We start from the raw sequence: 72,089 nt of genomic DNA on the forward strand, positions 1-72,089 counted from the left end.
GATCAAGACTAGAAGCCAAGGCTCTGGCTTGAAGAACATTAGGGGAAAGCAAAGCCAAATACAAATGGGAAACTGGACACAAAACAAGGTTGTGCTGGGTGTCATCACTGAAGAAATGACAGTGAAAAGAGAATAGAATTAATTAAGGAAACAAGTGACTCACTGATGCTAGTTTATATTGAATCCATGTGACTACTCGTGGGGGTTCCTGTATGGCAAAGGTAACTAGCTGGAAGAAGCAATATTTAATAACTTTCAGATTCCATTTCACATATTAGACTTAAGAATAAAAATTTTTAAACTGATGCATTTTCAGAAACTGTAATCCATCTTATTAAAATGTATCTCCTTCCCATTTTCCTGCTTCCATATAGCCATATTTGCCTGCTCCTCTCTGATCTGTAGTTAAATTCTGCAAATATCACCATTACAGGATGTCCTTCTAGAATGGGTCCAGCAGCTGGTGCATAACTCGGTATGTTCATCATCATAGAGAAAGATCACTGACACTGATATTTATATAAATCTATCAAAGATAGATGAAGCTTTATTTTTCTTCCACATTGCTGTATTTTCCTGAAGCAACATGAAACACTAAAGCCTGTCTGTAAGTTCAACTAAAGTGGTATCCAATAGAGTACTGTCCTATCTACCATGCTACTCTACCAGGAACCGTAGCAAGATACGATTCCGGGCTAATGATCTTACTCAGTAGGTTCATATACTTGTAGGTTAATTATTTCCACTGCTGTTTTGTCCAGGAGCTGAGTTTTCTCTTCAGACAGCTCCCTCATAAAGATCTGAATCTGAAATGCTGGACCTTGAGGAGGTTCTGGAAACTGGAATGAGCTACCAGTCTTGTTTGAATTCCCCTAACTGTAGAGGATAAATTAAAAAAAAAATTGTAATAGACTACCCACAGATGAAACTTGGAATGCAAGACAAGTACTTAATTCAACTGAACTGTACAATGTTGTAGCTGGAAAGAGATGAAGAGTTCCAGAAAACAATTAGGTTTAGAATGTAGGTGTGATGGCTATTTGGGAGTGTCAACTTGAATGGATTGACAGATGACTGGAGAACATTACTTCTGATGTGTCTGTGAGAGTGTTTTTAGAAAAGATTGGTATGTGGGCCAGCAAACTCCTGCCAGCAGGGATCTCCTGCCCTGAATGTGGGTGGGTATCATCCAATTAGATAGGGGTTCAAATGGAACAGGAAACTAAAAGGGGTAAAAACCCTCTTCCTGGCTCTTCTTTCTGGGTGAGTATGTTTCTGGTTGCCACTACCTTTGGACATCACACTTAGGTCATTTAGCTTTTGGACTCTGGGATTTAGGCCTTCACAATAGAATTGGAGGCTGCCCCAACTTGCTCATTCTGGGATTTCTGACTTCCTGGATTTAGCCACATTCTCTTCATTGAAACTATGTGGAACTTTGCAGCTCCATGATCATATAAGCCAATATAACAAATATATATATATATATATATATATATATATATATATATATATATATATATATATCTGTGTGTGTGTGTAGAGAGAGAGAGAGTGAAGTTAGGTAGATAAATGATAGATAGATAGATAGATAGATAGAAAAATAGATTCTATTGGTTTTGTTTCCCTGGTGAACTATGGTTAACATAGTTTATTTGGAACCTAGAAGCCTAAATCATATTTTGAAAGGTTACTATGAAAGTCATCAAGGAAATTTGAGATATGCCTAATATGATGATTTGGGCATCTAGATAACTAAGATCACCAAAAGATGAACTTCTCTAATTTTCCAGCTTGGCAAAAGCCAACCTTATCTTCTTCCCTAGGAATAAACCTCCAACCAACTTTTTGTACATGCTCTTTTATGTCCTTTTCAGTATCTACAGCACCAATAAATAAAATATAACAATTAAAAGGTCTATTTTCTATGATGCTTCTTGGTGAAATCATCACATATCCCCATACCAATTTATGAAACTGGCAAGATGGAGAAAATGTTCCTGTCATGATCCACTAGAAGCTATGCTCTGGCCAAGATTCTGTCATTCAATACCTCTCTCCAGATGTAGTTGAGGTACACATTTAACAGATGATTTCTAAGTTTCTTACATATCCTATGAGGAAAATAACAAACAGTGCTCATATTTTTACATGAGGTTTTGAGTTACTCAAAGCAATAAAGACAGTAAAAGAGAAGTGATGATTTAGAATTCTTTTAAAAACAGTCTTTCCCCATCACTGCATTTATTATTCTATATATTAAAAAACAACATGAATAAATCAGCTCATTTACAACACATACATTTGTATGCAAATTAATATCCACAAATACACACACATTTTTTGAGAAAGTTTTGGGATACCTTAAAGATAGCTCTTTCTTTATGTAGTTGAAAAGATCAAATGAATAACAAATTCATTTATGGAGATGAATTTCAAAATGAAGCAAATATCATATCCCTAGAGGATGCTATGGTTTTGTTATAGATTGGGAACTTCTCCCTGGGTGCATGTCCTAGAACCATGGTCCCTAGTGTATTCTTGTTGAGGTGGTGACAACTTTCAGAGATGGAGCCTAGTGGACGATGATGAGGTCTGGCAACTTCATCCTCACGAATGAATCAGCGCTGATCTTATGGAGTGAGTTGCTTTTTACAAGACTGAGTTTACTTCCATGAAAATAGGTTGTTACAGACAGTGAGACAGGACTTTGTCTGGTCTGTAGCTTCCTGTATCACTGTGCGATCTTTCTCTTTTGCATGCACTGCCACCATGAAGCTCTCCAGCCTGTTGTGATAGAATCAGAAAGCCTTCAACAAAAGTGGAACAGGTGGGGCTGCTTGATCTTGGATTCTCAGCCTCCATGACTTTGAGTTACATAAGTCTTTTTTTTTCCTATAAAACACAGAGTTCCAAATATTTTCTGACAGCAACAGAAAATGAGCTTAGATAGAGAACTAATACCTAACATTGAAAAAGTTTCAGGTGTGTGATTGAAAAAATTCCCCTATTGCTTAACTACCTTTTAGAACTTTCTACTTGACCTATGGAATCTGTATTTAAGCACAGTGACAAAGATCTGATTCCCTAATGGATGCAACCATTGTCATCTTTGTTTTAATCCTTTTAAACATAACTCTGAAGAATAAAGCCTTCTGTTTTTTTAAGAAACTACAATTCTACCCATGATTTAAACTTCAACAATTGATACTACTGTGACTTTGCCATCTGTAGAATGCAAGAAAAATTCTACTTTCTCTTTATTCATTGTAGTCAATATCATTACAAAGTATAGAAGAAAACTTCATTAACTCGGATACATTTCACCTACTCATAAAAAAACAAGTCTTTTTAAAATCCAACTCTGTCTTAAAAATCCAGATCAAATTGTCTTCAAATTTGAAGAGATCATAGCTAACAATTTGCATATAAACAGTTTCTTTTAAAAATAGGTCAGACACTACTGTGAGCACCAATGTATGAAGAAGGCTGTCCAGATTAATATTCTTGGAGCAATTAAAGAATTTTACCTGCAATAATAACTCTTGCATGTAGTTATCAGCCTTATGAAAGTATTGTTATTTATTAACAATAAACAAAAAATACACATTACAAGTATGGAAATTATATGGATATTCAAAATTCTTAGTCATGAAATCTAACTGAAATGGTCCTTTGCTATTTGTCAAGAGGTACTGAAATAGTTATTGATAAAGTAGAGAAGGTCCTTGCAGATCTGTGTTTTGTCTTTGCTGTAAACACCACAAAATATGAAACCTGCATTTTTTGGTTTTAGACTTTTTGACAATAAATGCTGATATTAACTTGCCTACATTTAAGCACACATTCAAGACAATTCCTGCCCTAATAAATGCTGTTCATCTTGTCTGGACATCCTAGAAACCAACATCTTATCAGCAATTTTTATTTGGGATCTACTAGATCAGATACTCATTTTTAGGACTCCTTTATGATATGTACTACTCCTTGTTTCTATCATTTTTAAAGCAGTACTTTTTACTACCATATCATTTGCTCATTTGAAATGTGTGTGTCATTCAATCATTTGTAGTAAATTTACAGAGTGATGCCAACCTTCACCACCATCTAATTGTAGAAGATTTCCGTTTCTCCAAAAAGGAAATTTGTGCCATTTCCAATCACTCCCTATTCCCACCCTCAGCACCAGACAACCACTAATCTGCTTCTGTCTCTAGGAATCTGCTTTTTCCTGCACAATTCATATAAAAGTAATCATGCAATATGTGACATCTTGCATTTGGCTCTTGTTGAGTTCTTTAACCGGCGACTTTAAAATGACAGTAAAAGTATTAATTGAGAATGACTCACCACGTCCTCCCAGCTCTGAGTTCCACCCATTTGATTAATATACAAAAAGAGCCAAATGAAGATAAAAAGCACATTAGTAGCCAAAGGATTTTGGTTCGAGTTCCAGAATAGAATCTGTGCTCTCTTTTGTCAATGTTGCAATGTGTGCTTTCTCCCCATCTCCACCCCCAGAAATGGGTGTAGATCCTTTAGAGCTTTGAAGTTGAACTAATAGAACCTTGACTCTTTCACACATTCCACTTTCCCTAAACACTCCAAAGTTTCAAAGAACTTGATCATATCAGCATCACTTACTTGAAATTTTAGAATGCTCAAACAATAGTCTAGATGATGGGGAAAGTCCATAGTAAAGTCATGTTTCCATAATCTAATCTATATAGTCCAGTGGGGACACATTTTTTAATGCAGAACAAAACCAGGATGTAGGCATAGAAAGAAAGCATTCAAGGAAAAAAAAAGAAGAAAAGAAAAAAACCTTTATTTTAGCCACATGCTTATAAAACATGATTAACTACATTTGGAAACATTTTTGTGACACTCACCCTCCTATATTCAAGGAGGAAAGCTTTTCTGTACCTCAGACAATGTTTCAGACAGTACCACTAAAGACATTTATAGTGGTGATACCTCCAATATCCAGGATATACATGAGGCTCATTCCTTGCCTTCTATCTCCTTACACATGCAGAACATTAATAGTTTCATATTCACCTTTAGGTATTGCATTCACTGTACTCCATGATTTCTCCATAATTGTGACAAGCAATTAAAAAATAAACAAAAAGCAGAATGATTTTTAACTTATATGGTTACTGTATTTTATACTTCAATCCTCATTAAGATCACAAGTTATTTTTAGATTTTTCATACCATAAACGTGGTTTTACCATTGAACTTTCCTTATCAGGACACTGAGGAGTCATTGCCTAAGCACGTATTCTCACCTAGAGAATTTCTTAGTTGTAAGAGCAGAGCCTACATGTATGGTAGTCGGTATCCGTCATATAGAAAACTGGATCCTAGTTTTATGTTGGCATTCATCTTAGGCTGATTTTATTGTTATAACAGAATGCCAGAGATTATGAAATTTATACACACAAAAAAAAGTTTGATTTGGCTCAAAATTCAGGAGGATGGGAAGTGCAAGGGAATGGTGCTGCATTTGCCATGGGCCTGCCCGATGCTTCACAGAATTGCAGAGGGCAGGAGAACAGGGATGAGAGAAAGCATGAGAGGGCTGGTTCATTGATCTAATCCCCCACGTATCCCCCAACCAACCCACTCCCATGAGAGATACCTACTGTAATCCAGTCATGAGAATGCCATTCTCAGACTCTGTTCTCAGGCCCCACTTCACAACACTCTTCCATTAGGGATTAAGTTTTCACCACCTGAATTTGTGATTTCATGTTTAAACCATTAGCACTCATTGAACCTGGACCTCACAGACCCATGACACATTTGCAACATGTTTTCTTCTCAAAATTTTTTTCTTTATCAACAGTTATTTCTTTTAATCTTGAATAATCTTCACCATGCAATTGTCATCATAAATACTAATCTCTGCATTACACTACTTAGCTTCATCCTGGCTTATCAATGAGTAGATTCAGGAAGAATAACAGAAAAACACACTAGAAAACTGAATATCAAATTTGCCCATTATTTCTCCCTAGTTTTAATAGGAAGGACTATTCTATATCCAACTCCCAAGAGAGACTCCAATTCTAAGAAAGAAATCCCTATTTCTCTTGTCTTCAGACCAGATCTCTTCTAATTTAAGGTCCTGCACAAAATTTTCTTAACGTTCTTACTAACCTTCACTTGTGTCAAGGTCGTGCTAAGAGCTGTACCCTTTCAGTCCAGTCATCCAATTTTGAAAACCAACACATACCTGTTAAGCTCAGTATTGCTCTGCAGCACCCACCTCTATAGCTAAACAAAGTCTATCCATCTTCCATTGAGATACTGTGTTCCTTATTCTAAAAGGTTCCCACCATGTTAACCATATATTGTAATACAAGGCAATAATCATTACTGTATCATCCCCCACAAATTCTAGTCAATTGAAAAATCAAAGAAGTGTTCCAATGTGTTAACTTTATATTATCAGGTTCAGTGTTGGAAACATTGAGTTAAGAATATTGTGAGTTGAGGACAACCTTTGATTTCCTTAGATACCTATTTGCATGTGCACACAAGCAGGCATGCATGTTTATACACACACACGTTATGTTCATCCATCTAGGCCCAGGTAAAAAGCATGGAAGGAAGAGAACTGAAATCTGCTTGCCACTGCTAGCTGGAAGTCTGGTTTTCTCAGTTATTTCATGGACAGTGGAGACAACATACACCTTCCACTTAGTCTGGAAGAGGTAAAGAGTATCAAGAAATCAAAAAGAAATAGCTTTAGCAGTATGTTACACAGAAGCCATCATCTTTACCACAAGAAAATAATCTGGAGAAGCTATGCTACTTCTAGGGCTAGAAGTAGATATGAAGACTGAGAAATAGATTCACATGGACTCCCCAAAATTTTCTCAAATTGCCTGAAAAGATTGGTGAAACTTTTCTTCTTTAAAAGCAAAATAAAAAAAGAGAGAAGAAAAATTGGATATTCCCAAGCCAAACCCACTCTATGCAATGGTAACATCATGTCATTCATTTTGCTTCAAGAATAATGAACTCTGAGGTTCAGGAAGGGGAGGCAGAGTTTATTTGAATAAGCTCTTGAGCTATATTGTTTAAAATCTTCCTCTTCCAACTGCCATCTGTGAAACCTCAATTAACCCCTTTAAACCTCAATCTTTCTCTAGAAAAAGGTAATGATAGAGTTTGTCTAATCCTGCCTTTTCCCCCCTCCCTACCTCACTATGAATCAGCCTTCTTACATCAGAGAGAACATTCAGCATTTGGTTTTTTGGGGATTGGCAAACTTCACTTAGTATTATCTTCTCCAACTTTATCCATTTACCTGCAAAGGGGGCATGGGGTTAGAAATGATGGTGGAACGAGATGGACATTATCCAAAAGTACATGTATGAAGACACTAATTGCTATATGAATATACTTTGTATAAAACCAGAGATATGAACAATTGTGCTTTATATGTGTAATATGAATTACAATGCATTCTGTTGTCATATGTAGATTAAAAAAAGAAAAAAAAAGAAATTCTCTGCTTTATGGGAACAAAAAGAAAAAGGGAATGATAGTGGCTACTCTGTAGGTACTGAGCCAATTTATATAAGGTACTTAACAATATGCTTAAAATGCTACCATTACTATTTTCATTACTGTATGTGACATCTATTGGCATAATAATATAAATAAATATTTATTTGTTATAAGAATTGACAGGGTTTGTGACTGTACTTCTCAATAAGGATAAATATGCCCCTCTTATTGTCTTCTATTGCTGATGAGACCTTATAATTAATAATTCTCAGTCTCTGCATCTCCACTTGGCCCATACCATTACAGAGAATACTAGATTCTTCCAAATGCTTTGCAAAATATCTCTTTTGAAGTTTTCTAGAAATAGTTTTGCAGTTCTTTCCATTTCTTGGAAATTTTCTATATTTTTACCATGTTATGATGCCAAGAGGAGTTTTTATAGCATGACCCTTTTGTCAGGAAAAATAACTTCCAGATTAGCACCCTTGAGGAAAGGATTCCCAGTTGGGTAAGTCATGGTTTCCATGATTCTTTCTGCATGCTACTATCAAAAATATCTTCTCTAGTAACACAGTTTTTTTGTATTTAACTCTTTCATGCATGCTGCAAAAGGCAATAATTTTCAAACTCTATGCATGGACCAGCTCTATAATAATCACCTAAATAAGTGTTTCAAAATTTTAGAATCCCAGTTGCTATTTCTGAAGATTCAATACAACAACATTGTAGGAAAGAGGGGAGGTTCCTGTGTTCTGTATGTTTAAAATATTTTTCAAAGTTGCTAATGGGAGACAATATTTGCAAAGCATGTAAAGGGGTTAATTTTCTTATTATACTTAAACTGTTAGAAGTACAGAAAACACTAACAATGTCAAAGAAAAATCGAAAAAGAATATGAGCAGATGGCACACACATGTTTGCAAACACAAATGGCCAATAAATGTATGAAGAGATGCCTAGACTTACTTGTAATTAAAGAAACTCAAGTAGAACAGGAATGAGATGCCAACCTTCACAATTAGGATGGATCAAGATTAAAGTTGAACATTACTTCTTTGGGCAAATATGTGTTGAATCAGTAACTCTCAGTTCCTCTTGGTGAGAGCTCATACTGATATAAAATTTTGGAATCCAATACCCATATCTATTAAATTTTAAATACATATGTTGTCTTTGGGATCAGCAATCTACCTATGGTAACATTACCTCTAAATATCTCAGAAGTACACAATATATGTATAAGTGTATATAAACATGTGTATAAAGATATGCATCTGTCTCTCTTTATATCTATATAAAGATATATACCAGAATCACCATTACAGCTTTCTTTGAAAGATCAAAATAAGCAAACACTGGAACACACACCTTTAGAAAACAAATCCAAATATTGACCTAATTATATAAATTATTTACCCATATGCTGGGTATGTATGCATAACAGCCCCTGCTAAGAATAGGTAGATCTATGATAAAAGAAAGCTATCTGCAAACTATTATTAGATGGAAAGAAGGAAATTACAAAATAAGATATATAACCTGATCTTATTTGTAGTGGTGTATATCCAAGATACGTCTCTGTAAATCTTGTATTTTTTTTTTTACCATGGAGATATTTAATTTAGTTAATTTAGCTTTCAATTTGTAAGAAATATCTCCTGGTGAGCTTGATAAGTTGCCAGGTTTGGAAATTACTATTAAGTTGTCCAACTTGATTAAATACTGCATTGTTCTAGTTAATAACATATCTGGTTAACACACAGCTATCTCATTGGATTGTCTAAAAGATTAAGTGAGATAATACCCAGAAAATACTTTAAGGAATTCTAAACACTGTGTAAACTATTGATCTTTTATTCAAGAATCACTAAATATTTTGATCACTACTATAAAAACAAAATCATAAAAACACAAGATATAAAGGTAAATAAGGCAAAATACATGAATATAAGATGTTTACACTCTAATAAGAAAGATAAATGTTAATAAACAGATAGATCACTGAGGACTTTTAGGGCAGTGAAGTCACACTTTATGATATTATAATAATGGACACAAGTTATTATAAATTTTTCCTGACATCTAGAATGTAGAACACAAAGAGTAATTTCTTTTCTTTCTTTTTTTTTTTTTTTTTTTTTTTTGGTACTGGGGATTAAACTCAGGACCATTCAATCACTGAGTCATGTCCCCAGGCCTATTTTGCATTTTATTTAGAGACAGGGTCTCACTGAGTTGCTTAGTGCCTCACCATTGCTGAGGCTGACTTTGGACCCTCAATCCTCCTGTCTCAACCTCCCAAACTGCTGGGATTATAGGCGAAGAGTGAATCTTAATTTGAACTGTAAAATTAGTGATAATGGTGTGCTAATGTAAGCTTAGTAATTTTAATAAATGCATCACTCTAGTATAAGATATTGATAATCTATGCATATGTAGGAACAGAGGAATACACGAGAAAGCTGTACCTTCTACTCAATTTGTGAATATAAACTATTCTAAGCATAAGATATATTTCAAAAGAAACAAAACAAAAACAAAAGAATGTGATTTTGCTGCAAACTTAAAACTAAAGCTGCTCTAAAGTATTTCAAAATGCATTTTAAAAAACTGAGAACAAATAAGAAATTCTAAATAATGATATATAGGCTTAAGCAATTAGTAAATTGTGATATCCACAATTGACTCTGAACTATACCAAAACATACGTTGCATTGGTGGTAGATACAAGAAAATGTGCTGTACAATTGTTTCAAGTTTGATATATGCTTGAAAATAGTAAAAGAGAAAAACTAAAAAGTTAAGTAAATAAGAATGTTGATTAGAGGATAACTGGCATCACAAGAGACCTAATAATAGTTCTATGCAAATATGGTTTATTGCAAATAGGGAATATTTGAAAATATAAAGGGAAAGGTAAGACGTATGATAAAGGAAAGCTCCTGTTCAGTGAATATAGGATGCATTAAAGAACATGGTTTGCTCAGAAAATGTCCATAGTTCTATATAATTGACACAAAGAATTATTGTTAAGTATTATGATTTTTCTTGAATACATTTAACACTACTTGCCATATTCTAATTTTTTTGATAATGCTGGAAATACTTTTATCTCTAATGCTATCACCTGATTCATGTTGATATAATGGTATCAAAGAAGCAGAAAGAGCTGATGCTCTTAGGATGGTAGACAAATCAACACCTCATGAAATCTTTGAAATATCACTGCTCAAAGACATTTTATATGATTTTTATACAAATCTATTAGGTGAAATCCATAACTGTATCTGTTACATGCTGATGCTTACATTATGCATGTATTCATCTGGATACAATGAGCACTAGAAAACAGAAATAAACAGAGACAGCATTGTGAGGAAAGACAATGCTAATAGGGGAAACATTTGTGAGTACAATTATGTTTTTAAGAAAAAAATATTTTCCATCTTTTTCAGCTCATTAGAAAACATTTTGACATTGAAAAAATAGTTTCAAATGAAACTCTTTTTGCTTGGAACATTTTGTATTTCCAATTCACATAAATCATTATTTCCTCCCTCTTCCTGTTCCCTTCCCCATTTTATGTTGGCATTATTAAGATAGCTTCTAAATGTTTGTTCATGAATATGTGCTTTGTGGTTGAAGTCAACTGAGGGACTATGGTTTTTTTGTTATTAACACTGTTATGTATTTTCCATACAGATTCACTAGAGGATTTTTAGTTTCATATTACTTTGTCAAACCACTTACAATTTGGGTGACTCCCAGGTCTGTACTTCAATGCATAGGATCCAAGTCTACAGGTTGAACTTTATAACTAGTCCCTGTTCTTCTTTTTCCTCCCCCTTACTCCTCCTCCTCCACAACCTGCTCCTCTTCTTCCTCCTCCTCCTCTTCTTTGTCTTCTTCTTCTTTTTGTAGAAGAGTCCTTAGATGGTAATTGGTCTCATCAAAATACATTTTCAAATTGACATTACAAAAAATGTTTAAAAATGTATTATCCTACTACTATTTCCCAATATTGCTTGTCTTTCTATATGAAAAGATATAAGGTGTATAGACTCCTTATATAATAGCAATAGTAATCACAATTTTACAATCATGTTAACTTACACTTACCCATCAGCCGATATCGCATTGAAAATGAGGCTGTTGCCAAAAGCACTAAAGCTCTTTGCTTGACTTTTAACATATACATGAAAATATTCTAAAAGTGTTTTTCAATATGCATTTGATTCGATTCCTATTTCAGAAATCAAATATTTGTATTACATCAAAAGATATAATTGGCAGTTGTTTCATGATTTTTCTGGTTTTTTAGTAATGCCATCATTTCTTTTGAATTAGACAAATCTGCACTGGTAAAATGGGACATGTGTCTGTCTTATGTTCGTCAGCTTTTCATTTTTGTGACCAGAATACCTGACGAGAACAACTTAGAGGAGGGAAAGTTTATTTTTCTCATGGTTTCAGACAGACCATGGTTGTCTGATTCCATTGCTCTGAGCCTGAGGTGAGGCAGAAAGACTATCATGGCTGAAGCGGGTGGTAAAGGAAATCCACTCTCTTCATTGCAGCTGAGAAAGAGAGGTGGAGAAGGAGAGAGGAAGAATTCAGGGACAGATTATAATCCCCAGCCACTTCCTACAACCACTCCTCACTTACCACCCAGTTAGCCCATTCAAATTATTAATGCATCAGATGGATTTATCCATCAATTAGTTTACAACTCTCATAATCTAATCATTTCATCTCTGAATTTTTATGCATTAACACATGAAATTTTGGGTGGACACTTCATATACAAATCATTACATGTCTTATTTTAAAATATCAACTAGAAGGGTTAGAAGAGAGGATGTAGAACAATAGAACTAATATGAAGATCTGACTAAGCATATATTCTTTTATAATATAAAAGTCATGTGCTTTCTAGATTGGAGCTAAATTCTGCTTCTCCACCAACACACAAGTCCTGCACTCACCTTAAACCTGATTCTATGCATAATACATAGAAGGAGGTCTCCAACTCATCTTTTATTGTGAAATAATTAGGAATCAGCACAATGAGAAAAGGAGTCTTTGGTTCCTTTGAGTATATCTTAGAACAGAAATACAGAAAAGCAATGGCTCAGAACAGATGTCAAGCAGTGGTTTATATAAACAGCCCTGAATAATTTACTTGTACTGTGAGAAAACTTATGGAGACTTAAGAAAACTTGAGAGAAAAAAAGATGAGTCCTAAAAATGTACTCAATTCTGAATTTACCTAAGTAGAGATTAAAAGTAAATGTATAACCTTGTTTAAAGATTGATGAGAACAGTAAGCATTTAATTAACACAGGTATTAGGGCAGTATAGATGGGACAACGAATTAGTTTGATTGTTGGTTAGAATGATGCATTCATGAAGATTTGGTCTAGACTCGTATATTAAGATAGTCAACAATATACTTGAGTGAATCACTGGGAGTGATTTATTTATTGTTTCCCAAACAGTCCAGATAGGTAGTCTGTTGCTAGTGTGACAAATTGATGATATCAATGATGCAAATTCCTTTCCATTTTTGTTTCTCTGACACCCTATGGGACTTGCTCTAAATTAACTGTATAATTATCTAAATTGTATTTCAGCTATGAGAGGGAGAGAGAGGAGAAGGAGACAAAGCTCCCATTTAGAATTTGCAAAAATAAATTCTGCTTATATTGAATTTTCTAGAATCTACTCCTAAGACTACATTTGACTGAGGGAAGTTGGTAAATGTATTATTTAGCTGAGTAGCCAGATAACCAGCTAAAACTTCAATTACTGTGGAAGAAGACAGGAAGACTCATTCCATATCTCCAAATATTATCTTCATTACCTATCAAATGCCAGTGTGCCAGATGCTTAGAAAATCTAATTTGATTTTCACAATAACTTTGCAAAGCATACCTTTAGTAGATAAGGTATCTGATACTCAGAGGAATTAAATGGCTTTCCCAAGTTCCCATAGAAGGTATATGACCAGTGATCAAATGATATTCTTTCTAAATCTAAATAAAGCCTGCTGTTTTCCCAGATTGATGCTATCAAATAAATGTGGAAATGATAATCTGCTTGGTAAATATCATTTTGCATTAACCACTTCTAAACTTTTTTAATATTTAGAGATTTATTACACTGGGGAAAAAACACAAGTCTTCAAATTTTTATACAATTTTAAACCCCTTTGATAAGATGCTAAAGATGCAAGAACAATTTATTTATCTCTTTTTTTTTTTACTCTTAAGAAACTAGCACTATGCTAAACGTTAATCAGGAAATGAATATACACTCTTCACAGACCAAACACCTATGATGATGGTAATTTTTCACTGCTAATGATGCAACCCTGGAAGGAGGCATGAACTTGACTGTCAGCTCTTTGAGGATGAGAAGTTTTTTTAATTATCCCTGCAACTCAAATGACTAAGACACCTGGTCTTACTAAGAACTTAATATTCTCTTTTTTTGAATTGGATTATTGGAGATTTAAGACAGCAGGGAAAGGATGTGTTTGCTTATCCAAATTATTGAGAAAGTAGTAACCTTTAATTGGTATTTTTATATCAGCCATACAGAAACATATTACATTTTTTTAAAAAAAATAAACAGTGCTTTTAATTTTAAAGTTTGCTGAAACTTCAGTAGAGTTCATTTTGATTTATTCAATATGTATTTTACAACAGGCTTTAATTTTCAGCATCCCAAGTGTTTTGTTTGATTGCTTCTTATTTTGAATCAAAATTAATTTTGTGTTTAATATGCATTTTGATTATAGAAAGATATCCTTTCATTATTCCTTGACAACTATATAGTGAGGATACATACTTTTCTGACTCTTCATTTTGCTGTTGATTTTTCAAAATTGTAACATCTTCTTACCAAATAGTGAAAAGCTTGAAAATTAATCTAAGCTTGAGACAATCTTTATTTTATTTTTATAACACATCTAAACCAAAGTGAAAACATCTACAGAAGACATAATTTATGGTGGAAATCTACAATGCTTTTCTCTATTGTCATTCATTATTTATTATAAGTAAAGCAGTATCCACTTGTTCACAGGGGGTATATCCAAAAGTTCCAGAGGAGATCTGGAGTCTCAGATAGTACTATAAAATCCTTTATATATTGTGATTTTCCCCATGTATACAGGATAAATTTTATAATATTTATGATAAATTTTAACTTGTAAAATAGGAACAGTAAGATATTAACAATAATAAAATTGAACAAATAATATATTGTAAGAAAAGCTAGACAATAATGCTTTCCCTTTCATTCTCTCAAAATATCTTATTGTACTTTCATCTTTTCACCTAAAGAAAATGATTTATGACTCCTCCTTGGCACATCTAAATTACTAGCAAAAATAATCATGTGCTTCAGGACCATTATTAAGAAAATAAGAATTGCTTGCTCACAAGTACTATGATATAGTGACAGTGGATCTGAAAATGGAGATGGCTACTAAGCAAATAACAGGTGGGCAATATGTACAATGTGGATACATTGATAAGGGACAATTCATGTTACAGGCAGGACAAAGCTGACTGTGCAAGATTTCATCACACTGTGCAAAACAGCACACAATTTAAAGCTTATGAATTGTTTATTTCTGAAATTTTCCTTTTAATGTTTTCTGGCCATGTTTGACCATGAGTAATTGAAACCATGGAAAGCAAAACCATGGATAAAGGGGATAACTGCATTTTATTTGGATTCTATTTAACTGTTTTCCACATTTAGAATATATTTATGAATCATTGTACTAAAAAGAAAACCAATTCAGTCAGGCAGTTCTTGAGTTCTATATTCAGTTCTGCTGATAATTTATAGGGTATTATTCAGGAGTGATATGAATATTGTATCAGTTTCTATTAATGTCTAAACATGACTACATACAATACACACTTCCAATCTCATAATTTTAGTAAGTGATACACATTGTCACTGATTAGCTGGGTTCTCTATTCAGGATGTTACTAGGTTACAATAATGTAAGAGCTGGACGACATTCTGATCTGCAAACTTGACTACAGAAGAATCTGCTTACCAGTTCATTCTGATTGTTCACAGGGGGTATATCCAAAAGTGCCTGTGTGCCTGAGGAACATAGCTTCTTCCTGGCTGTTGACTGGTCTCAGAGGCGGCACACAGTTCCTTCCCACACTCATCTCTCCACAGGCAGTTTACAGTATGGCTATTGACTTCCTGAAGAAAGGCAGGACCATTTTCTGGTCTACAGTTGAGTCTTATATAACTAAATGTAATAATGGGCATGACAGCTCATCACATTTTCAATAAGGTGTTGGCTGAGACCGAGTCACAGTTTGAATGGACTACTTTCATGGGAAGGGAACTAACTATACAGGGTGTTTCTTGCTGGAGATCACCTGTGGGTGTCTCTGACATAAGACTATTGAACACATAACCTTTTCATTGTCTCCCATTGTATCATTTTATGATTATTGAGGAGATAATGAGAATCATCTAATTATTCTTTTTAAGTTTCAACCTCTGAACTTTCGAGATTCAGAAAGGTCTCTGACCTTACAGATTTCAAACTGGTGAAGCCACAGTACTTAGCGTCTTCCATGGAGTCAAAATATAAGCAAGGAATTCCTTACTCTAGAGCTAGGGACCCTCAGTGGAAATAAGCAAGTCAAGCCGACTATCCTGAAAAATGCCCAGATTTGGCTGCAAGTGAAGAAAATAGGGAACTATGGGGAAAATGAAGACAAACATCACAAAGACTTGGGTGAAGGTGAAGAAATTGAGCCAAATCAAAATAAATGATGGCTGTGAGAGTAACAGAGGTGTTTTGAGGTAAGCTCCATAAAATCAATTAAATTTTATAATTAGCCTGAATAAAGCAGATGAAGCAGAAATTGTATTGGCTTAAAGCAGTGAATCTCAATTTTGGCTGAAGATTACAATTGCCAGAGGAATTCGGACCTAGTGAACACCCAGGTCATATCTCAGTCCTGTGAAGCTAGAATTTCTGAGAGAGAACCCTAACCTCGATATTTTTAATGCTCCTCAGGTAATTTCACTGTGTAGCTGAGACTGAGAACGCATCTTCTACTCTAACCAAATTGTACTCTGAGGATTAACCATCAAGACTGATATCACTTTGTTAGAAATTCAGATGCTTAGTCCCTTCTCTAGGCCTAAATATGAAGCTATACTATAATAGGATTCCATGTGATTGACCTAATTAAGAACCTAGTGCAAGGACAACAGTAACAAGTGTGACACTCCTCACACAATTGTTTCTCCATGAGCATAAACTCTAGTAGAACTTCCCAGTCTTTCATCGGACAATTGGAGTAAATAAATGAGTAGTTCAAAATGTGAAACACAAAAGAGGGAGAAAGGGGAGGTTTTGTTTATTCACTTACTCATTTTGCTGATAGAATTAGGGTTATACAAATTTGTTTGGCCCTTGAGAGACAAACATTTGGCTTTCTCATGCCATCTGATTGATTGATTGATCATGGTTCCTGGAAAACTGTGTTGAAAAACTCTATTTTAAGATTGCTTTGGCTAGGAGACTACCCAGATAGACTTACCATATCTCAGGGAAATGATAGTTGTGCTGCTTATTTGCTGAATCTGCTCTGGATTTTCTTATCCAACGGGAGCTCTCATGACAGTGTACCCATTCTGAAGACAGCTGACTGTGATTAAGGATGCCTCCCTACAATACATCCATCTTATTAACTCATTCATTCTTTCATAGATTCATTCATTTATTGTTTCAATAAAAGTTATTACATACCAGTTTTATGTTCCAGACACTCACTGTGCTGGGTGTCAGGTTCCTATAGAATTAGAGGGGCCTTACCTTTCAACATAAACATGCCCCAGCTCTCTGGGACTCCAAGAACAAAGCAGAGTTACATCACCATCAATCATGCTCAAGGCTTCCCAGGGAACTGGTTTCACCAAAAGGTTCTGATTACTCTGCATGTCAGAGAGATACTTAGCAGGAGCCCAAGATATGATATTTCAATTCAAACAACTTCTTTCTGAATTTTACAGAACCATGGAGTTAGAAGAGTTTTATTGTGACCTTCAGAAAAACTTGTCCATGAAAATTCAGTGTAAGCACAGGTTAGAAATAGTTAACCCATGGGGCTGGGGATGTGGCTCAAGCGGTAGCGCGCTCGCCTAGCATGCGTGCAGCACCACATACAAACAAAGATGTTGTGTCCGCCAAAAACTAAAAAATAAATATTAAAAAAATTCTCTCTCTCTCTAAAAAAAATAGTTAATCCATAAAGAAAATATCACAAACCTTATAGTAAAAAAAAAAAAAAAAACTTAAAGGACTATGATTTCATCTTTTTTAACACTAAGAAAATAAAATGGCTGTAGGTGGCTGTCTTTGAAGCCCCAAGTGAGGGAGATTTTCCACTTATATTCCTTTCAGAAATAAAGAGCTGCTGGAAGCACTATAGAAATGTTGTTTTTTAGTCACTTTGCCAATATACCTGGGCTTTCTTTCAAGCTGTGAGTGATTCCTTTGAATTATGTTTTCAGCCAAAAATAGTGTTACTCATAAATTGCATGAATACTTTCCAATTCATAATTGCCAGGTTCCGGTCTTGCGTTTTAGTCATCAAGCCTAAACTCCTTTTTATTTTCTTTAAATCTTAAATTGATATAACCTTCTTTTTTCTTTTTCTACATCTTCAGCACCAACCAAACCCTGTTTCCTTTATCCCTAATGGAAACACACACACACACAGTGCAAGGAATTTGCCTTCCATCACAGTGAGTTACACATAAAGATTGTCTCACAATGATAAGCCATGGCTGAATACAAGGCCTCAATTTGAATGAATGCTTTCTCACCATATTAAAAAAAATATCTACTAACAGTTGCTGCTAAGTTCAGGACTATTTCTGTAGAAAAATATACTTAGGTTCATGGTAGATACATAGAAACTGACAAGGAATTAAGCAGTTTAAAAATTTCTCTCTTTTTTTGGTACTTCTTGTCAGATATCTGTGAAATGTATTTTGGAAAAACTAATTTGGTAAACAGAAAAAAATATACTAGCATTTCCTTCTGTCTTTCCATTTCTTAGCTCTTGTAACTTTTCTGAAACAGAGAAAACGCAGTCATTAAGTAACGGAAATTTTTTTAAAAATAAGAGATTACATATAGTCAGTGAATAATTTGTACAAAATAAGTCAGAATAGATGAACAAAATAACATTAATTTATAAAAATAAGAAATTAAACTTTCGTGGAATGGTAAAATTCCATCATTTCTAGCTATTTTCCACAGGGGGAAAAATATTCTTTTCAAGCAAAATAAAGAACTCCGACCACAATACATCTCTCTTTTCATAAACAGAATTAATGATATTCATACATGAAGAAAATGGGCACTTGCCATTTTTTATTTATGTAATGTACAGTTTTCACCATCAAAGATGTATGTGTGTTTCAGTTTTAAAATTCCATAGGAATTATCAATTTGGAAGAACCTTCATGGGAGATGTTGGACCACACACAATACTATGAGGATTCCAGTCCACAAGTGGAGGAGAAAATTAGTATAAATGTCATCATTCTTGCACTTTTTTCCAAAGCTGATTCTGGTTTTCAAATAACATTTGTTGTATATAGAATAAGAAAGAAAATAAACTTAGGGAAAAATTAGTAAAATTCAGATTAAATTGACAGTTCTTTTGTCAGTCTATAAGCAATGTATTACTTCCTTTGAAAACTCTAGTGTTTCAAACGAATTGAAATTGCAAGCACCAAGATATATGTTCTCTACACATTTGATCTTCTATACATTCAGCTGTGTTTAAATGCCAAGATGTTTGTAATGTTTATAATATTTAGGATAAAAATTTTATTTTCCCCTTTCTTAGTTATTACAAGAAGATAGAATGTCTTCAACTGCATTCTACTGCTCAAAGTATAGGAAATATTTAATATGACATGGGTGCTATTTCTTATTGTAATATGAAACCTCTAGTTGCAGGGAATAAAGTACTTTTTGTGTCCTGCCTTAAAATCCTAGATTAATGGAATTCCCTTTAATCTGCCCTTTATCTTGTCTCTCTAGATCTTCACAGATGTTAAAATAAGCATGTTAAAATAAGAAACAAAAAGAAACAATCCCAGTTGGGAGGTAAAGAAAAAGGGAAAGGTATTTCCTAAAACCCAAATTATTCACATTTGGGATTTTCCAGGAAAGGGAAAAATAAAACAGTAAACTATCTCTTATATTTAGCCATAGAGTATTAAAATGGGGGTATGAGGTTCTCTCTCTCTCTCTCTCTTTCTCTCTCTCTCTCTCTCTCTCTCAGTAAATTTAAAAGAGGAATGTATAAAGAGAATAATGCAAAAGCAATAGGTTCTGTTGCTGGATCTTGATCCTCACTGAAGCTTTTTTTCCCAAGAGACATGATTTCCTAAAGACACTAACATCTCCAAACTATGGTGCACCTATTCCACAGACAAATAATCAGGACATGTATTTTAAGAAGGATACATTTTTAAAAAACAAACTGAAGCTATGCTAGATGAGTTAGCACATGTGGTCACCATATCTAATAATGAAATGACTAATTTGGAACCACCAAATTACATGACTTATCTTCTTTTTATTTCTGCTTGGTACACTGGAAAGTCTTATTTACCCCCATTGGATGGATGGATGGATGGATGGGTGGATGGATGGATGGATGGATGGGTGGATGGATAGAGGGGAGAAGGGAAGGGAGGAAGGCAAATGATATGGATTAGAATGCATCCATCTACACAAACTTGTAATTGGGCTGAACTCAATTGGCCTGATTCCATTCTTGGATAACTTATAAAGCTAAGCCAGATAACTTAGAGTCCCGAAGATCCTGGAAAATTCAGAATTCAGAAAGACTGAAGCCTATAAGGCTAATAAGCCTATAAGGATTAGATTTGATCCAAATAGCTAGGCTACCCCCAACTTGTATCAAATAATTCCCCAAAGGACTTTTTCAAAGTAATTTGGCAGAAATTCTGATTAAGTCAAACTTTTAATAGCATTCCGGAACAATTATTTCAAATGAGGGTTTTATTGAACATTAGAAAAGACAGAATAATTTTTATCATAATACAATGTTTGATTCCAATTCTTTTCAGTGACTTTGATTTGATTTCATCTGGCTCTGGTATATTGAAATAGCCAAACACTAATTTAAGCAACATCATTTTATTCTCATGATATAAAATGGTAGAGTACAAAGTATGTGCCAAAACAATTACCACACTAATCAGGCTTTTAAATTCTTGCTTGGAAATAATGAATTTGGCATGTTCTACTTATTATTGCAGGTAACCATAGCTTCAAAACTCTCCACTTAATAATCTTGACAGATTTTTAAAAATCTTTTCCTTCATAGCTACTCAGCAAAAATGAGTAAGCACAAAAATGTTGAATAAAGAACTAGAACCCATAACACATCATTTATGCTTCTAACATTTAAGAAAAAGGAATGTGTCTCAAAAATGACAGCTAATATAGAAAAATAGATGTCAGATTGTGGAACAGCAGAATTTTGGAGGTATTTCATTGGTTGCAAGACCTGACAAGACAAAATTTAAAAGATGTGAAGTTTACAAATTTCAAATGCTTTGCTGACATGGCCAAATTACTTTCATTCAACAGAACACATGAAAGATACAGTGTATGATTGGTGCTCTAAGGAAAGAAATAATAAACAAATATTATGAGAGGTACTATGTAACTTCATTACAAGTATTCCTTTCATGAACGTTCATTAAACTCCTATTACATACTGTTTTAGATGAAATAAAGCAAAACACACCCCAAAATTTTATTGTGATAAAACTTTTACTTAAAAAATTTAATTTTATATATAAATCACAAATTATATTCTAATGCTCTCAGTATTTAAGTTGTGCTATTTTCTGCTGCTGTGTAACAAATTACCACGAATTTTAGTGACTTGAAACTGTACAAATTTGTTATCCTGTGGCTCTGTAGGTCAGAAATCCAACACAGGCCTTGCTGAACTAAATAAAGCTGTGTCTGAAGGACTGCCTTTCTCTTTAGAGAGAAAAGTCTATTACCCTAATGTTACAGGACTGAGGATCTTGTCTTCTTCTTAGCTATCAGCTGAGAGCAGTTTCCTGCTTCTGGAGACCACCCACATTTTTTGTCTTATGGCCACCTTCCTTCATCTTCATAGCCACCCACCAAGGCTGAGTCAAGGCTTCATTTTACATCTCTCTGGTCAAGTCTTCTACCTTTCTCTCCTCTTTGAAGGACTTTTTGATTAGAATTGATTACCTGGAAGATTATAGGATAATCTCTGAATTCCAGGTTCTTTAATATAATTAAGTCCTTTTATCCCATGTAAGAAAATATGCTCACAGGTTCCAATGATTAAGTGCTAAATTCTTTTTAACATGAATACACCCAAACAATGCAGTCTTCCCAAATATCCAGAAGTGTTTTTTACTGGAGAACATGCATTGATACCCAAATATATTTTATTACAGACAAAACTTAAATCAATTAAGATTTTGTTTTTTGTATTTTTAAAATGTGTTGAGTTTCTGATAAAAAAAGAGATTTTTTTTTTTTACAAATTTAAAGCACTATTATTTATTCTAGCCATGATCATTGGGCAATCACTAATCATTATTGATCCTAACTATCATTCAATGCTAAGCAGAAATAGAGTTTTTACATAAAGTTTTCTTTGATAGTCTCAGTCAGAAGTGAACCTTTGCTACTCTGAATGTCTATAACTTGTCAAACATTTCATCCATTCAAACATGCATGCATATTTAGTCATTTATTTCACAATTACTATCTCAACATATTTCAGGCCTTGTAAGTCTCAAAGACTAGAAATGTGGCTCTGTGATAGAGCGCTTGTTTAGCACAGAATATGCAAGGTCCTGGGTTTGATCCTCAGAATGGAAAAAAAATGTTATGGTCTCAAGCAGTTAATAATTCTTATAGAATTTTTATGTAAATTTTATGAATTTTTGTAAAGGAACTAATAATTTTATTAGCTTTTTATTAGCTATTTTTATTTTGTAGTGCTTGGGAAAACCCAGGGCTTTTCACAAGCTCAGCAAGCAGAAACTCTGCCACTGATCTGTACCCCAAATACCTGTCTACTTCCTTCCTAGCCTTAATAACCTTGGATACAGAGATCTTTAACTTACATGTTTTTTAATACTCCAATGGTAATTCAGCAAATTTTTGTTGGAAATGAAATGGGCATATCCAAACATAGACTCTGATATAGAACTCTTGGAAATATTCACATACTTGATTTTGGTTGAATTAAACTAAATATTAATTGGTGTATGTATTCTTACTAAAAGACTATCATCTATAATTTAATTTCTTAAAATAGAATCTCCAAAGAGTAACTCTAGATATTTAACATTACAGAAAATAAATCCCTTGCTCCCTCTGCAACCTCATGAATGTTTCAATCACCTTAGATTTGACAGTTTTGATTTATATTTTTTTCTTCTTTCAAATAATTATATAGGTGGGTCACAATTAACAGAACAGAAAAGTATGGGATTAAAAAAATAATAAACCATGTATGTACTGAATTGACCAACTGCATGCCTATATAGAAAGTGAGAAAAAATGCTAATTTCCACAAATTTTTAACATATGTAAGTAAAATAAAAATTTTATAAGAAAATACATTTTATCTTTTAATTCTAAAATAGTTTAAAGGGGAGAGGGGATTTTTGTTGTTTTGTTTTGCTTTTACTTCTCTAAAGTTTATTTTAGAAGTCTATATTGTAAATATTGGAGGAGAAATAATGCATGTGCAAGTTATCATTGTATGTCTTGGAGAACTGTTTACTGATATTGATTGGCAGAGAAAGCTTTAGATGTTTCCTTTATTGTATCAAGCAGTAACACACTAAATACATGATTGAAAATACGTAATAGGAAAATCCCTATGTATCTAAGAAAACACTAGATAGAGAATATAATATACAAGAATAAGAGTTTTTATATGGTAATTATTTATTCAGCGATCCAGTGAAAAATATTTTGCATGCTTGGCATCTTCCACTGAAAATGGTAAAGAGTAATTTTCTCAAAAATATCATAAACTACATTTTAATTAAACCTTATATAGATTATAAAATAGTAATTCATTAGAATTGTATCTACTACTACTGAAAAACTAATTTCTCCAGTTTTAATGCAATTCATAGCATGATTCAGAAATTGTTCACAATGAGTAAACACGTGTACTGTAAGACTTGAGACACTTGAGATTTTGAAATATTCTGCTTAATTATCCTTAGTGTACTTTCATATTATATTATAGGCCCTAATTTGGGGCTTGCAAAAATAGGTTTTCCACCTAGTAAGAAATGACTTAAGTTCTACTGTCTTACAGCTGCCCAATATGGATTATGTAACATTTGTGACTAGAACATATAGACAAAGGAGAAATCATCCTGATGATTAACATACTGATGATTTCAGCTGTTAACACTAAAAATATTAAAAGTAATTATTTCCTCAAAGCAACAGCTCATGTACAAACATGAGAGAGAGAATTTTTTTATATTTGACTAAAGATGTATACCACTATCATTATTTAGTGTAGACTATATAGACTATATAAAGTAAAGACTACATAAAGGCAACTTTGTATAAGTAAAGAAACAAAATAAAATACATATAAATTCAAGTGAGATCAAGATTAATGACAATAATTATATATTTCAGATGTATTCTTAGATATGAGTTTTTAAAGTTAAACAAACATTAACCATATCAATTATTTTTAAAAGATTTCTGAAGCAATATAATTATGAATATGGAAAATTTGAACTGGGAAAAATATTATATAAACCTTTATTTTTTTAAAACTGACTACAATAGACAGTTTTTCCAGAAAAAAAGTAATAAACCCAAATATAAAAAAAAAAAAACAGGTGTTGAGGATCTACATGATTTTGAAACTGGTCTTTCAATACTGAAAATTGAAAAAAGTGGAACACTACTCAATTGATCTGATGATATCCATATATGCATAAATTTAAAATATGACAAGAACAGCTCATAAATGACTACACATGATAAAATATTGGCAAATATTTTATCAAATCTAAATCACAAGAATCACAAAACTATTATATTGAGTAAAATGTACAAATAAAAATGAAAAGATATTTTAGTATTAGAATAATTTATTAGTTGATTCATCTAAAAGGAAAAGTATGTGATTTTTTTCAACATATTATTTAAATATTGATAATTAAATGTACTATCCATCTTTTAATTAACTAGTACATCTTTCTCAAGCCTACCAGTTTTATGCTTAATGTTGTAATGAAAAAGCATAATGACTAAATACATCTCACTCATGGTCCCATGCACATGCCACATGAATTCAACATGCTTTCTATATATTAAGGCATTTCCACAAATGCAAGAAGCAAGATAAAGATGTATACCACTACCATTATTATTCAACATTGCTCTAGCTGTTCTAGTCAAAATAACAAAAGAGAAATATAGAGAATTTCTCAACTGTTTCATACATTCAGAGTGTACAGTGTCTGTATTCATCATAATATTTTTCCATTATGTTGTTTTTTCTGCTATTAAAATTGCTCATATTTTTCTTGTGTAATATTTTTCCACAAATTTATATTCAATACATTGAAGTACTTTTGTATTAAATGTGTTTTTTTAAAAGATATTGCTTAAAAATATTTTAGTTCAATATATTTTTTCATGTATTTGATGATTCTAATTCATTTATATTTATTGTAATTATGGTTATAACAGAGTAGGAAAGCATTTTTGCCAGGCTTTACTTCAAATACACATATATTTAACTTGCCATGTTTCATTTCATTTATCTTTGCTTATATCCACTATACCCATCAATTTCCTTTGATGGTTATATAATTACAGATTTTATATGTATTCATTCATTTTTCAACAAATGTCAACCAAGCACTTAACCACAGCTAATCACTGTTCTAGGCACCAGAGATAACTTAGTAAATCCACTGAAAAATCCTACTGAATGAGAAGACAGACATCAATCAACTTTGAAGATTATAGTATGTTACAATTAACAACTGCTATAGGGTGAAAGAAAACTAGTGAAGGGTTTTATTGCATGTTGAAGGGGGAGATACTGTTTTATAATATATGTTGATAGAGCTCTCTAAAAGTATGATAAACATGATATCTGAGCAGAGATACTAAGAAAGAAGGGGAGGGACGTATTCTGACATTGGGGCAAAAATAAGTATGAGACAACAAAGAGTGCAGGTGATTGGAGTGATGTGCAAAAAGGAATGGAACAAAAAAATTGGAAGAGGGTGTAAAAGGCTACATCATGAATCCTCCTGGAATTAATCCCTCATATTGCTGGAGTATAACCTCCGAGTTCTAACACTAACCACATTGGTAAATTTTAGAATTAAATACAGCACATCCTCTTGGTCTGTCTCCTATCTCAGTCATTGCAGAAGAAGAATCAAGTTATTTTCAGATAAACTAAAAAATTGTCCACCTCAGCTGCACAGTGTATCTTTCACTTTCCACCTTAGAGTCTCTTTGATATGACAGTGTATGGTACATTCAAATACCAACCTGGCACTCCTCCATGTGCAGTCTTGGTTATGAAGGTGTTGGGACTTTACAGGCAATTAGAAGTTCTGTTTGAGTAAAGGAGGTTGTTCAGTATTCAAAAATTCTTCTCATGCAGTCCTTTGGTGAGCAATTACAAAAATGCATTCTACACTACTTTTCTGAGGGTGCCGTGAGATCCAGCCCAGTACTCCAGAATTGATTGACTCCAGAATACACCTTTGAATTGGCTTGTTGATATCCTCATTTTTCTCTCTGCCATCTCTTCTTCTTTTCCCTGGGTCACTTCTCTGCTTTATTACCTGTATATAAGCTCTATTTCTCTGGAGAGCACAGAGTGAGAGATAGCTGGACACTCCATATGCCCAACAATATCTTAATTTTCCTTCACATTTACATAATTGTTCACTTTGTATAAAATTTTATTTTTTCTTTAAATTCTTGAAGAATATTTTTCATTGATTTCTTATATTGGATGTTACTAGTGAGAAGGGTTATGTCAAACTGATTCTTGATTCATCTATAGGTCATCTTTTTATCCCTGGATATTTAAAATTTTTTTCCTTGCCTTTGATGTTCTTAAATTTAACATTAACATGCCTAGAAGTGAGGATTTTTTTAATGATCCTATCTGACACTTTGATCTCTTTTGGTCTAAACTTTCACATCTCTTTGTACTTCTGGGAAATACTTGGCAACTACTCATTTAAATTTTTTAACACCCATTTTTTTCTTCTCTTTACTTCAGGCTCCTCCTCAATAAATTGAAAACTAATATTCTGAAAATTAGTATTCTTTTTGAATTTATATGCTTGCAAGCTGTTCTTTAACTTAAGTGCTGGTTCGTGCTTCATGCTTCCATCTATTTACATTCTGTTTATTAGATTTGCTTTAGTGTCTGTTAAGCCAATTAATTTTGCTTCCCTCGATTAGGTTTTTAAGTTTATCCTCTTAGCTGTAATTCTTTAATGTAACCAATAATTTATAATATTCTCTTGTGAGCACATTTCAATTTCCTTTATATTATTTGTACAAACAATATCTGTAATTCCCACAGTGTAAAGGTGAGAAGAACATTCATTGTTGGTACTTCAAAGTGTACAATATCTATTCATGCAGATTGTGTGTGAGAACTTGGGTGTGTGTATAAGGCAGACAGCTATCTTGTAAATTTTCAAGAGCCCAAGCTGGTTCAGATTAAAACTCTGGGCTTGACTTGCTTAGGACAACATGGGAGCAAAATAAGTTCAATAGAATCCTCAACCCTAGATCTGATACCCCATTCATCCCCCTGATTAGTCCACCTTTCCTCCCCATATCATGCCTGTCAAAATTTTCTCACATTTTGTTTTGAGTACAGAGTTCCACCAATCCCCATTTCTTTACTCCAGAATCTTTAAGATCGGGTGAGAGATATATAGCATTACATACATATAGCATTACATAATGACTATAACTAATAACAAGGTTATTAATATCAGTCTCAGCCCGAATAGACAGAGTCATCCAGGAATTAATGAGCAAAAAAACTAAGAACTAAATTACTTGAGTAGCAAGGAGACCCTAGAGCAAGAGCTCAATGTTCTAATAAACTGGGACATATGAGCAAAAAGAGGATGCATGCAAAAGAGTTTTCACATTGTATTGGCTCCAGGGTAGAATCTTGAGTTTATTAGGGAGCTAAGCCTAGAAAATCAACAAATCCTTTTTTCACTCAATAAAGCCCAGTGTTCACAAGCTCTTTAGGTTTAATTTATAGGCACATATCTAGAAAGAGGATGACAAACAAAGAACTATGTTCAAGAAGTCTCTAATGCCTACAGTAGGCAAACTCATGTGAACAATATCTTTTAACAAGCTGGGCCTGTGTTGATTGCATTCTTGGCAGAAAGCTTTTTTTGGTTACAAGAAACTGGGGATCTTCCAAAGTGCCTGAAGAATAGGATAAATTTTGTCTGTTTTCCCATGGTCCTATTTACATAGCATCTCTGCCTTTCCTCACCAAATCCTTACTGAATCCCCACTCACTGTGTGCCAGGGCACTCTTCACATCACCAGGTTGGTGTGATGCATGACACAGCATTCTTGACTCTTCCTTCTGCCTGTTTATGGAATCTGGTCCCTCATAATTTACCTTGTGTTTAACTGATTAGCCACTGACTCTAAATTTTTATTTCAAATTTTCATTGGGAAATACAATCCACGGGTTCACTCAGGGTCACAGTATGTAAATCAATGATTCTAGGATCAAGTGCAATGCCATATCAAGTAAGTTATTGACAGGAACATGTCAGCATGGCTGTTTTTCCCACAGTAAATGTTAAAGGTGAAACAGGTCCTCATTCGAGGGATTAAATGTGAAGAGGTAGAATAAACAGAAACAGTACATCCCCACATTAAAATTTATTCTACTTTTTTCAAAGCACCAAAAAAAAAAAAAAAAGAACATGACACAAATACACTATTTCCTCTAACAATTGACTGGGGATTCACAATCCATAAATTCATTAACATTGTTGAATTCACACAGTTTACTTTAACTTACAGGAAATAGCATCACACAATACAAATGTGTTATTTTGATTGTTCAGGATAGAATGATCTGGACTGAGGAACAAAGAAAGCTGGAATAGTGTGCTCAGATATGTTTCTCCAAATTATAGCTTTAGAGTACTACATTAAAGAAAGATAATTAGAAGCAGCTTATGCTTTGGATTTTGATCCACAGAGATACGGAGAATCAGTATATCAAGAACATTTTATGTCTATTTGATCAGCCCAGCCAAAAAGACCAAAGAATATTAAATGAATTTCAAAAGAAAAAGTTTTATATAAAAAGAAGTGACTCCCTTTCCTAACTTTACATCATAAGATCCCCCCAGCCATTCCTCCACACCACTTTACTTAGCATATGAAATCCATCACTAGTTTCAAAATCCATGTCACAAGGGACATCATGATTAAAAATGCAGCTAAATTAGCACTTTATTTGAATGTGTTGCTTGATTTGTTACATGCTTTTACTAGATCTCATTAAAATATTTTATTCTGGATTGGTCTTCATCATTGCCTCTTTTTTTTTTTTTTGTTATATCAAGAGAAAAAGAAGAAACAGTCAAAAGCCAGAAAAACTGACATCAATTCAATTCAATAATAAACTTTGTGTGTTTTAGAACTCAAAATTTAGGGTATAAAAGCACAACTTAAAAAAATATTTATTTAGTTGTAGATGAACCTACAGTATCTTCATTTATTTTTATGTGATGCTGAAGATTGAACCCAGTGCCTCACATATGGGAGGCAAGCACTTTACCACTGAGCTACAGCCTCAGCTCTTTAAAGCACAAATGAAGTTATATTTTTTTTTCCTCAGGTTTTTCCCTGAATTTCTTCATTTGTCAACTTAGGTAATGAGTTCCCTATCAAAATATCTAACCAATTTACTTTTCTTAAGCAAATATTAAGTTAATTTCTTAAGGAACTAGAACTAGTCAGTTTTAGGAATTTTCTTTACCAATTGTTACAGTTTCTCACAGCAGAGGCCAATGAGGGAAACTTAGACCATTCCATTCTCTTGAGAATGACTTAAAGGGAATGTACTCTGCATTTAGGATACAAAAGAGCCTTGAGATATTTGCAGTTTGCTCTGGCTCTTTCAAGACAGGAAAACACCGACATCTACACCCACAAATAAAGCATTTCCACTGTAATTTTTATAAACATTCCTATAATGCCAACATTGCAACTCTAGCAATCAGGTGCAAGTATTCCCCTCAGAGGCAAGAGAGATAGAAAAGAAGAAAGCAAAGAAAACAGAAGAGGAAGAATAATGAAGAGCCCAGCTAGGGGATAGTTGAATAGAGCATCTAAATTTAAGCAAAATGACCAAGGGAAAAAAGACGTAATCAAGACCAGTACCCAACAGGCCTGGGACAAGGCAGTCCCTAGTAATTAGAATTGGACCACTGCCACAGAATTACAAGAGCAGCATATGTGATTCTGTGCTGAGCCCAATGATGTTGATGTAAAAAATGTGTATGCACCATTTGCTTGAGGCTGGCATTGTTTTTTAAAAACCTACGAACAAATTTAAATAGGCCACGCTGTGAGGATTAGAGGCCCAGAACCTAGGAAATTAGTAAAGTCAACCTCTCTATCCATGGATTCAACCAACCTCCAATCAAATATATTCAGAAAAACATTCACATCTGTAGTAAACATGTACTCGTTTCCTTCTTGCCGTTATTCCCTAAGCAATACAGTGTAACAATTACTTACATAGCATTTAAATCGCATTAAGTGTCATAAGTAATTGCAGATGATTTAAAGAATACAGGAGGATGTGCGTAGGTTCTATGGAAACACCACACTGTTTATATGAGGAACTTGAGCCTGCATGGATATTGGTATCCGAGGGGCATGGTCTGGGGAGCAGCCACTAGAAGATGCTGAGGGATGAATCTGTGCCTGAATGTTTGTAAAGTTAAAGGTACATATCCTCAGGCCAGTGTTTATGGCTACAAATGAGAATACTTGTTTTATTTTTTACATCAAGAGACTTAAATTCTTGTAAGAAAATCAAAAGGAGACAGAAGCAATGTGCAGAGGCAAAGTGGCAGAATAGCAGGATGGCAGAATGGCAGAGAGGCAGAAAAGCCCCTTGTCCACTCTGCCAGCTTTATTTATATCAATAGGTTACATTAGGTCACTGGCATCAGTAGTGCATTATTGTTCATTGTGTCATTAGGCAGGTTACAGAGTTAACAACATTATGCAGCTTATTTCTCACTTACACACTATAGTTGCAATGTGGAATGTTTAGAGATTTGTGTAGCTCTCAAAAAAAGTCCATTGTTTAAAGTTACTGTTATGTGGACAGTTTCAGGCTCAGCTGAGCTTGGTGAAACATTGTGGTTGTCTAATAAGAGAGTTCCTCTATTATCAGGAGCTAAGTGCCTGAGATCAAGGCCAAGGCTCATAAGACTCTAGCACAGAGCCTCCTCATGCAGGGCATTGCCACAACAGCTAGGCATTGCACATGTATTAGTTTCCTACTAGTTCCTGGGGGAAACCGCAGAATATTCCAAGTGTGAAAAACAGAGAGCCTGTTACCCCCTGGGAGTTTGTTTACTGAGAATGCTGTCTTGTACATTTCCACAACCAGAATTCTTACAAATTCTTTTAAAGGAAGGTTTACAAGGCAAACAAGCATCCCAGGGAATTAGATAGTTCTTTCAAAGTAATTCACCCACTCAGAAGTTTCAAATCCAACAAAACATGTTTGTAGTATACATTCTTCATGTGGGTAATATGCTCCTCTAGGGGCAAAAACTTGGTTCTTTGGGAGTGGAAAATAATCTTATTCTTTTTATGTAAAAAATACAGATATGCATACAGTACATAAAAAGCAAATTAAGAGATAATAAATTATTTAAAATACATCTCAATTAATTTATAGATTAGAACTATAATTAGCTAACAAAACCACTGCTACTTATGAAGACTGATTTGTATTTTTATGCCAGAACAGTACCTTAAATAAGCATTATTGTCTTCATTCAGAAACAAAGTGTTACTATATTAATATGCTCCTCAAAATAACTTACTATTTACTCCCTTAAGAAGATAAATGCCCTATGATATATTAATAATGACTCCTATTCAAGGGTCATATAAAGCTAGCAGTCTCTATTGGGATAAGAGCAATGTCTGTGTTTGAATTAAGGCAGCTTGATTGTACTTGAGAGTCCTTCATGCCCAGCCATCATTTTATATCCCTTTTATTAACTCCTTAGGTATAACTCCTAACCTATGCCTGTTTTTTATTTTTCCTTGAAGTTACCCTGACTTCAGCTTCCAAAGGGAAAAATATCCTTTTAAAAACGCATACTAAGGGTTGGGGCGGTAGCTCAGTGGTAGAACACTTGCCTAGCATGCATGAGGCATTGGGTTTGATCCTCAGCACCACATAAAGTAAATAAATAAAAAATAAAGGTATTCTGTCCATCTACAAGTAAAAACAAAACACACACACACACACACACACAACATACTAGACCAAGGGAGAGAAACCCCAGTGGTCTTCCTCTTGTCATGCTGCCTCTGCAGGCTGGTCATTCTACAAAGAATCAGTAAGGGAAGAAAATTTCTGGCTTGCATGCTGATGGCAGCTTCCCAAAAAAGATTAAAGATCAATTGTCTTTCTAATTAAAAGAGTAAGAAAATCAATAAAATGATGACATTTAAATTATCCTTATTTATTAGCAGTCTCCACTCCAAATGAAACCACTGCCTTGCGGAATAAAATCAGTGGTTTTGATAAATTGCCTGTTCCTTTCTCCTATATGGAAGGTGAAATGGAAGGCAAGAAAGGGAGGGAGAGAGATGAAAGAAGACAGTATGTTTTCTGAAAGATGGTTATAATTTCAGATTGAGAATAGCTGAAAACTGTTCATTGAGTTCCTTAAATTAATTAAAGACCACTTAATTAATTCCATATTTGGAAACCAAATTTGACTCAAACCACCAAGTTAAAGAAAGAACATCCAGCCATTTCCCATTTAAAATGTATTCCCAACTTGCAAATTTTGGCCCCCATTATTACAAAATTATTTGATGAACATGGAGAAACATAAGAAGAATATAGTTAAAAGCGGGCTTCAATTGATTAAAAGCATTGCATTATTATTAACTGTGTTGCTTTAGTGTAGAAAAGTGTAGAATTAGTATGAAGAAATTTTTTTACTCCTGTTTTTCTCCTAACTGCATAAAATGGGCTTCCTTAAATAATAGTTCCCTAGGAGTCATCACCACAGATGAGTTTGTTGTTTTTAAACAAGGAGAAAATAACCAATCAGGGGACTTAAGGGAAGGAGTTGTTTTGACACAAGTCTGAGATCTATTGAGGTTCTCTTTTCCAATTCATTAAGCTTGTTCACCACAAAATAACACAGTAGCCACTTCAAAATTACCTAACCAAGAATTCTAGGTCAAAACTAGCTATTTTACAGTTTGCTTTTCTATGAAACTTATTTTATTTTATTTTATTTTAATTTTTTTATTGTTGGTTGTTCAAAACATTACATAGTTCTTGATATATCATATTTCACACTTTGATTCAAGTGGGTTATGAACTCCCATTTTTACCCCATATACAGATTGCAGAATCACATCAGTTACACATCCATTGATTTACATATTGCCATACTAGTGTCTGTTGTATTCTGCTGCCTTTCCTATCCTCTACTATCCCCCCTCCCCTCCCCTCCCCTCCCCTCTTCTCTCTCTACCCCCTCTACTGTCATTCATTTCTCCCCCTTGTATTATTTTTCCCTTTCCCCTCACTTCCTCTTGTATGTACTTTTGTATAACCCTGAGGGTCTCCTTCCATTTCCATGCAATTTCCCTTCTCTCTCCCTTTCCCTCCCACCTCTCATCCCTGTTTAATGTTAATCTTCTTCTCCTGCTCTTCGTCCCTACTCTGTTCTTGGTTACTCTCCTTATATCAAAGAAGACATTTGGCATTTGTTTTTTAGGGATTGGCTAGCTTCACTTAGCATAATCTGCTCTAATGCCATCCATTTCCCTGTAAATTCTATGATTTTGTCATTTTTTAATGCAGAGTAATACTCCATTGTGTATAAATGCCACATTTTTTTATCCATTCGTCTATTGAAGGGCATCTAGGTTGGTTCCACCGTCTTGCTATTGTGAATTGTGCTGCTATGAACATCGATGTAGCAGTGTCCCTGTAGCATGCTCTTTTTAGGTCTTTAGGGAATAGACCGAGAAGGGGAATAGCTGGGTCAAATGGTGGTTCCATTCCCAGCATTCCAAGAAATCTCCATACTGCTTTCCAAATTGGCTGCACCAATTTGCAGTCCCACCAGCAATGTACAAGTGTACCCTTTTCCCCACATCCTCACCAGCACTTGTTGTTGTTTGACTTCATAATGGCTGCCAATCTTACTGGAGTGAGATGGTATCTTAGGGTGGTTTTGATTTGCATTTCTCTGACTGCTAGAGATGGTGAGCATTTTTACATGTACTTGTTGATTGATTGTATGTCCTCCTCTGAGAAGTGTCTGTTCAGGTCCTTGGCCCATTTGTTGATTGGGTTGTTTGTTATCTTATTGTCTAATTTTTGAGTTCTTTGTATACTCTGGATATTAGGGCTCTATCTGAAGTGTGAGGAGTAAAGATTTTTTCCCAGGATGTAGGCTCCCTATTTACCTCTCTTATTGTTTCTTTTACTGTGAAAAAACTTTTTAGTTTGAGTAAGTCCCATTTGTTGATTCTAGTTATTAACTTTTGTGCTATGGGTGTCCTATTGAGGAATTTGGAGCCCGACCCCACAGTATGTAGATCGTAGCCAACTTTTTCTTCTATCAGACGGCGTGTCTCTGATTTGATGTCAAGCTCCTTGATCCATTTTGAGTTAACTTTAGTGCATGGCGAGAAAAAGGGATTCAGTTTCATTTTGTTGCATATGGATTTCCAGTTTTCCCAGCACCATTTGTTGAAGATGCTATCCTTCCTCCATTGCATGCTTTTAGCCCCTTTATCAAATATAAGATAGTTGTAGTTTTGTGGATTGGTTTCTGTGTCCTCTATTCTGTACCATTGGTCCACCCGCCTGTTTTGGTACCAGTACCATGCTGTTTTTGTTACTATTGCTCTGTAGTATAGTTTGAAGTCTGGTATCGCTATACTGCCTGATTCACACTTCCTGCTTAGCATTGTTTTTGCTATTCTGGGTCTTTTATTTTTCCATATGAATTTCATGATTGCTTTCTCTATTTCTACAAGAAATGCTGTTGGGATTTTGATTGGCATTGCATTAAACCTATAGAGAACTTTTGGTAATATCGCCATTTTGATGATGTTAGTTCTGCCTATCCATGAATAGGGTATATTTTTCCATCTTCTAAGATCTTCTTCTATTTCTCTCTTTAGGGTTCTGTAGTTTTCATTGTATGTCTTTCACCTCTTTTGTTAGGTTGATTCCCAAGTATTTTATTTTTTTTGAGGATATTGTGAATGGAGTGGTTGTCCTCATTTCCATTTCAGAGGATTTGTCGCTGATATACAGGAATGCCTTTGATTTATGTGTGTTGATTTTATATCCTGCCACTTTGCTGAATTCATTTATTAGCTCTAATAGTTTCTTTGTAGACCCTTTTGGGTCTTATGAAACTTATTTTAGAAATGTGTTTTGCAAAGTACTCTGACATCCCTATGTTCGTATGCATAGCATTGATGCTTAATGAGTTTGGAAGCAAAAGCCAATCTAAATTTCACTTTATTTGCAAGATTTCTGTCATTTGTTAGGGATGGGGAAAGGTATGGAAAAGAAACCAAGAGAAAGAAAGAAAGAATTTACCCATGATTTTTTCCCAGAAAGTTCTGTGGATTGCAGGGAAGATCAGACCAATTTGAGTCACGAGAGGAAAATAGATTACTGTTTTATAGACTATGGATACAACTTACTGGATGCATGTATTTATTAAAGCTCTGTCTTCCACCTCACCTAATAATCACTCACACTGTGACTATCTTCAAACATTCCTCCTACACTTGTCAGTCCTATAGTTGTGTTCACTTTTATTCTCACTTCTACCTTTATTCACTTGCCCCATTATTAGAATATGGAATATCTACTTAAGCATCCTTGTAAAAAATCTTACTTTTGCTAATATCCTTGAAGCTAAATTAGGGTCACAGTGGACCAAAGATTCTCTCTGTCTTGTAAAACCCAGGTTTGTCTTAGAATGAGCAGTAGACCCAAGCTTCAGGAATAGTAAACAAAATGGAGCCATTAACATAAATGACCAATAAGCATGTATAAAATACCTTTATCTTAAGACACATTGACAATATTCCATTTAATAATAAGAATAAAATAGATAAAATGAGATTACAAAATCTCTATCATGGAAGTTTACTTCTTTTACTAATTTTCTAATTTTCTAAGATGACTTAAGGTATAATGTAATAACCATGAAGTACAAACTTTATTAAATAAATATAATAAACATCTACTGTACAAAATAAGAATAAATAAAATAAAATACCCAACAGTTCCAATTACCATTCAAAGACACCCACAGATTAATGTTTGTAAATTCTCACAATGATTTTTTTATTCATAGTCATAATTTTAAAAACACTTTAGGTTCACACTATAGGTTCAATACTCTATCTTTTTCCTCATTTAATATTAATATCTTACTGATACACTTTTTCCCTAGAGGAAGTGATGCAGTTAGATTGAACTATGTGTAATTTGTCATTTTTATAGGTAAAAATGTCCAAATATCACTAATTTCATGTGATTCATAGGAATAGTTTCATCCTAAATTATAGTGGTGATGAAAGTGAAGTATAAAATCAATAGTTTTTCCCCTATGCCTAAGCATATTTTCTTTTTATGTTTACCTATAAGAGTATCACAAAAGATGTTTAAAATATGAAAGCATATTTAAAATAGATACTAAAGTGATATGAATGGATAAAATATCAAGTGGTCTAATCCATTCACTTCTGGAGTGAATTGCTCTGAAGAGAACCTTGCCAAGTCAGATATACCATGGTTGATAATGCCTTGTGCTATGACCATCAGAGCCTGGTTCCAGGCCAAAATGAAGTTCATGCACTGGTCAGGAACATGGCAAAAATTCAAGCTGCAATGAGGATGTGACTTTTGGTCACTGAAGACTCAATCCTGGGGTTCAACCACAAACATCTGTCCTCTCTAAATAAACTGAATTTAGCTAATAGGCAGAGCTAACAAGAAACAGTAGAGTACTCAGTAGTTTATCTCTGTTGCATAATTCAGGATATACCAGAAAGACTCAGTATTTAAAAATAGCTTTCCCACAGTTGTCTGAATTTACCATTGTTGTCACTGACTCTTTTTTGTCAAGGTTTGCCTTGCCTAGTTTAGGGCATTTTCAACATATCACTAAGATTAACACATTAAGACACAAATCAAGCGCTAGCCCTTTTCTTTAAGATCGGAAAATGATAATATTTGTTTTCAGAAAAAAATATAGGAATTAAAGTTCAGAAAGGGAATATATGAGAAATGAGATGGACATTATTACCATATGTACATGTATGATTGCACAAATGGTGTGACTCTACATCATGTATAAACAGAAATAAAATGTTGTGCTCTGTTGGTGTACAATGAGTCGAAAGACATTCTGTTTGTCATGTATAATTGGTACAAATAAAAAAATTGATTTAAAAAAATAGAACATGAAAACAGAACTTAATAGGATCAATTGGTTTCATACTGGTAAAAGAATTTATGTAAGTTCATGAGGAGTGTCCTGACCATGATCCAGCATGCTTTGGGGAAAGTAAAAACAGTCCAAAATGAGAGAGAGAGAGAGAGAGAGAGAGAGAGAAGAATGAAATGGGCATAAAGGAAGAAAAAGAGTGCTTTGTGTTTCCACTGAAGGCAGAGGCCGGCTCCTTCTGGTAGATTTCCAGCTCCTGATCCTCCTACATCATCAATGGCACTTACAATATTTTGAGATGATAGGTCCCATGAGTGCCACTAATCCCACATAGTATGTTCCCCCTTTATTTCTTAAGTGATTTTGAGGTTGTGTTTAATACAGAAGCCACAGCAACAACACAACCCATCAAAACAGTACCAACTAACTCATGTGGTCCACCATCAAATCTCAGAGAATGTTTTAAATCATTGTCAGATTATCTGCTTTATCTTCATGATGACTTATGTGATACGCAATGATCACTCCCAAGCTGGCATTTGGAAGGCCAGGAGATGAGCCCAAGAGGCCGTCAACAATGACCTAATTTTTGAGTAGAGTACATGCAGAGTTCAAAAAGTATGGAATTAGCACATTCACCTCAGATTCATCAAGAGTCATTGGGGGGAAAAAGGAGGGGGAGCTCATAGGCCCAAATATGACCACATCTAGAGGATAGAGATTTTTCCAGTTATTCCCAGGTAATTCTAACTTGCATTTTGAGAGCCACTGCTCAATTATCAAAGCAGAGGACATGGATAAGGACAGTTGCTGGGCTTAAGGTAGCAGTATTAATATATGTATATGAGTGTGTGAGTGTGTGCATGTGTATGTGTATGTTTGTGTAAATACAAACAATGCCAAGAGAATGAGTGGATTTCACCTGCATTGCTGTTTTCCAGGTCTAGATCCATTTGTCTTACCACCATAGATCTTAATTCTAGAGGATTCAAAATCTGGGTGAGAAGTAGTGGCTACATCAATGGGAGAAATTTTATACTGCACTGGGAACCCAAATTAGCTGTATCAATTTTCAATCCCAATTAAAAACATAAATATTCAAAGTTGAGATATTATTCTGGAAAAGCCAAGGGTTTTGGAATAATGATTTCCTAAACCACAACATTCCCTTCTTTGCATGGGTGTCATACACATTTTCTTTCTTGAGTAGAAATATATAATTGTGTTTTTTTTCAGCATGCTATCATTTGTGTAGATGGAAACATTCCTTTTCTAAAGAGTGGGAAGTCTCTTCTGTCATATCTTATTGGTTCTCCGGTCATTAATGTTGACAGACTATATAAGTTCTCTGTTTACCATGAAGCAGATTATGAATGACAAGATAGCATTAAGTATTTTAAGCACACAAATTGCAACTGAACAGTCAATAGCACCATCATTTTAGGTAAATTACTGCTATAATCTAAGAGAATATGATCATCAAGGAGAATTGAATGTTCTCTTTATATGTAGACTTGGTCAAAAAGAAAAAGAGAGAGAGAGAGCTAAAAATAAAAAAAAAAGTAGGACAGTTCACAGCTACCATCATTCTAATCAATAAGAATACTGAAGGAAGGCAGGAAATGAATGGTTGGGATTGAGGTAAGAAGATAAGGACTTCCTTTTGGATGTCATATTCCCAGCAGCGTAAGGCATGGCAAATAGGAAAGATCATCACCCCAATGCACTTGTCCCACCCAATCTCAAGGCAAAGTGCACCAACCACTCATTAATTCTTTTAAAATACTGTATGTTATAGTGCTTCTCTATTAATGAGTGAGTATATTTTTAGAGACCATGGAAAATGTGTAGACGCTGATGTCACTGTATTTTGGCTTTGCTAAGGATGGCTATTGTGCACAAAGTTGTTTCCTTCCTTGGCTGCAGGCCACTAGACTGCTGCTGTCTCCTTCCCCACCCACCTCTCCACTCCCTCCTCCACATACAAGCACTTGGAATCATAGGGAAAATATGTTTCTAAAGGTCTAAATCTGTTGTCTCCATTCATGACTAATTTAGGTTCCCCACTTTGTAATTTTAAAGTCCTCTGTATTTTCGCTTTGTGGCTTGTCTTATGAATGTAATGAAAAAAATTGTAATTATTAGTTTTATATTTGTGTCCTCTGTTTGACATAAACTTCATGAGATTGAGAATCTTGTTTCATTATGTCGTTTTTCACCTAAGCACCTATAAACCCTAGCACCCTGAACAATGGATTCCAATTGTATGGGAAATGTTAATACATGTATGGAGGGCTCACATGTATGTGTGTATGTGTATTTTTTTTTTTTTCAGTTTATGAGAATTTATTTGCTCTATATGCTTACTGATACTATTTAATTTTGTCTCACAGGTGTGATTTTATTTTCCATATTTCTCTTATTTCTAACACTATTGAGCTATTTTATAGTTATTGAGCATCATTATACAAAATACATGTATGAAGATGTGAAAAAAAACCTTCTGTGCTACAAAAAAAAAAAAAAAAAACACGCGTATGTTTTTTAATCTCCTGATTAACCTGGTGCCTATTGTCATTGAATGCTTTTCACTTAAGGAATGTGTGATAACCTTTGTATTATTAGATCACTTAATTCAGCTTAAGTGAAAAGATCTGAAGAGGCAAAGGCTTCCACATTCTCTCCAGTACACAAACACACAGATTCAGTCCCAACTCTGGAAGAGTCTGAAGTACACTTAGTACAACATAGGGATCTATCTCTTTGGTCTTTGTCAGAACTGACACAGTTCTCAGCATCTCAAAGGATTCCAAGACTTTTGTGTTTGTGTTAGCTTTTTGCTTGTTTTATGTAACCCTTTCCTTTGAACAAAGTTATAATTCCCTCTTGAATACCAGAGTCCTAATTTTTGCAACTCAGGCCCTAGGCCTGTGTTGCCCTAGGCCTATGTCCCTATACAGAATTCATGGCATCTCAAGAGTGGATGCTTTAACCTATACCCCAGGAAACAAGCATACACACTCCCGGGGCAGTTGCTGAGGGCCAAAGACAGCATCTGGAATGAAGGCAATGCTTCTAACTCTAGTTGGAATTTCCAATACTCATATTTGATGCTGCTGTCTTCCTTGCTTACTCATTACTCAGTGGCTACATATACTGGATGGTAGGAACATGTTTCATAAGATTTTGTCAAAGCTGTGTTCTTCATCTCTTCATTTTCAAAAGCTTTGGTTTCTGTTTAGCATGTGCAGCTCCTGTAAACATCTTTGCCTAGCACATGAAGAGAACATTCTGGGATGTTCTTCAGTTGAAGATAAACTTGTCAACTGAAGAGCTGAACGTTTGGTTTGAATGAAATGGTATATCCAGACACTTCAGTGGGATTTTACTACGGAAAAGGAGAAAAGCCATAAACATGTCTTACTTTGGTAACAAAAATTTCTTAGCACTCCAACAGGCATGTATAAATATTTTACCTAGTATCCATATGTCAAAGAATACCTTGATGTTAATAAATGAATGGACAGGCTTGTCTAACATGATAATTTTAACAAAATAAAAAATAAAAAATCATTTTGCCACTCCTTGACTAGCCCTCCTGCAAAATGACTTACAAATTATTATCCTCAAGTAATTTAAAAAAGAGAAAATGAGGGAGAAAAATAAAAATGCAAAGCATTTTGTCACAGGTAAGACAAAAGTAATAAAGAGAAGGGATACTATTGGAAACTATACTTAAAAAATACTACCATTGTATGACCGACAGAAAACATAAATAGAGAAGGTAATCCCAATTTTATGAGAAAACCAAATCTTCCAAAATTTTGGCATGAGATTAAAGTCATGGGGCATTTTAATTAAAAACTTTGAAACACAGACTAGAAATGTATTTTACATTGAAGATCCCAGGACAAGTAGTAACTTATTTCCCTGCTTTTTAGGGTTTTCAAGTCAAAAAGCAATGATTTCAAGATTTCCAGGGCTTGAAATAATCATAGCAGACAGCAGAAAAGATAAAATCTTACCTTTCTGAAAAAGTTTACAGGTTTCATTGTCCAAAGATAGAAGGATAAACTCTTTTCACACCACCACAGAATAAACTACAGAGTCCCATGCACATACATGCACAAAATTCCCAGTAATGAACTTTGTGATCTAATCAATTCTAGTGGTAGAAAGATTCTTAGTTATTTGAGGAAAAGAAAAATGCTGTTTTTTTTTTTAACTGTGTTCCACTCTATATATTTGACCTATAGAGTAACATGCACTTACTGGATAGAATTATGTAATGAAATTGAACTAAATGAGCTCCTCATTTCTCTTCACATAGTTCATTTCTTCATAATTTCAGAAAGCAGAGGTACAATCATTTTTCAGTAACCAACCTCCAACTTAGTGCTACTAGAGACATGTCTGTCTGTATTCCTCCCATCAGAATACAAAATGAGTAAATATGTAAGTTAAAACATTCAGATTCCATTTTGTCAGTTAAGATTGCTCTAATTTTGGATAATTTGTGCCAGCAGACTTGAGTTGTAAGCAAACTCATAAACATCTGGGAGCTGATATGACTTTCTTTGGAAATTACCTTGTATTTAGCATCATTTGGATAATGAGGTTATTATTTTGCCTCTAACATATGCAAAAAAAACCTATGATGTAGCCTTAATATGCTTTTTCTTATTTAATGGTCACAAAAACCTTAAAATGCCTGTATTTTTAGACTTTGTTTTCAGATTTTAAAAAAATGAAACTTAGTATTTTTCAGGTTAAGCAGAGATTGACAGTAACATCTCCAGTAACTAAGTTTTCTTTCTTACTGAACTAGAAGGCCGACTTTGTGGATTTTGGCAAAGTTCCCACCTAAAAAGCAACTCTCACTCCTTTAGTAATGAAGAAGTGAGGTAGTGATATTTCTGGACAATAAGATATGTGACTTTGGGCTGGGATTGTGGCTCAGCGGTAGAGGGCTCGCTTAGCACGGGCGGGATTCGGGTTGGATTCTCAGCACCACATAAAAATAAAGGAATTTTACTGTGTCCATCTACAAAAAAAAAGATTCTCTCTCGCGCTCAAAAAAAAAAATGTGACTTTATTGGAAGGGGTTTCTGGGAAAACATCTTCCATAGTAAATGGGCTCCTACAATACCTGCATACTCTCTTTGCCCTTGCCTTGCTTTATTTCTTCCTGACAGAAATACAGATCCATAGGCCAAAGCTCTCCAGCAGCCATCGTGAGCAGACAATGAGGGAAAAGTCAAGAAGATCAACCCCAATGTCCTTGAGACACTGGACAGCCTACTTCTGAATATCTTCCTTGGGGGAGTTACATAATACTTATCTGGCTTAAGATATTGTTACTAGGACTGTCTGTTAAAGGCAGCTGAACCCTGTCCTTGATTTTTATATCCAGTGAGAAGCCTGAGGTCCTGGAGTTGTAGAATAATGTAACTTTTCTGATTCTCTATTCAACAAAGGGTGCTGAGAAAATGTATCCTCGACATTGAATCCGCTGGCTAAAGTAATGTTCAAGGGCTAAATTCCAGGGCCAGAATTATTCCATAAGCTATCTGCAACCCGAGATGCAAGGATAACATCTTCATTATATCCTTTATTATTTGGGTTTTTTTCTTTGTTCTAATTAGTTATACATGATAGTAGAATGCATTTTGACACATCATACATAAATGGTCATTATTTGTTTCTGTGTGTTCCTCAAGTATTATCTAAAGCTTACCATCAACAGACACTAGAGATCAAGGACAGAACTTGTGACTGCTACTGAAAAGTTTACAGTCTAATCTGATGGATATTTCAAGTAAATATTTAAGCAAAGTAATATTGTAACAAATTCTACAAATGTGTGACTATGAAAACACACAATGGGGAAGCCAATTTGTAGGGTCAGAGAAAGAAAGCTGTAAAGAAAATTTAGAATATAAATTGACTTCAGAAAGATGAGTGTGGATCACCAGGACACCTGAAGTGGGGAACTGAGTTTCATGCATATGAAATAACATGCAAATATTCTGAGGTTTAATGAAGGTTCTAAGAAATGGTTCAGCTTTAGGCTGGAAAAGTCAGCCTAAATTGTAAGTTCTTTTATGCTGTGCTGAGTTCAGACAATTTCACAAAGTGGAAATTATGGGATAACTTGTAAATAGAAAATGGATAAAACCAAATGTCTATTTGGATTAAAAAGAAAAATGTAATCATCTCTGGTATACATCAAGGATTGCTTTCAGAATCCTGACAGATGCTAAGTTCTTTATATAAAGAAGATATAAGGATATTATTTGCATATAACTCATGCAAATCCTCCCATAGGTTTTAAACCATTTCTAGATTACTTATGCTTCCTAATACAATGTAAATGTGATGTAAATAATTGCTATACTATGTTGTTCAGGGAATAATGACAACAACAATCTGTAAATCTTCAGTTCAGACACAATGTTTTTTAAAAATATTTTCCATCTATACTGAGAATGACTCTGCAGTTGGAGAACCTGAATATACAAAGGACCCACTATCCTCAAGTATTATAAAAAATAATTTGGAATAAAACAATAGGAGGCAGAACTATTATCTAAGATACAATTGTTGCAGTTGTAAAAGATTCAGATGACTTAGAACACTGTGGTAATAAAGGAACTGAAAGAAGGTGGACAGATTCTACATATGGTAGTAGCTGCCTCTGGAGAGGGGTAAGAATGGCAATGTTAAGAATGCCTTCCTGGCTTATTATGTGAACAACTAAGTGGATACTGGCATAAATTACCAAGAAGAATGCAGGGCAATCAAAGATTTTGAAAGAGCATCAATTGAGTTTAGGGAGTGTATAACAGCATGTGAAGATGTGGAGTGGCAGGTGAATAGAGGGGACCAAGTTAAAGAGAAGTTGGATGGTGCTGTATTGCTGGGTGTGTGGCCAGCATCCAAATGGCAACTTCATGTATGTTTATTGTCACCCTATATTTCACTGTTTCTAGATTAGAAGCTCTTTTTACTACCAACAAGTCATGTTTACTTCTTCTTCCTCTTCTTTTTTTCTTAACTAGTAAGAATTAGGAACATCACTGTGCCTGCCTAAAAATGGAATTACCTTAGTTCTCTCTTAACAATTCCAGATGAAGTAGTCAAAAAAGCTAACATTCTGAGAAAGTTCTTTGATCACTAAGCACTGTATCTGTCTCATATAATCCATTAAAATTATAGAACATCAAAAATATGCCAAGCACATTATGTCCCCAATACCGTTGCATTCTTGTTCTATATATAACTTCTGGTTGTACCAATGGTGCTATAAAGGCATATTCTCCACATGATCTTATAAGGAAAAGAACTGATTCACAGAGGCTGCATTGATCAAGTTTGCTCTATTCTAAATGGTATGCAGAAACTTCAACACTAACTCTCTAGGACTGGACCCCCAGGTAGTCCTTAAGTGTTACCGTTAAGGACCTGATTTTTAAATAATACTTTGTAGGAGAGAGCAAAACAAAACAAACAAAAACAAATATTTTTCCCACCCTACTAAGTTCTTCACTTGAGTCCCTGAGAAATGAGACTGACACAAGACAGCTTACCAGGAGAAAAAACAACATTCATATATTCAGTGCAGGTTGAGAAACTCAGGAAGGAGGAACTGAAAGTGATGGTTACAACTAGTGCTTCTACAGAATACTAACAAGACTTAGTGTCTGCACTGAGGTGATTGATAACATATAACTCATGCAAATCCTCCCATAGATTTTAAACCATGCTTCCTAATACAATGTAAATATGATATAGTTTCCATACTATGTTGTTCAGAGAATAATGACAACAAATATCTGTACTCCTTCAGTTCAGACACAATGTTTTTTAAAAATATTTTCCATCTTCTAAAGAGGTTTTGAGGTTTTTAGAAACTACAAATTAAGGGAAGATAAATATATGGGGGAACCTAATCGAAGGTGGGACTATCTAAACTGTGTTTGCTTGTGGAGGTATATCTCAATAGAATTTGTCTTCCTTGGGATCATAAAACTTTCCTGGAAGATGGTTTTCATGAAAATCCTCAGCTTAGGAGCTTCTTCTTTTAGTCACCCAAAGGAAGGTATTTCTGCCTGCATCAGTGGACTTTCATTTGTCTCCAGGTCCAAATAATCCTCATGCCAAAGAGCCAACTTATGGTGGGCTACATTCTGACTGCTCGAACATTCAAATCTTCCAGGAGTGTTTCAGAGGAAAGCTATAGTTTAAAATAAGGGTGATGCTCAGAATTCAACTGCAGATCTAGAGTTTATATCTATTCTTTTTATTTACTTTTATAAAGGGAAATAAACATTTGACAAGACTTCCCATCACTTTATAAATTAATATGTTGAAATAAGCCTAAAATGTCCATTTGTTTTAATAAAGCTCTCAGTAGGATGTTAATTTAGAATAATTATGATGAATGATAACTTAATTTCACAGGAACAGAAAAACACTCTGTCCATAGTCAGTCCAGTGCTCACTACTGCCAAGAAATTCACACATAAATGAGATGGGTGGAGAGAGGTGGGGGAGAACAATGTGTAGACTTCATTTCAACTTTCCTGTCTGTAACCAAACCAACCTCACCTTCTTCTTCAGTCTTACTGTTTTAGGTTTTGCTCATTTTGTGGAAGTAATTGGGTTTAAGGTCAACTTAATTTTTTTTCTTAGTAGACCATTTCTTCTAGCACAAAATGCCAGGTAATGATGAGAGCTATGTATTTTTTTTTAAATATCCAAAATAACATAGTATAAATGGAAATATCCTCATATACCTTAACATATTCACTTCCATATTCAAAGGTTTCTTGAAAATTATTCTATCTAGTAAAGTAGGTCTTCAAAGTGATTTTTTTAAAATAGTTTTCTTTGAAAAAAATTATTTTAAAATAAAATCTCTTTAAGGATAAAATCTTCTGGTTTCCCTAATATAAAAGTGCTAAATTGGGGAAATTTAGGAAGATTCTTAAAATATATTTTTTTCTATATTTTCTCAAAGGTTCATCTTGGGACTAGATTATAATACATATATGCCTTGTGTTTATGATAACCTAGTTTTACTGATTTATTTTTGCTTATGAAAAGCACTAAATAATATTATGAATTAGCTTTGCTGTTTTTATCAGATTAACCTATGTCAAATTCACAATATATAAATGTGAAATTAGACAAACAACTGCAAAACAGGGTTTCCTACAAAATCCTTTACTCTGGTGTCCTTTCAAGAATTGGCTCCAAATGCTTCCAGAGAATCCTGACCTCTCCACTCCTTCCACTTCTCTCTTTCTCTTTCTCTCTCCTTCTCCCCCCTCCCTCTGTCTCTGGTACCAGGGTGTGAACCCTGGGTTGGTTAACCACTGAGCCACATATCCAGCTCTTTTTACTTTTTATTTGAAACAGGGTCTTGCTACTTTGCTCAAGCTGGCTTTGAACTTGAGATCCTCCTGCCTCAGCCTCCCAAACCGCTGGGATTACAGGTGTGCTCCACCAAACCCGGCTGAAGTATCTCTTATTGGTCACCAACATGGAACAATCCAGGGCCATGGATTCTGGGAAATGTAATTCCATGAAACTATAAAGAGTATGGAGTGATGCCAGGTTAACAGCAGCAAGTTTAAGCCCATTATCTTATAAAAAAAAATCAAAAGGCTGAAAATCCATACTGCTCTTGCTCTAAGGAAGCATACTGGAATGCATTATTTCTTCTTGTATTTTGGTGTTCTAAAGTTCAGGACCTTCCTTTTAGACTCTATCTAAAGTGTTGAACGTGGTAGTAAGTAAACCAGATGGTCTAGTCCTGGACCACTTTTATAGTGGTCCACCCTTTTTCCTCTTCCTCTTCTTCTTCTGTATTTGTTTTTGCTCTTTACATTTCCCTTCAAGGTATTCTAATAAAGAATTGTGGCTTGAATGATCATCTATATGTTAAGAAATTTCAAATCTATATTTCTGGCCTGGATTTCTTCCCGTCTATTATGAAAATATTTCCAGCATTTAACCAACCCTCACTTCTCTGGCTACCACCTTAATTCAAACTACTCATAATTAGTTGCCTGTTTTAAATAGAATCCTTGTTTCGGCAAGCTTTTATTTTCACAAAGCAGACAAAGTATATAGGTAATTCTTTTAAAATGATGTGTTGTATCACTCTTCTACCCAATAGTTGTTAGTGGCTTCCACATTCACTTCAAGAAAAAGTCAAGTTTACTGCAGTGTCCCACAAGTTCCTTGGACATCAGACTCTCTACTTTCCTGCCCTCACTTCCTGCCACTCTCCCCTACTACCTAACTCCAGCCCCACTGGCCACCTGGCTGTTTCTCTGCTGTGCCAAGCATCCTCCTACATCAGAGTCTTTGAACCACCTCTTCCCTCTATTTCAGATCCTTACTTCACCCAGGATTTTGATGACATGTCACCTTCTAAACAAGGACTTCTATGACCTCTCAGTATACAATAATATCTTATCCAAGTGCTTTATCCTGCATTTTTAATTGCATAAATTACTCCTTGGCAAATGTCAAAATATACCTTATGTGCATTTGTTTTTATGTCTTCCTCCCACTATATTTTAAGCCAGGAGGGAATTTTATTTTCTGCACTATTACATCCACAGAACAAACAGCATGTTCTGGCATGTTGTAAATAGCAAATAAATAATTAGTGAAGAAGTAAATGAATGGACGCCTAGTAGCATAGAGTAATGGGAATAGACAGGTGTGATTGTCGAGCACATATTTGAGTTTAACCATGGTGGATAAGTGGGTTTCAATATCCATGGAAGGAGATGCCTATTGCAAAGTGAGGCTCATTTTTCTAAATTGAGTATCAAAAACTCTTATTTTATTTGGTATGTAGTCATTTTTTTTTTATTTCATTTGAGTCTGTATTAATGTAATAAGCTGACAGGCCATGTGGACTCACCCTTCTTCATGAAATAACACAACTCAACATTCTATAAAAACGTCAGAACATTATGCCATTTTTTTACTTTCAAAATAAATATTATCCAAAAAAAAGATTCTCCTTCTTTGTGAGTCTTGCTTCCACCAAATATTTACCATACTGGCTTTCTGGTCATATCCCCCAACATTTTCCATTGACAATTTCTATTTAGGTTTCCTCTGTCTTCCTTCTCAATTTCACACATGGTCTTTCCCCTGCTTGAATGTTCCTCCAGCATTTATATGTTTATAAAGTATTTTCTCTGCATCTGAGAATCATTTCAAGTGCCAGTTCCTAAGCTTATTCTCCTCTGACCCACATAAGATCAAGGTGTCCATTCTTACGTTCCTGCTATATGTACCATGAAGACAGTTCTTAAAGGAAGAAACTTCATAATTATATGCACATCCCTATTGTCCTTACATTTAGTTAATAGGGTGGGTACTCATTAAATATTTTCTGATGAATGAATGAATGAATGAATAGAGGGAAAACAAAGTGATATCTAAAGCTGAATAGGAGGTCCTGAATTCTCAAAAGTAGCACTGAAATCAACTTGTTTTATATTACAGAGAAAGAAAATTCTGCACTGAGAAAAAGCACATAAATTTTTATAATGTCACATACCTTGAACTCTGGGGGACAAAACACATTTAATTTCCTAATGTGAAAACATGGTTAGGAGAAATTAAACTAGCAATTTCCTCACTTGGGTAATATGCTTTATTTTTACCCAATGAATATTCTTATAATGTATTTTAAAGTCTATAAATTTCTCTCCTGTAAAATATGAGGAATCTAGTAATGTTTAGTTACTAATTTATGTGCATGCCGGGATTTTTTAAAATTAGATTTTGATTCCTATAGCTAGAAAAATTATGAAACAACTCTGATTCCTAACTCCATCCACCTCCTGGTACCCTACTCCCTCCCAATTCTCATTGGCAGGTGAATTTGTCTTCCCTGCCAAGTGAGTCACTTGAGATGGGAACATTGCTTTATTAGAGTTACTTGGGTCAAGATAATATTAAGAAAGTATAAGAAAGAAAGAAAAAGGTTTCCATTTCTTATAAATATACATAAAAGTGGAGGTCATAAGTGAATAGCTTGGAGGATAACATCTCCAAAAAATGAAACATTTTTGCTGGATCTGAATCTTACTAATTTTAGAAATTAAACTACAAAGTACTGCTCAAGTGTCAACTTCTCCAAAACCTATATGAAATCCAAAGAACCAGAAAACTAAATATGAGTTTGGTGTTTCAAAAATACATCTACAAACTCCTTGATACTTCCGCTCTTGTAAAATGTTCCCACCTCTCTGTTAGCATAGAAGTTAGCAACTCAATCCCAGTAAATATAATTGTAGAAGAATGGAATATCACTCCCAAAGTTAATTTATAAAAGTTTTGCAGCTTCCATTTTTCTGTTATCCTAACTCTTTCTCTTTCCTCCTCCTCTCATTCACTCTGGGAAACAGAGAACCACATCATGACATAGGTGAAACAGCTCTGGGAAGGGAGAAGTTACCTTTCCTGTTCTGAAGAATTTAAGTAGCCAGGGAGGAAGTTCATGTAACTGAGGACTTGACAGCCATGCACTGGGCTTTTGGAAGAGAGTCCATCAACCTACTGAAGACCTCAGGTGTGCTCAGTCTTTGCTAGTATCTTAACCCTGCATTAGTCTTCTAGTACTGTGCAACACATTTGCACACACTAAGAGGTTAAAACAATACTTATTGATTATCTCATGGTTTCCATGGATCAGGAGTCTAGGCACAGCTTAAGACCATCCCTTACTAAGAGCTTTTCAAGTCTCAATCAAAACTCAGTTGCATCTCTTTCTGAACTTTAGGGCACTATTTTAAGCTGATTTTTGGCAGATTAATTTTCTTGCAGTTAGAGAATTTATGGTGACTAGTTTCCACAAGGTCATTCTCCCAAATAATATGGCAGGCCTACAGATTCTACTCTCCATTTGATTAATTTAAAGTCAACAGATTAGAGACTTTTATTACGTTTGAAAATTCCCTTTGTTTTTGCAATATTGTATTTATTAGAAGGGAGTTAAACAAAGGTATAGATATTGAGGGTAGGAGTCGTGAGGCATCTCAGAATTCTGCTTTCCACAGACCCACCTTCCTAAGCTATTTCTAAATACTCAAGAAATAATAAATGCTTGTTGTATTGAGTTGCTCCATTCATGTCAGGATATATTGTTATACAGTAATATAGATAGCTAATCAGTGAGTTCATGTTGGCATGAATTAAACTCAGGGAAGGAGTGTATGATATCATCCCTTTTCTTTTCTTGGTTCAGAAAGTCCAATTCTACAGAAGTGAATGTTGAAACAGTGCTATATTAAGGAAGGGTATGACCTTCAGTTTCATATGGAGAACTTAAAGAAAAAATAGTACAAAGGAGGCTGGAGATTGAGAAACATAATCCTAATACTGAAAACTGAATTTAAGAAATTGACCCAGAAATAGCAGTAATTCTTGCACAAGAGACACTCATTTAAAATGAACTGGAACTTTACCTTAAAATCATCCTTGCGGTCAAAATTAAAATTTAAAGCAATGATCATCTTACAGCAAATCAAATTAACGAGCGTTCTTGCTAGATAATAAAAAATCTTTTTAATATTTAAGAATATGAAATATGTTTCTTTTCATTGAAAATGTATGTACATGAATAATATTCTGCTGTGTAACAAAATATAATAGTTTCTACATGGGTACATTATATAACCTGTCTTTATTAATACTAGTGATAGTAATTAAGAATAGTGGAATTGAATGATATGATAAAAGATTATTTTATTATACATCACACTGAAAGGTAATGAAAATAATTCTAGTCTTTTAATTGTCAACTTTTCCTGTATGGTCTTTCTTTCCCAATATATACTGGTCTTCTTGGCGATAAACATTTTATTATATATAAGTTAAGTATGAATAACTAAAAAATTATGAATTATCTGTACATAATCTTGCTTGAAAATACTTCTTATTTACTTAGTCTGCTGTTTATGTAATTTTTCACAACAGAAAAAATATTTATTTTGATGCCATTATCAATTCAAAAAGAAAATATTTTAATCAAAATAGTTATTATTCTGTGCTAGAGGGAAAAAAGAAAAAACTTAAAAAGCTTGAGAAGACAGCTCTGCTCTTGTGAGATCATTTACATCAACCAAATAGATGATTGCTGTAGCGTAGATGTGGTTTGTACCCAGGAGAGCTAACACTGAGATCTGACTCTCAATGTAGCAGTATTAGAAGATGGGCCTTTGGAAGGTGTTAGGTTATGGAGGTACTGCCTCAGAAATAAGTTAATATCTTTCTTGTCAGCCTGGGTTAATTTTCTCAAGACTGAAATAGATCTTAGATGAGTGGGTTGTTATAAAGTGAGCCCAGCCCATTTCCCTCTCACATATACACGCAACCACTTTCCTTTCTACTTCTCTGCCATGATATCATGTATCATGAGATCCTAGCGGAAACTGAACAGATTTGCTGCCATGTCTTGGACTTTAGAGCCTCTAAAACATGAGTCAAAGTAAGCTTCTTTCCTTCATAAATTACCCAACTTTTAGTATTTTGTCTTAGCAACACAAACACAGACTAAGACGATGATGTAATTTGTAATCTGTCATTTCAAAAGGGAGAATGAAACAAAATCCAAGCATAGCATTAGGATTGTGAGTAGTGAGTTCATTGGCTTTGTCTTTATTGTTTTGGAGAATTCTGAGCATTGAAGTAATAAACTTTATTAGATGTAAATGTGAACATGATTTCAAAACCAAGTAGAATTTGATTTTACTCTTTACCTTTTGTTTTAGCTTATTATATATTGCCATTTTTTACAACATTGAGAATGATGAAGAATTAGTCCTATGCTCAACACAAACTCTTTATCGGAAGCAGCACAACTTAGAAGTAGAAACTATGAAAATAAGAAAGCAGGAAAAAGTAGTAAGCTAGCAAAATTCTTTTCTTCAGGAGCAAGAGGCCTCTGATAGAATCTAACCGGTGATAAGACAGTTTATGAATAGAAAGATTTCAGAAAGCAATTTTGAACTATTGCATTACAAAAATAAAATTATAGAAAGAGATGATGGAGGGCAATGTTGCATAATAGGAGGAGTATGGGAAGAGCACTTCCACACCCAACATTTTATTTAAGCTTCCACATTCCCTGGGAGTGACTAATGGAAGGAGACACTGAGTCTCAGAAACATTGCTATTGTTCAAAGTCACATAGCTATCACATAGCAGGCCTAGGAAGAAAACTCAAACTTATGATTACTTTTCTGAATTTTTTTTTCCATTAAGAAAAAGTTTTCAGTTGTTTTTTTTTTTTTTTTTTTTTGACTCTTGCACAAAAGATACCTTTAAAAATTGGGTTTCCATAGCTTTAAAAATAAATAAATAAATAACCTGAAAGTAGCAGAGGAACTATTAGGGAAGGTGAAGATGTAGGGGTTGGGGGGAGCAAGAGAAAATAGAAGGAAGAGTGGGCATGATCAAAACATAGTACATGCATGAATCAAATGTCACAGTGAAGCCTATTAATTTATACAATTAAAATGCATTGATAACTATAATTTTAAAAATGTCTACATATGTAACCACTTAGGTAAGACAAGAAGAGACAAAATAATTTGGAACACACAAGAAAAATATTTTCCAGAAAAAAATATTTGGATCTCTGTGAATTAATGAGTCGAAAGGTCTTACTTTTCAAATAAGAATAATGGAATTTTATAACTCCCAGACACATAGCCGTAGAGTTAACCTGCAGAGTTAAAGTGACTTGTGTCCTATCGCTAATCTGTAAAATAGCTCTGTGGTGGGTGGGTTTTCCTACTTGAATGATAAGAAACAGTCTTAACTGCATAAGATTAGTTAATGGGCACTGGAACCAAGAGATTTTATCTCACGCCAATTCAAGAGTGAGTGCAATTCAGGGATTTCTAAGTACATTTTTCTCAGATTGGCGTGCTCAGATTCCAAAAGTGCTGTTTAAGGAAGTAAATGAAACTGTACGGTAAACTGCTTGGGTCTTCCAGCAGGCTCGTCTTATTTAGGACTGAGGACTGCACTACAGTTTCCTCCCACTAAAACAATCACAACTACATCACAGCCTGCCAGCATCAAGTGAATTATCAAAATAAATGACTTCAAAGGTATTTCTTACACGGGTGGTTTCTTGAATTCTGCCCTCAAGCTCCATGAGGTGTTTATTTCCTTACCTCTGAATTTGGGGATCTGTTTGGAAAAAGTTAGGCAAACGTCGCTGTAGGACACCAAGCCCTTCCTTCCTGTTTCATTTCTTTCCATGACACAATCCTCTGGAGTAAATTTAGACTTCAATTAACATGCTTTTATTAAAGTTTCAGGTTATAAGAATATCATATTTAATCTACAACTTAGGGCTTCCTTTTACATCTTAAAATATATAGTCTACGCACTCTGATTGGACTAAATAACATCTCCTACAAAAGCTTAATAAAGTAACACTATGTACTTTCCAAATTCACCTGTTTTATTCTAGATAACTATAGCCCGACTCAAAGGGCCTGTACCATGGGCAGTCCTCAGGGGTTGGTGTTGGGCCTCTCCTAAAACTGCCCTTTCCAACGTTCCACCTAACCAGTAGTGCCTCTGCTTTCTCTGCCCCTCCAACCCCCACCATTATAACCATTCTTTTCCCTAGGAAGATCTATAATACTATCTATTAAAAACAAGGATGGTGTTTTAACTAAAAGTTGAGATAAAAGTTGAATGAAAGAATAAGTTGAAGTTATAGAATTTCTAAACCCACTTCAAGAATCAGAAGTAAAGCCCTTTTGCCATCATCATTAGAATCTCATTAGGATTCTACTTTATTCCTCTTTGCCCCACCTTCAGGTTTCTAAGATAATGATGTGTAAATATAAGCTACATGTTGGTCTTGAAATATTCGATCATTCATACTAACAGTTGAAAATGCTTTTAAGATGATAAGGCAATGTTTCTTTTCTTTTTATTTTACTAATAGGTTTCATTTTTAGAGCAGATTTAGGTACACAGAAATTGAGGAGAGAGTACAGAGAAGTCCTGTATACTCCACTCTTTATTCTCTCACAGTTTCTTTCATTATTAACTTGTTTCATTAGTGTGGCACATTTGTGGCAATTGACAAACTGGTATTGATGTATCACTATTAGCTGAACCCTATGGTTTATATTTGCTTCTCTCCTTCTATGATAGTTTTATGAGTTTTAACAAATGCATAATTTTATGAATCTACCATTATAGTATCATACAGGGTATTTTCTCTGTCCTAAAGTTTCCCTGAACTTCACCTGTTCATTCTTCCACCTTCTTCCTGAATTCTTGGCCACATAATAGACTGTCATGCCTATAATCATATAGTGTGAAACTTCTCAGACTGGCTTTTCACTAAGCAATATCCATGGAAGCTTTCTGCATTTCTTTTGTAGTATTGCAGCACATATATTTCCTTTCCTTTGGTACCAGGGATTGAACCCAGGGATACTTAACCATTGAGGCACAGATCCAGCCCTTTTTATCTTTTTATTTTGAGACAGAGTCTCTCTAAGTTGCTTAGGGCCTTGGTAAGTTGGTGAGGCTGGTTTTGGATGTGCGATCGTCCTGCCTCAGCCTCCTGAACCACTGGGATTACAGGTGCTTGCCACTGTGCCTGGCAGCACATTTCATTTCATTATTGAAAAATAGCTTATATATGACAATTTAGAGAAATAAAAGTATAGATATACCAGTTTATTTATTCTGTTATGGCATCTTCTAGAATATCAGTATTTGGTGTCTTCATTTTTTCATTTTTTGATACATTTTGGTGGTAAATGTTCTCTAACATATAATTCTACAGGATTCACCATTTCTTGCTTTATTTTGTGTGTCTCTGTGTGTGTGTGTGTGTGTATTTCTATCAGATTTCTTGTATTTTTCCTTCCAGGTTCCTATGTAGGAATATATCCATATATTCATGCTCCAGAATGGCCAAGCTAAAAGATGAATAACTTAGGTAAGGATGAGAAATAGCTTTGCACAAACAGCATCATAACCCATTTACAATCTAGAGAAATAAAAGCAGAGGCACCATCAGAGATGTGCACAGGAATACTTCAGAATTATTTATGACACCTCCAAGCTGGAAATTTCCCCACTGCATACCAGCCACAGAGGGAGCAATGGGACAGTGATACATTCAATCACTGGAATGCTGTCCAACACAAAAATGAAGGAATAATAAAAACAACCGTCATGGACACTATATGAAGCAGAAGATAAATATGAAAGTATCTGTCAAGTTCAAAACCAGACCTAAAGACAACACTGCGGTATGGTTGGAAGTCAGGGTTGCAGTTACCTGAAGAAGGGACTGGGCAGGAAGGAAGGCTCTCTCCTTATTGCTTCTTGAACTTGGCCACAGTTTCAAGGTCATTTCCTTGTGAGAATTTATTGAGCAAACATTCACATTTATGCAGTTAAGTATAATGGGTGCCATACATTAATTTCAAAAACATTTTTTAAAAAGTTAGAGATGCTATGAGTTTCCCAATAGCTAAAATAATAACTAAATTAATAGCAACTCTAATCTAAATAGTGTGTTTAATTGAAAGAAGTTATTTAAGGTGGTACAGGGTCAAGAAAGGATGAAAAAGAACTTTTTTGGTGGATAATTCAGCATCTGATACATATTCTGTCCCTTTTATCTTTTTTAAAAATTAAGTTGAAATTCCCATTTGTTTATTTTTATTTTTTAATTGGTACATGTTCATTATACAGAATGGTGGATTTCATTGTGGCATATTTGTATGTACATAAAATCTCCATTGGATCAATTTCATTGACTTTTTCTTCTGGACCTGGGGGAATTCTGATAGAAGGACACTTCGACAAGAGGCAGGTCCTTTCTTAGGATTTGCTGCTGGCCAGCTCTGTAGTGTGAGCCTCTCCCTAGCTGCCTGGTTTTATTGAGACCTTCCTAAAACCTTTCTGTCCTCCATTGCTCCTTGCTCTTTTCCCTGCAATAAGGTCGAGGTAGCTCTCTGATTGGTAAATTTGGAAATGAAGCAACTCATGAATAACCGCCCCCCTCCTTTTCCTCTGCCCTCTTCCTCTCCGAGTTTCCCACCTGACAGAATGTGGCTCTTGCCTTTGCATAACTGCTCTGTCCACACACAGGACAGTGACTGTGGAAGAGGCCTCTCTTCTTCCAGGGTCTAAGTAGCAAGCCCATATGAGGGCACAGTATACTGGACTAGTCTTTCCAGCAAGCCTTCCTCAGGGAAATGACACTGGTAAAGGCCTTTGCCTGTCTTTTTGTTTTTGTTTTTGTTTTTTTTTGTTGTTGTTGTTGTTGTTTAATTTCTCACTTAGTTCAGAGCCAGACTAGAAGGAGGAGAGGAGGCAGTTCTAATTATTAAGTATTATCATAACCCAAATAAGACACACAGACTCTAATGTGAAATATGCTTGTAGAATTTGATTGAAAGAGCCACGTTCTTCATTGTTATATTCTAAATTTGATAACAGAAATACATTTGTTTACCACCTCTCCTGTGGCAGAAACTCCTTGCCCATGACTTTCCACTTTTCTGTTTCTTAGACATTTGAGGTGCCAGAAGGTTTTGGCATTATCCAGAATCTGAGACATCAAGACAGATGAGGAGAAGAGGCGAGGCAGAGGGGAAGGAGAAAGAGGAGACAGTGTGGACGTCAGTATCTCTTTATGAAATGTGCAGGCACTCAGTGCTTAATGCATCATGCGACTTAATCATCACAATAATCCCCTTCACAGATGAGAAAACTGAGGCCATCAAAAATTAGGAGAATATCCCTAGACTTAGTAAAGGTTAATTGAAGGTTTCATTTCTCTGAAATTTTGCATCATCTTCTGACTGTACTTTTTATCCAGAGTTTGCCATTTCTTGTCTTAGGGTGCTGTCGATTTTGTTCTGTTTCATATTTTGTGAAATCATGAAGTTGCTTTCAAAGTTAGATTATTTTTCATGTAATTTGGTATACATATCTTTTTTTTAATTTTTTATTGTTGGTTGTTCAAAACATTACATAGTTCTTGATATATCATATTTCACACTTTGATTCAAGTGGGTTATGAACTCCCATTTTTACCCCATATACAGATTGCAGAATTACATCAGTTACACATCCATTGATTTACATATTGCCATACTAGTGTCCGTTGTGTTCTGCTGCCTTTCCTATCCTCTACTATCCCCCTCCCCTCCCCTCTCCTCCCCTCCCGCCCCTCTTCTCTCTCTACCCCCTCTACTGTCATTCATTTCTCCCCCTTGTATTATTTTTCCCTTTCCCCTCACTTCCTCTTGTATGTACTTTTGTATAACCCTGAGGGTCTCCTTCCATTTCCATGCAATTTCCTTTCTCTCTCCCTTTCCCTCCCACCTCTCATCCCTGTTTAATGTTAATCTTCTTCTCCTGCTCTTCGTCCCTACTCTGTTCTTAGTTACTCTCCTTATATCAAAGAAGACATTTGGCATTTGTTTTTTAGGGATTGGCTAGCTTCACTTAGCATAATCTGCTCTAATGCCATCCATTTCCCTGCAAATTCTATGATTTTGTCATTTTTTAATGCAGAGTAATACTCCATTGTGTATAAATGCCACATTTTTTTATCCATTCGTCTATTGAAGGGCATCTAGGTTGATTCCACAGTCTTGCTATTGTGAATTGTGCTGCTATGAACATCGATGTAGCGGTGTCCCTGTAGCATGCTCTTTTTAGGTCTTTAGGGAATAGACCGAGAAGGGGAATAGCTGGGTCAAATGGTGGCTCCATTCCCAGCTTTCCAAGAAATCTCCATACTGCTTTCCAAATGGTATACATATCTTGTAACACAAAATGCTGGATTCAGAAGGAGCTCAGGAAATACTAGTTGATGATGATATTAAGAGCTCAAAACAGGTGAGAGCATTAGAAAAACAGTAGAGTATTAAAATGTGACTGATTATGAGATATAGAATTTGAAATTGCTGTGAAAGTTCAGCAGATATAAAAATGAAATAAATGTATTCTGTATAAGATACAGAAGTACATAGTATTTACATGCAAAATATGCAATGCAAATTTTAAGGACTTTGAAATCAGGGACCCAACTGTTCACTTACCAGCCTTAGAAACTCAAAGAAGTCTTCAGCTGCTTAAAGAAATTGCAACCTCCTCTCCAAAAGTAAGCATCTCTCTCTGAAAAAGCTATTAAGAGTTAATGGCTTAGGCAAATTTGAAATGTAATCATATGAAGCTATGAATTAACATTAGCTAATTTATAATAACACATAATATCAATTACAGAGTATAATGTGCAGTAACATTTAATATGCAATATGAATAATATGCTATGTTGTGCTGTAGTGTTGTTTTATACATTATTCTGTCATTTTACAATAGCTATTAATTTTGGGGCCAAATCCCAAGGTAAACTTTCAATAAGGATTAATTCTTAGACAAAACTCTGTTAATATCCCTTGTAAGAAGCTTTTGTGTCTTTCCTTGTCTTCTTTATTGTCTTCTTGGTTTCTACCTCCTGCCTGTCTCTTCCGTCCTCAGGTATCTGTCCTGTCAGAACCATGAAACATTAATAACGCCTGGAGGGGGAGCTGTTTCTAGGGTTTTCCATCCTCCTCATTTTTCAAGCTGCTGGGAGCTCATTCTTCCTCCAACTTGTCCTATTCCTGCTGCAGACCTGGGCTACGTATAGTTGAACTTACACTGCTGGGTCATGATTGGAATTTAACTTTATCATAAGACAAACCCATAAGTATTATCTTTTTATATGTTTCAAGAATCTTTTTGTGTCTAATGCAATGATGTATTACTGAAGAAAACTCCAGAGAAAATAACCTTAAATTGGTATTTTTTGAGTAACAGAAAAATCATTGTAAAAATAAGAGTCATAGAGGTTAGTGATTTTTAAAAATTCAAACAAGATGGAAAATGGTGAAACAAAAACAAAAACAAAAAGGTGCCTGAGTCTAGATTTATCACTGCAAAACTAATAATGACAATAATTGGTTCTTGTGTATACTTACAGAAAATAGATATACGAACCCACATAGATTTTTTTGTTGTTGTTCTTTGGGTGGAAGGTCAAAGAGAGGGTGAGAGAGAATCAGAGATTGAACTCTATTCCTCAAGCCTTTTCACAGCTACTTTAATCCACGTGTGAAGGTAGGGTACCATGGTCTAATGGTCTCACAGAGATCTCATTTTTAACACATTTGCACAAACACTTTTGTGGGAGTGGGACTTTCTAACCTCAGCAGTGGAGAAGTCAGTGAAATTCAGATGAACGTCTTTCCCTATTCTTACTCCCAGACAATATTCACTTCTGCATTTATAAATGTAGTACATTATTATTGGAAAAAGTGAAATTTTGGGGGAAAAAATCACACACTGAAGTTTCATTAATATTTCAGAATCTTTGCTCTTAGTTGTTCTCTTGCATCTTTCAGTTCTTATTAGTGACATTAGGGTTTTAGTATACACACTCTTTAAAGCTATTTTTCCTTCTATGTATTGTAATTTCCTTGGTCATTCTTATAAAAATGTTTATCAAGTAGATTGTTATGATTTTTAAGCAACTGTTTCAGGATAGTAAAATTTTTATAATTTATCAAAGTTAAATCTAATGTTTTTATTAATATATATATTTTTATTAATATATAATTTTTATTATATATAATTATATATATAATTTTTATTTTGGGGGGACCATGGGTTGAACTCAGGAGCACTTAAGCAGTAAGCCACATCTCCAGCCCTATTTTGTATTTTATTTAGAGATAGAGTCTCACTGAGTTGCTTAGCACCTCACTTTTGCAGAGGCTGGCTTTGAACTCTCAATCTCCTGCCTTAGCCTCCCAAGCCACTGTGATTACAGATGTTCGTCGCCTTGCCCAGCCTATTTAATATATGGATTGTACAAATTAATGGGTTTCATTATGACATTTCCATACATTGTATGGTGCATTGTTGATCATGTGCACCATTACATCTACCCCTTCTTGACCTCCCTGCTTTCCCCTTATGTACTAATAGTCCTTCTTCTACTTTCGGTTTCTCTTTTTTTTTTTTTTTAATTGGTTTGCTTGTTTCCACACAGAAAGAAAACTTTTGATACTTACTTTTCTGTGTTTTTTTTTTTTATCCAGCTTATTTCTCTTTACATAATGTCCTGCAGTTCCATCCATTTTCCTGCAAATGACACAATTCTATTCTTTTTTTATGGCTGAATACTGCTAAAACTAGACAGAGAGCTGCGATGGGATCCAATTATACAACTCCTGAGTAAATACTCAATGGTAATGATGTCAGCATACAAAAGTGATATTGCATACCTATGTTTATTTTGGCACTATTTACAATACCCAAGATATGGAATTGGCATAGCTACCCATCAACACATGAATGCATAAGGAAAATGTGATGTACACAATGGAGTATTATTGAGTATTGGTGTTCTCCTGCTCTCAGACTAGAACTTATTTTGCCAACCGCAGATCATAAAAATTGTCAGAATCCACAATTTTTAAACCAATTTCTTATAATAAATCTCTTTATGTATATGATATACATCATAAAAATTAAAAGGATAACAATATATATTTATTATTTATCAATTAATTAAATTAATTAATTAATTGTTTTATTTATTATTTATTAATAATAAATAATAAAATATCATTGTTTTATGTCAATAAAATTAATATTTTTTTAAAACCCAGGAGAGATCTTAAATGAAACTTGATACACAGTTTCTAAAATATATATGTAATAGCAAAGGACCAAGAATAGCCAGTATAATTCAGAAGGAGAATTAAAAAAAGACAAGTTTTCTGAGATAAGGTTTATTATAAAATAATACTAATTAAAGCTGTGTGACATGAGAGTAAGGATAGACATAGAAACAAATGCAAGAATGTGGAGTGCAAAAAGACCCATGCATCTGAAATCTGACATGCCAAGATGGCATGGCAGAGCTCAGGGAAAAGGAAGGTCTATAAAGAAGTTGGAAAAATTAGCTACATATGAGTATAGAAAACAACATCAGATTCTAAATCATAACATACCAAACCAGCTATAAAAGGATGAATAATCTAATTTTTGTGGCACTTAAATTCTATAGGTATACCAGGAAAAATCTGTAGGTATATACACAGCTCCCTGGCAGTCCTGTTCTTAACATCAAAGAAAAAAATTGGTACTGATCCAGCAGCCATCAACTAGAGAATGTATAAATAAACCATGTTTTTTTTTCACACAGTAAAAATTGAACGAGAGTGAAAGCAAATGTACTGTAGCTACATGTAGTATTGACAATATAAAGTGCAAAGACATGTCCAGAGACTACACAAGGCATACCTGTATTATAAAGTTTAAAAGCAAAATAAAAATACATAAAGCAATGTTAAGGTATGCACTGTATGTACTCATTAAAAATAACAATTCAGAAGAATGATCCAAAATACATTGTTGTGGTTATGATTTAGATTTAAGAGTTTATATTGTCCTTTCTTATTTTTCTCTTCGGCAGTTTCATATATTTTTATTTGTTCTGATTTGTTTTTCTTTGTTTTGTTTTGGAACTGGGGAGTGAATCCAGGGATGCTTAACCACTGATCCACATCCCCACCCCTTTTTTGCGTTTTATTTAGAGACGGGTCTCACAGAGTTACTGAGGGCCTTGCTAAGTTGCTGAGACTGGCTTTGAACTTGGGATCCTCTTGCCTCACACTCCAGAGTGGCTAGAATTATAGGAGTGTGACACCACGCCAGGCTTCATAAGTTTTTATAAGTTTGATAAGTAAACAAATAAGTATTTGTTGGTTAAGCAAGTATTTAAAATAGAGGGCCATGTACAGAATTAGTGATAATAATATTTATGTTTCAGGTACAAAAGATAATGAAAAATTGTACATTTATCATAAACTAAATTTGAATCTGTACTGAATTGCTTCTCTATTATTTTCCCTCTATGGTATCTAGTCCTATTTAAGAATCATTATATTTTATTAGTAATGCTTTATCATGTATTTTAATATGCAGCAGACAACCCACCTACATTGTTTTTATTTAGCACAGGAAGTATCTGTATTTTGCATAGTATATATTAACTGTAAAACACACATATCAAAAATGTGTTCTTAATTTGCAGTTCATCAGTTACCATGAAACTGTAAAACTTGAGGGTACAATATAGACAAGTTACAATTAACACCACAGCCCACAAAATGAGTTATACTACTTGTATTCTTAAGTCTTTAATTCACAAACATTAGTAGATAAAACTTGAAAAGTGTCAAGGAGAGAAAAAATGAAAATTTAATTAAAACTACATGTAACTTATAGGTCAATTGGGGATTAATAGCTGTATTTGTAATGTCATATCAAAACCATCATAACAAATACAAATGTTTATCAAATTTGTCAGTTATAAAATATAAATACATCCCAATACATTGGAGGCTATGTCAGATAAAAACTCTATTAAATGCAATTGGAGGTTAAACCTCATTAATCCATGGAGGCACTTTCTATGCTCCTGGGCAGAGCTGTCTTCTAGACCTCATAATTTGATCAAAAAGCATTTTAACTGCTTTAGAATGTTCTAGGACTTAGAGGCAGATCTCCAGTAATAGACCTAGATTATACGACACAATGGACTTTATGAGAAAATATTCAAATGAAAAATAAGTCTGATAAAATGTAAGAGAAGCAGAACCTGAGTTTGGAAGAGTGATATTTTCAGAGATATTGTGACATTGTTTCTCTTCATTCTCTCACTTTATCCCTCAGGAAAATTATATAGAAATATAGAAAGAAAATAATATAGAATGAAGGGTGAAAATTTACTAAGGCTCAACATACATACTGTAAATAAACATGTAAAAAGGCTAATCACATAAAGAAAAAAAGCACTTTTTTTTCTGATGGTCAGTGGGAGAAAGCATTAAAAATAGAGGACGTCTATGACAACATTGGCAATTGCAGGAGTATCAAGTGTCTGGCAGCAGATGTCATGTGTGATAGGAGGAATGGATGCTAGAACAGTGCTTCACAACTTCAAGAAATAGCTCTGTTGGTGTCAGAATTTTACCACTCCAAGGGCTGTCAGGAGAAATAACTCATAAAGGTTGCAAAAATGAAACAAAAATCTGGATTTCCTATGAGGCAAAAAAGAATTAATTCAAAGATTTGAGGTATGGCACAGTGCTATAATGTAGGAGTGACCGGGGACCAAATGAATGACATATAAAAATCCATGCCATTATTAGATGAGATATGATAATACTGTGTTACATCAACAAAAATATTTTATTATTTTTTTAAATTTCCATGTCTTCTTGACCCCATGACCCTTTTGGCAGTGACTCTTTCTAATTGCCTTGTTTCAAGGCAATTGAATAAAAGGATAAAAGAAAGAAAAAGAATTAAGCATGTTGCACTTTCCTAAATTCGGAATTTAAGTCCACTCTCCCAGTAGAAATATAAAGGTCTCTCTCAAGGACACATGCTAGACAATAAATGGGAAATTGCATACTATAAAATAATTAGACTCCTGCTCACCTTTATTCTCCAATTGTCCAATCAATAAGGAATTCTCAGACAAGGAAAAAGGTAGATTGAAAAGGCATCAAGTGGTGAATCCCTGTGAAAAGTCTTTTTTCCCTTCAGGAACATAAAGTAGTGGAGACACTCAGACCTTCCCTCAGAACTGAGGAAGCAGCAGGAGCAGGAGTAGGAGTTGTACCAAAAGGTACAGCTCTAAAGAAGTACATAGCACCCTAAAATGCAGAAGCTATGATTGCACTGGGACAGGAAGTGGCAGCAAAGTAGCAGTGGGATGGACAGTAAGGGACAAAGAAAGAGGCAGAGGATATCTGTGTAGACTGTGACAGCATCCTGAACCTATCCCCACATGTCTATGTAGAGAACTGTTTAGCTGTTCATCTCAAAAGCATGAATGACATAGAGATCTCTTAACCCAGGAATTTCATCTCTAGAACTCTTACTAAGAAACTCCTAAGAGAGAGTTCTGGTCCCCGAAATACCATAAACAAAACAAAACAAAACAAAACAAAACACGTCTTCTCCTACAAACATCAAAATGCTTGATTTATTTTACTAGTTTTTAATGCACAATGGCTTATAAGAAAGGGAACATGCTACATGTAAATGAAGGAGAAACTGAAAGCAGAGTGAGATAAGGTTTGATGGATAGGATACCTAGGTGGGGAGAATAACAACATTTTATCAGTAGGATGTACCATCTCCAGGGAAAGATAGGGAGAAGGAACTTGAACTCGCATGAACCTGGAATACTCTTAAGTAGTGCAGCATTACTGAAAGAAAAAAACACAGAAAAATATTCATCCCAGTGGCACAGGGAAGTGGAAAGGAAGTTCATCTATAGTTTTGTAGGCTCTAAAAGGAAAAAAAAAAACAAAATCCCCAAGGATGTACAATTTTCTGCGTCACATTTATTTAGGGTTCATATATTTTAAATTTTTTAACTTGTTTTAATTACTTATACATGACAGTACAAGGACCTTGACATATCATGCATTTTAACTCAATATGTGATTGGGAAAAATTGAATCAATAAATTAATAAAATGTTATGTAATAATAGTTCTGAGGCTCCTAAAAAACCACAATGTAATCTGCAAGGTTTCTGAGAGTGGGAAGAAATCAAGTTTCCTTGATATATGAACTAATAATAAGGGAAAAAAATCTTTCCATAAGTGAGTTAAAAGAAACAAAAAATATCTGACTTTTAGTCCCAGGAGCCTGTTATAATAACAAGATCATCTAAGTAAATTTAAAATTCATTGATATTTTAAAGAAAAAAATAAAACTTTAAGAAAAGAACAAGACATGAAAAAGAACAGAATATATTTTAAAATACAGTGTCTTTAAAATGTATATTTGCATGTGTACATATAGACATTAGGGAGAAAAAACTGCATTCTAGATTCAATCAAAGAAAGAATGATTAAAATGAAGGAAAGAGCTGGGGATATCATATAGGACCTAGCAAAGAAATAAAAAATATGAGACAGATTTACATGGCATGAAAATATGCAACATATGTCTAAATAATAGATCCCGACAGAGAAAACAGAGAGAATGGTTGAAAATAAGTAATTAAAGTGGAGAATTGAAAATTGTACAGAATTTGTATTTAGATATATATGATGAAGCAGAATAAGAGAAAGAAAGATTGCAAACAAATGTAAAAGCAGGATAGAGAGAATGCTTGAAGCTATGAGAGAGTATAAATGTATTGCTTACAAAGAAATGGCAATTACTTTTACAGAAAAGCTCTTGCTAATGCTCTGATAAACAGATGCTACCTATATTCTTTTATATAGTAAGTCAGAAACTTTGCAAGTCAAAAAATGGAAATTATATACAAGACAACTGAAAGCTAACACAGTTATCTTTTTTCTTTTTTTAAAGAATTTAACCTTTATTTTTATTTATTTATTTATTTATTTTTAATGTGGTACTAAGACTCGAACCCAGTGCCTCACTGGTGCTAGGCAAGCACTCTAAACTGAGCTACAACCACAGCCCTAGCAGTTATATTAATATCAAAGAAAATAAATACTATGGCTAAATAAAAGAAATTCAGCAAACATTTCACATCATAATGTTAAGCGGAATAATTTCCTCCTAAAGTTCTGAACACATGAATAACTAATAACATTGTCACAATATACAAGAAATATACTTTGTTAAATACAGTAAATGTATCCAGAATAATGTAGCAAAAAATATGGTAATATTAAGAAGTAAGTGAAGCCCCTTTTAAGTTGTTAATAGATCATGTAGATGAAAACTAGTAAAGCTATAAGACAACACAGAACAAAATAAGTTCTGTTTCGAATGTTAGAAAATATAGGTCCAAGCACACATTGAATTTATATAAATCTTGATAATACATGACTACAGAAGAAATATAAATAAATGTCAATTAATTAATATCCCATAAACATGTTCTGAATTTAATAAATGGAATTAGAAATATACCTAAAAATTGAATACTAAGAATAAATTCCCAAATAATTCACAGTATTAATAGATAAAAATGTTTTTATTATTATTATTATCCAAGAAACTAGTAGAACTAATAAGCAAACTTAGCAATTTTGCAGATATAAAGTGAAAATTCTCATATATACGTATCAAATTGTCATATATATACATGTACTGGAATATTAGTTATTAATAAAATAATAAAATACTTATCCTTGTGGTTGCATGCATAAATCACAATTATGCTAAATTAAGAAACTAGACTAAAAAGGAGTACATACTACATGGTTCTATTATACAAGCTCTAGAAAATGCCAACTATTCTGTGATAATACAAAGGAAATTAGTGGTTCCCAGAGTATAAGGACTGTGGAGTAGAGAAAAAGTAGGAATGAAATATTCAGAGGACCAAGCAAAGCTGGAGATGTCACTCAGTGGTAGAGCACTTTCCCAGCATGCATGAGGCTCAGATTCAATCCCCAGTACTACTAAAGAAAAAGAGAGAGAGAGAAAGAAGAGAGAGAGAGGGGGGGGGAGAGAGAGAGAGAGAGAGAGAGAGAGAGAGGGATACCAAGAAAAATTTTGGGAGTGATATATGTTCATTCTCTTGATTGTGTTAATGATTTCAGTGTTGTGTATATACACACCAATACTTAAATTTATACACTTTAAAGTTGTATCATTTATTCTACTTCAGTTTTAACTCAATGAGGTCGCTAAAGAATTAAAATTAATTAATAATGGCAGGTCTATAAATCTTCATGTGTCAAATTTAACTAAAACATTATTCAGAAATTAATAATTTTAAGAACATAGTAAAATGAGAAAAATGATTAAAAGTCAATGGGCTGATAATCTGCTGAAGAATTTAGAGAAATAAGGAACATGAACCCAAAAGAATAAAAGAGAGGATATAAGTTCGAAGGAAATAGAAAGAAAAATTAGAAGGTCAGTTGATACCAAATTTAGATAAAGCTTTATTGAAGTGTTAATGATTTCAACCATTCAAGAAAGACATAGTTGAAGAGAAGTTGAAGATACGTATTTTTCATCATGTCTTCTTCTGTGGAACCCTAGAGGGTTTCTTCCTCCCTCTTATCTTAGAGAGCTTTTAGACTGTACATAAAGATGCAGAGCCACAGATGTATACTTGTACAAATAATGCAACGTGGAGTTTCAAAAGAATGGCCAAATATAATTCTCTTTGAATATAAGTGTAAAAATGAAAGATCAGTCATGAGAAAGAATATTATATGATAGTTAAAGATAGCAGTGTAGATGGATCCACACTGATGAATCTTTTAGAAAAAATTAAATTAAAGAAATAATAGGTAGTTAGGTATGGTGTCCTGTAATTCGAGCACCTCAGGAGGCTGAGGTAGAATGATCTCAAGTTCAAAGCCAGCCGCGGAAATTTGGCTAGGACCTTAGCAACTTAGTGAGACTCTGTTTCAATATAAAAGATAATTTTAAAAAAGGGCTGGGGATGTGGCTCAGCTGTTAAGCACCCCTAGGTTCAATCCCTAGTACTAAAAATAATAATAACAACATCAAGTAAAAGAAAAATCAAGGTGCAAAAGGATTTGCACAATGAACCTCGTGAATCCTATTTGTATTTTGTGGGTGATTAAATCTGTAGCAAATATTCAGAGATATGGATGGGAATGACACTCCCTACGTTAGAGATGATGGTTCACAGTGGACAGTAAGAAGGGGAAACTAGCTGAAGTTGTTCTTTTGTTTCTACTTGTTTTTTGTAAATGTATAATATGAATTAAACCTGACAAAGTGAATACCTAGGGATTACAATATTTTTGTCTTAAATGATTCAAAATTAAAATATTAAATTTTAGAATATTTAAAGGTGTTTACGAATGCATAACTATTAGAATATTCATTGGAACATTGATTTCTATGTTAAAAGAAATTAGAAGTCATATAAATTGCTTAACCAGACTTATATTATTCAATAAAAAATTGAACAATTTAATCAATAATGGTATGTTAATAGCGTGGAATGATATGCTTACATTAAAATACTGTGTTTTAATAATACTTAACATTAAAATGTTAAAATAAAGTAACGAAAATAGATTTAAAGGAATAAGTACTATACTTTTCTCTCTTCACAATATACATTTCTATATTTATATTCACACACACACAATCACATAGAAATAGGCTTGGAAGGAGGGGACCCATGTGACTCACGACAAAGAGCTTTCTCAGGACACAGGATTTTCAGTGCTAAAGCCAGGGACATCCCAGATAACAGAAGGTGGATCACTTTATCTCGAAGATGTTATTCAGATTAAGAAGAGGAGCAAAATAGTTAACTCAAAAATATGGCACTAAATGCAGTTGGATTTTTCCTGCTATGTGTGAGGAGACAAGTTGAAAGCTATGTATGCAAAAAAGCTAGATTCTGGTGTTGTCGATTCAGTATGTATAACTGAACTGAACAGAGAACACTGGTACAGGAATGAACCTATCTAATCTCAACTATAGTTAAAACTTGAAGTGTTTAAAGCAGTAGTTCTCAATAGCAAATTTTCTATAGAGAAACATGTGCAAACCAGGCGTCATGGTGCACACCTGTAATCCCAGTGGCTCAGGAGGCTGAGGCAGGAGGATAATAAGTTCAAGGCCAGCCTCAGCAAAAGTGAGGCACTAAGCAACTCAGTGAGACCCTTTCTCTAAATAGGGCTGGGCAATCCCCAGTATCCCCCTCCCCACAATAAGAAAGAAACGCATATAAATAGCTTTAGATATTTTTGACTGTCACAATTGAGGGAGATGCTAGTGGCATCTAGTGGGTAGAGGCTAGTGATGTTCCCAAATACCCCAGAAAAATGAGGACAGGGTCTCACAATAAAGAAGTACCCAGCCCAAAATGTTAACAGCACCAACATTGACAGACCCTAGTTTAAGGTTGACAGACCCAAGTTTAAGACATTTCCCCACTGATGACATAACTAGGTATTGACAGTCATTTGTATTGTTTCGACCTCCACCAGACTCTCAGTGCAGCATTCCTGTCACTGTGTGACATGGTAGGGCTGTTCTGTAAATGCCAAGCATGAAAGGGACCTTTCAATTATTTCATATACACATACATCTTCCCATATACATTTATACTTACCAGCTCCCAGTTCTACTTCTTCACACTTTTGTGTCACTCTCCTGGGTAAATCCATTCTAGACATACATTATCTTTAAAAACATAACCATACATCAAGTGCGAAAAAATGAAATCGTCATCTAAAACACAAATTGACTGCAATTACAGCTTCATCTGGTCCCTTGGTATATATCTGTAATGCTGATTTAGTACTTCCGATAAGTGTTTGCCCAAATTCATCTCTTTAGCAGCATTAGAAATAATGGTCACAAGAAATGAGTCTTCTAGTTGCAGTAGCTATAGTCGGAGAGCATTTTAAATCAAATTAATTGCTAGGATATTTGTAATGTCCAAACATTTGATTGATGTGTTTCTCTGCTGTGTGCCACGGAGTCATGCCATTAGACACGGTTGTTTTCTGTTTTCTGAAGCTGCAATTAATATGGAGAAGTAATTAAGCAGCTGTTCGAAGCTGCCCAATGCTAGCTGTTCCATTGCTATAAACTGTTGTCCCTCTACAGATCTTTATCTATACATAGGTGTATTTAGGCTTTGTGAAAACAATTTGTCTTAATATCTCAATTACCTTTCTTGTAAGAGAGGAAGCATTGTTGTTTCTTCTTATGAGAATAAGCTGGAGTGAGTTCAAGAATATGACCTTGAAGTGCTCTTCTTCAGTGCATGCATAGATAGGTATGCTGAGATAGTAATCAAGGTAGCTGCTTCTGTCTTCCCTGACTGGTAGGTGCTGTTACACAAATCAAGCACATCAAAGATACCATAGGGGATATACGAAAGGAAATGAGGCTTTAAGGAGGTATTTTAAAAGGTATTTTTAATTTAGCAGTCTGCCGACTATGGAGTCATTTTGCTTCTGAAGAGCAAAGAATGGTCACTATCAACCAGTTATCTTCCAAAAAATAAGTTGAAAAAGTCTATTCCATGACAGGCACTTGATTTTGAAAACAATTTTGTTTTTGAAAAATAAAGAAATATTTTACAATGAAAACTTCTTCATACTATCACTAAGCTTGCTCTATTCAGATACTACTTGATGGGAAAACATTCCAAGGCCTGCTGGAATGTAGGACAGACATGCAACTTTGTGAGTGGATAATAAAAAACACTTGTCTTAAGTAATAGAGAAAGTAATGAGAAAACAGAAACTTATGGGTTTAGCAAAACAAAAACCTTTAATCTTATCTAGATACTCAGAAATTATTTGGCACAAAGTCAAGTTAATCATTTTGTGTGCAGGAAGATTATGTTTTAAGCATAAAAGAATTTTTCCCTGTTACTAAAATGCAAGATAAGGGAACAATCTTTCCTTTGTGCTGCAGTGGAATGATTGGAATAAGGAAATGTGTATACCTACTAAAAAAGAATGTGGCTTTTATTTTCTAAGAGTAACAAAAGTATGCCCCTAGCTTTCCTAAAGTTTGTTTTCCTTGATGACTTCAGATAAAAATAACTTGAATGTGGCCTGAGGTTCTGGTAGGCTTTCCTCCTGTCCTCCTGTTGTGAAATCTCATGAGAAAGTGCAAACTACAATGAGTATTAAATTTGTTCTCACTTTGTGATTGTAGAATTCTAAGTTAATAGCTGACTTCATAACCATTCACTACCTTCATAAGGCAGGTACTTTTTCTGTCAACAAACATTCAAAAATAGACACAGCATACATGTAAATACAAACTAACTTATTTGCAGTAGTACAAACTTTCTACCCCCCAAAATCCTGCTTTTATTTTTAAGCAATTTATAAAAACATTGATGTACCTATGTGGAATGAGTGGCTCATTGATACAAATTTTATATTTTCAAATTACCTGGATGATTTCAAGTTTTTGAAAATTGGTTATTCATGTTCAGTCTTTGCTTTAGTCAAATTGAACATTAGGACCATTCATGGATGAAGAAACTGAGGTCCAAAGCTACTGCATGTTTTCCATGAAACTGAAAATGCCACTGTCATTGGAGGAGGACAATGTCATTCAGAGCTAATATAATTTTTCATCCCACAATGGAGGAATCTAAAAAATTATAATATAGTAAGCATCGATATATATGATATCAATAATAAAAGTGGCAAAAGAATGTGACCAACAGATAGTTTTGTCTTTAACTATAAAATATTCAATGAAATAGAGAAAACATCAGAAATTTGGGGAGAGAATTAAAATCCATTCTACAACGGCAGTTACAGAACTTTACTGTCCAATACAGCAGCTATTAGCCACTTTATAGTTTTCAAATTTAGATTAATTCAAGTTAAGAAAAATTTAAGTCAGTTCCTGAATCTCATTAGACACATTTCAAGGGTTCAATCACATTGGATGTTTGGTAGCTACCACACTAAAAAGTACAGATTACAGTACATTTCCATCACCCCAGAATTTCTATTGGACAGTAGTATTCCTCAAACAGAAATTATAACTGAAAGC

The sequence above is a fragment of the Marmota monax genome, unplaced genomic scaffold (assembly GCF_021218885.2).
Source record: "Marmota monax isolate L192 unplaced genomic scaffold, Marmota_monax_Labrador192_F-V1.1 WCK01_AAM20220418_F8-fsc00036, whole genome shotgun sequence".
NCBI classification, from domain to species: Eukaryota; Metazoa; Chordata; class Mammalia; order Rodentia; family Sciuridae; genus Marmota; species Marmota monax.